This window comes from Quercus lobata, chromosome 5 (assembly GCF_001633185.2).
Source record: "Quercus lobata isolate SW786 chromosome 5, ValleyOak3.0 Primary Assembly, whole genome shotgun sequence".
Classification (NCBI taxonomy): Eukaryota; Viridiplantae; Streptophyta; class Magnoliopsida; order Fagales; family Fagaceae; genus Quercus; species Quercus lobata.
In genome coordinates, this window is record NC_044908.1 from 32,936,121 (window position 1) to 33,008,209 (window position 72,089).

Here is a 72,089-nt window from a genome sequence, read left to right on the forward strand (position 1 = left end):
GTGAATTTGAGAGAATTTTAACTCGTGGAGGAAATAGATATATTATCACTTTTATTGATGATTTCTCAAAATATACAACTATTTATTTGTTGAAAAATAAAAGTGATGCTTTTGAAAAATTTCAAGATTTTTTAAAAGAAGTTGAAAATCAATTCGGTAGAAAAATAAAAAGAATAAGAAGTGATAGAGGTCGTGAGTATGAATCAAGTGCATTCAACTCATTTGTTCAGTCTTTGGGAATTATCCATGAAACTACTGCACCATATTCACCTGCTTCTAATGGTGTGGCTGAAAGAAAAAATAGAACTTTAATTGAGTTAACAAATGCCATGTTAATTGAATCTGGTGCACCTTTACATTTTTGGGGTGAAGCTATTTTAACTGCATGTCATGTTTTGAATAGGGTGCCACATAAAAAGTCACATACCACACCTTTTGAGATGTGGAAAGGACATAAGCCAAATTTGGGATATTTGAGAGTATGGGGTTGTCTTGCTTATGTAAGGCTTACTGACCCTAAAATACCTAAATTAGGTATAAGAGCTACTACCTGTGCTTTTCTTGGTTATGCGATTAATAGTGCAGCCTATAGATTTTTTGATCTTGAAAACAAAATAATTTTTGAATCTGGAGATGCAATTTTTCATGAAGAAAAATTTCCTTTTAAATTGAAAAATAGTGGGGGTGAAGAAAATATTTTGTCACAACCTAGTTCTTCTACATCACATTTACAAAATCAAGAAAATTTTGAAATGGAACCTAGAAGAAGTAAAAGAGCTAGAGTTGAAAAGGATTTTGGTCCTGATTATTATGTCTTTAACATTGAGGAAAATCCCCAAAATTTAAAAGAGGCTTTAACATCACCTGATGCTATATTTTGGAAAGAGGCTGTAAATGATTAGATGAAATCTCTAATTTCTAATAGAACTTGGAAATTAGTAGATCTTCCACCGGGTTGTAAGACCATAGGTTGTAAATGGGTCCTTAGGAAAAAATTGAAACCGGATGGATCAATAGATAAGTTTAAAGCTAGACTTGTTGCAAAAGGTTTTAAACAAAAAGCTGATCTTGATTTCTTTGATACATTTTCTCCGGTAACAAGAATTACATCTATTAGATTGTTAATTGTTATTGCTGCAATTTTTGATTTGAAAATTCATCAAATGGATGTAAAAACTGCTTTTCTAAATGGGGACCTAGAGGAAGAGATTTATATGGACCAACCCGAAGGCTTTGTAGAGCCTGGACAAGAAAGCAAGGTATGTAAGCTAACTAAATCCCTATATGGCTTAAAACAAGCACCTAAGCAGTGGCATGAAAAGTTTGATTCCTACATGATTGAGAATGGTTATAAATCAAATGAATGTGATAAATGTATTTATTCTAAATCATGGAATAATCTACATGTTATTATTAGCCTCTATGTGGATGATATGTTGATTTTTGGCTCAAATATGCATGTTATAAATGAGACAAAAAATATGCTTAAAAGCCATTTTGATATGAAAGATCTTGGTGAGGCTAATTTTATTTTGGGCATGAAAATTACAAAAACATGTGATGGAATATATCTTGATCAATCACATTATGTTGAGAAAATATTGAGGAAATATAATTTTCATGATCACAAAAGTGTAGCTACTCCTTTTGATTCTAGTATTCATTTATTTCCTGTGAATAATGATGATGAGATTTTTAATCAAAAGGATTATGCTAGTATCATTGGTAGTTTGCGTTATGCTACTGATTGTACTAGACCTGACATTGCATATGCAGTAGGAGTGCTTAGTAGATTTACTAGCAAGCCTAGTAAAGATCATTGGCTAGCTATTGAGCGAGTCATGAGATATTTAATTGGTACCAAAAACTATGGCATATTTTATAAAAAGTACCCTGCTGTGATTGAAGCTTTTAGTGATGCCGATTGGAATACTTTGTCAGGTGATTCTCTCTCTACCACTGGTTATATTTTTACCTTAGGTAGTGGTGCTATTTGTTGGAAATCTAAAAAGCAAACAATAATTGCTAATTCAACAATGGAAGCTGAATTAATAGCATTAGCTTCAGCTAGTGAAGAGGCAAATTGGCTTAGAGATTTGTTATATGAAATTCCACTTTGGGAAAAGCCAATTCCACCTATATTAATTCATTGTGATAGCACTGCCGCAATTGGTAGAGTTAAAAACCGTTACTACAACGGTAAATCCAGACCTATAAGAAGAAAGCACAGTACCGTGCGATCTTATTTGAGTAGTGGCATCATAACTGTGGATTATATTAAATCTAATGATAATCTTGCAGATCCATTTACCAAGGCCTTGGCAAAAGATAGAGTCTGGAATACATCGAGGGGGATGGGACTAAAGTCCATAGAATCATGAGCCATGTATGAGGATACCCAACCCAAGGACCAGAGATCCTGAGAATTGGGTTCAATGGGAAAAACGAATCATACGATGGTCGTAAGAAATGCACTATTCATTTTTTAATTATTTATTCTGTAAATAATTTTTTAATTGTTCATCCCTATGATGTAAGTGCATTTATCCTGTAATGTGGAGAGGTTGAGTAAAAAACTCTTAATGAAATTTGTAGCTCGTATGAGTGGGGTGTCAGAATTACAGGAGCACCCTTGACAAAATTTCACCTATGTGAGTGTGGGGGTGGGGCCGCTCCCTATGAGATTTGGACTTAATCTTAAATACACTCATGAAACTGGGATCAGCACACGGCCGTAAAGTGCTAGCTATAAAAGCTCATGTCAACACCTGGATCATTATGTGTGAGCATCAATACTTTATTTCCCTTAAGCAGTCATAGTTCAAGTCGGAGACCACTACTGACTCTGGAGTAGAGATTGTTGTTTCACTAAGTGAAGGTTCAATGCAGAGCACACCTTCATGATGCATAATAATCCCTCTTTGCCCGGTAATCTCTCATTTTCCAAATTTAATATTAAAATGAGTGGGGGAATGTTAGTACATTTTAAATTAAATATGTTATGTTAGTACATTTTAAATTAAATATGTTAAAACTCAAAATAACTGAAGATGAATAAAGAGATGAGTTATAATAAAAGTTGTTAAAGAAAGAGTTGTTAAAGAAAGAGTTACTTGTATGTAAGCTAGATTAAATAAATTAAGAGAAGTTTTCTAAATTAATAAATAACATGTAGGTTATGTGAAGGGTTGGAAGACTATATATACGACTATGCTATGGACTAATCTCATATCAAGAGTGAATGAAGAAAATAGTTAAAAGCAAAGTGTATTGTGTGAGAGAGTGAATTCTATAATATTCCTAAATACTTAAGAAATTTCGGGCCAAAGAAAGGTGTTCTTCTGGTGGAGCTTTGGGCTTGAATACTTTGTGCAGAAGTTGTTCTAGCCATACAACATTTGTTGGGCTGTTGTATCCTAGGGGAGACAAGTTAGAGAAGGTCTGCACCGGTTACTAAGTTTAGCCAACCAAGGGCTTGAATCTCCTTAAAGAGAGCGAGTGCCGCGCCTCAGTCCAAATAGTGTTGTGTAATTTTTCTCATTGAATTAATAATATTCAGAAGTACTATTCAGTTTCTCATTGTGTTATTTCCATTATTATTGTGTTTGCACCAACACTACCTATACAGAGCAGAATTTCATGAAGTCCATATATAACCCTCTATTTTGTGGACTCAGCCATTAGTTGTGACTGGGCAAGGACCTTGTGGACATGCAACTTATCCCAATGTCATTGGTGGACAAGACTTGGCTCTTAACACCGTGGCTCGTGGTTTGACATGCCATCTCCTCAACCCAAGGCCTCACATTATTCACATTCTTGTGATTTGCGTGATGGACAACCTTGTTGGAAATATGAATGTACGCAGCGGAAAATTAACGGATCTACTTCATTCACAATTGTTAACATGTAATATGTAAGGTTCGGAATTTAGGAATAAGAGAGTGTATCTTGGTATGGTGAATTTCAAAACCGAAGATTAGAAATTCTTGAGAACACTTTCAATCTTCACTCCAATTCCACTTATTGCCTAAGAAGTGTGTTCTCTCAATCAGTTTGTTCTAGGAGAATGAAAGAGAGTCTTACACTAACATACACACCATTTCATGTTCTTAAAAATTCTGTATGTTTCTCTCCACATAATTGATTATCTAATTAGGCTAACCTTTTGGGCCTTTCCAATTGAGATTTAGTGTGTGGCTTGGAGTGGGATTAAGAGGGAACAAATAAGACTCTACCTCCAATGGGCCTTGGGTTTTTCTGTCAACTCTTGACAAGTCCAAAGTTACCATTAATTATATTTAATACCACTATATAAATATAATTGCACTCTAGACCTTATTAATAAATTATATCCCTAGACTTTATTATACATGCACCCCTTCATAAAATATTCGTAATAATACAAAGTCATGAATGTAGACTGTCACTTTGTAAATTACTACACCTTAATCCTTAAGTACCTGGTTTAATCTTTTTTAAGTTATTCATCATATATTTATGAAATCCAATTTCATAAATATATACTTTAGTAATTTCTTACCAAAGTGGTTAGGCCTAACTCTCTGAATAACCGAACCCATTAAACTTATTTTCAAGGGAATATTTTATATCTCCGTTAAGAGACTATAAATTCCATCTTAAGAATATATGTTCCATTAACACTAAATGTGGCTGCCCAATATATTGAGGTTTTGACCGTTATATTAGATCTCACTCCTGATATATCAAAGCAACCTACACTTTATGATTAGGTCCATTATTTTCTCAGGATTAAGAGTTCATGTAAATAGAAGTCGTGAGATTTATTATTCATTTGACAGTCATTAGAAGAATAATAAATCTCACAGCGGTCCAGTTTAATATGTCTTAACTCTTAAAACATATCAACTCATCAACTAGAAGTCTCCACTTTCATGATCAAGACAAATCATCTTAGTTGATATGTTATAGTCTTCATAGATGAAATGTCCAATTTCATCACCGACTACGAACTAAAATTCTGAGTTTACAAAGAACTTGTGACTTATATTTTCTATGACTAAATCACATACTATGCATCTCATGGACTATATGATAATGTCCAAATATTACCATTATTTCAAATAATAATAAAACAACTTTATTAATCACAACATTAAGTCATACATAATGTCATACATAGCATTATACAATAGGATTTTAGGACACTAAACCTAACAATCCAACAACCTGAATACCTGATTGCTCGTGATCTGCTGCTAAGTTAGCCTAGCTTAGTCCAAACATTCGGTGTGATCCACATTGCATCTAAGCCAAGGCCCTTTCAAGATAAGAAATAAGATTGAGGTGCTCTTATCAAATATGAGCATAGTGGCAACTTCCACTAATGTTGAGTGGTTTGCTAATTGGTAATCTCATAAATAAATAGTCCCTACTTAGCCAACTATATGGCCAAAATCAATAATGGTATTTGGGGAGTCCTTGTGAGTAGTGGATTGGAAAGTTTTTGGCATCTACTCAATAGATCAACCAAGTGATTGATGGATATATCATGTGAGTTAAGCTGAATGGTATCTCCTTAGTATAGGGAAATGAAGTAGCCTTGATTTGATCCCCGCGCAGGAGGGAGGAGGCTATTTGTAGTAATATTTTTAACTAGGTTAAAACAAAAAGTGATTGATAGATATGATTCTCAAATTTGGGGGGGAGGGGAGGGGGGACTATTTGTTGGATATAGCTAATGTCAAGGTTTGAGATATTGGTTAACCAATTGATTGCTTGGAGTGAGAGATATAATGGTCAAGTGTCACCCACTTTAATGCTAGTCTATCGCTTTGCTACACATCACCCATTTAATTTCTAGTGTTTACGTATTCATAAATAAGTTGTTATATATATATATATATATATATATGCCGAAATGTAGTATTTAGTGTTGCTACTCTAAAAAAAAAATTCATATATTTCCAACTCTTACTCTCTATTTTTAACCCCCCCCCCCCAAAAAAAATAAAAAAAATAAAAACTTCTCTTTATTAATTTCCAACTTCCTCCAACATTTTTTTTCTCTCTTTTACCTTTTTATCTCCCCATTCCTCTCTACCCTATTGATACTCTTCCTTTTATTTTGACTTTTCTTATCCCATCTTCTTTATTATAAATATATTATTCTCTCCCACTAATCTATATTTTTCTCACACAAGAAGGTGTTACTCTCTCTCTCTCTCTCTCTCTCTCTCTCTCTCTCTATATATATATATATATATATAGATATATAATGATATAATATTATTATATTATATAGCATGACTTTGGTAATTTGGTGTTTACAATTATATCTTTTATTTTGAATTGTTATGAAATACTGAATCAATAGTTTTGTATTTCACAAGTAAAAAAATATATATGAGTGCCTTTATAATAACTTAAAAACACAAACAAATTAGATCAACTTAAAGTATAACTCAACACAAAAATTCATCAACTTAAAGTAAAGATGCAAGATTGAATTAAAATTCAACCAAAATAAAGGAATATATTATTATTATTATTATTATTATTATTATTATTCTATTATATAGCATGACTTTGGTAAATTGGTGTTTACAACTATATCTTTTATTTTGAATTGTTAGAAATACTGAAGCAATAGTATTGTATTTCACAAGTAATCAAATATATATGAGTGTCTTTATATAAGAGGCAGAGTGTGCAGTACAAGTATGTGTGTTATACAAGTATGTGTGTTATACAAGTAAAATAAGGTGGGCCAAAGGCCCATATCTTATTACAAATTAACAGCTCCCCTCAAACTCAAGGTGGGTGTGAGACCAACTTGAGGTTGTTAACCAAAACACAAAGCCGTTACTTAGGATGTGACTTGATGAAGATATCTGCAAGTTGGTCTTTAAAGGAGATTGAGAGCACCATGAACAAGATAATAATGGATAAAATGACAATCAATCTTGATGTATTTAGTCCGTTCATGGAAGACATTATTGTGAGCAATATGAATGACACTTTGGTTATCAAAATAAAGAGAAGTGGTAGAGGATGTAGACACACCTAAATCCTTAAGAAGCCATCATCAAAGCTAGAGGAGTTTAGATGTGGTATCAACAAGGGCATGATATTCCACTTTAGTATTGGAGCGAGTCATAAAGGTTTGTTTCTTACTTCACTAAGAGATCAGAGAAAAATCAAGGAGAAAACAATAACCAATGGTTGACCTTCGATCAGTGGGATCTTCTGCCCAATCAACATCAGATAATGCACGAAAAATAAGAGGAGACTGAGCAGAATAGTAAAGGCCATGAAAGAGAGTGCCCTTTAGGTATTGAAGAATGTGCAGAACAACAACATAGTGAGTGGTGGTGCATGAAGGCGTATGGGACCTCCAATGACGCTGATTCTTTTCTGATGATGTAGATCATAGAAAGACGATTTCGATGGTAACGACAATGACAAGATCGGGCAAAATTTAAGGTGGCTTCTAGAAGAGGTAGTGGTCTTCAGTGTATGATGGTGAGTTTGATGGCGACATCGACGATGGGGGCAACAGAGAACACTGAGAAGACTAGACTGCAGATAGCACACCAAAAATGTCAAAGCAGTGGCTTTGATACCATGTTAGAAATATTGAATCAATAGAATTGTATTTCACAAGTAATAAATTATACATGAGTGCCTTTATATAGGAGGTAGAGTGTGTAGTAAAAGTATGTGTTCTATACAAATAAATTAAGTTGGGCCAAAGGCCATAGCCTATTATATGTTAACATGAATATTCTTCTTATCATCTTTTATTCTATAACTTTGCTATTCTTTGTTATATTCTCTCTTGAAACAAGTGATTATGTTATCTCCATCTCTCTATTTTTAATCCTTTCTTGCAACTTTACTTTAAGTTGATGAATTTTTATATTTTTTAATAGCTTTGAGTTGATATGTTTATTGCATTTTTTGTAGTCTCTCATCACAAGTCCTCTCACTTCCTCTTATAGTTTTGGTTTAGTTTTTGTTTGAGTTAACATTTAGTTTGTTTGGAAGTGAGAATTTGAGTTTATATCAAAACACAATCTACATGACTATGTATTTGAATGTGCTTATCAATTATTTGAGTAATATCAATTGCAATTATGTAATAATTTTTTCTTATCACATTAATCTCTTTAAGAGAATTAGAAATTTATAATTCTCTTAAAAATTTTAGAAACTTATAAATTTTAGTTGTACTAAAAGGAATTAGGAAAATGTAATGCATAATAACAATAGTTAGAAGAATATGGAGCACTTCAAAAAATAACGATATCAATTAAAAACACCAAAAATGATAAAATTATATATTTGTAAAAATAGAGAGGTAGAAATTGATTTTAGAAATTATTTAATTTTTAGGGAGAAGAAATTATTTACAATTAAATTTAGAAAGTAAAGTATAAATTATACCATATCTCAAAATAATCATATATTCTCATGCATTGTGTGGGTTTGCGACTAGTTTATTTAACAATCAATCCTAAACTTAGGCTTGAGCTTGACTCATTTGCAAATTAAAAAAATAAGAACAATTTGATTTATTGATTTAATTCATCATGATCTTTTATTTGATATTTGCAATCTGGTCCAATTAAGTTAATTTATTGATTCATCTTAAATTAATGATTGGTGTTGCTAAAACGAACTCCTTGTTATATAAGAGTGATGTTAAGAATGTATATTATTTGGTTTTTGAATTGATATGCTATAAAAGTATGTGATAAAAGCCCCGAGAGGGGTGACCTGGTGGTTGGGTTCCGTGAATCAGATTTGTCGTCCCTAGTTTGAGCCCGAGTGAGTACCTGGGGAAGAATTTAGGTATCCTTGCTAAGGAATCCCAGATTACTAGTTCTCTCGAGGTGCTAGGGTAAGGTCTATGATCACTCCAGACCACAGTAGTTATGGCTCAATCCAACATTCTCTAGTGGGGGGTGCCCTTATGGTCACACCCGGGGGGTGAGTCACAATGATCACCCCTGCCCCCCCCCCCTCCCCTTTATTCAGCAAAAAAAAAAAAAAAAGGTATGTGATAAAAATATAGGTATATTATCATTTATTTAGTGCTTAATATATATAATTATAAAATGGATTCTTGTAGTAGGTGCCTTTGGCATCTATTACGGGAGGCTTCAGAAGATCTGCCTATATTAGAAAGGCAAAAATACCATTTCGGTCTCTACATTTTGGTGCTGCGGTCAATTTGGTCCCTACATTTTAGTAGCAATTAATTTGGTCTATGTTATTTTCAACTTGGAGTCAATTATCATTAACAGAAAATGTCAATGTGGCAAACTATGTGCACTGTTGGCATGTTTAAAGCTGACGTGGCTTATAAAATAATATTAAAAAATTTAACCAACATAAAAAATGCCACATCGCCTAAAAAAATATTAAATTAGAAAAATACAAAAAATAAAAATAAATTAATTAGGCTGAAAATATTCATTACATCCTAGAAGAAATTCGTTAACACGATCTTATAACACAGCATCATCACCCACTGCAATCTGTTTGCAATATCAAAATTTATTGGTGTCTGAGGGTTGATTGGGGTCTAGATGAGTTCTTGAAGGTTTTCACGGTGAGCTACAGTTTCTAATGGCACGTTTGGTAGACTGTAATAGGCACTGTAATGTAATAGTTATTCTTATGGTTTAGTTATTCAATAGTTTGGTTATGTTTTTATTACAATGAATAGTCATTCCTTATGAATAACTATTCTTTAAAATGTGGAATAATTATTCTTCTCTAAAAGGGTTGTAATAGCTATTCATTAGTAAATGTAATCATTTCTAACATTTATATATTTCCAAATAAATAAACTTTCCATATCCACCTAACAATTATGGAAATAAAAAATCATAAAAAAATAACTCATCTCTCTAAAATTTAAAATATATTATTTTCTAAGAAATATAATTGTATGAATGAGATTTTTCCTTAAATAGATCATAAATTTTATTCTAATATTACAACTCACAACCAAACTAATGAATAGGTTTAGTTATTTCATTACAACACATTTTATTCCTGATAATAAAGATTACCATTCTTATTATAATTCACATTCAGTGTACCAAACGTACCCTAAGTTGTTAGACATGCCGTTTGGGGTAATTTGCAAAGGGCAGAGTTTCTTGGAGCAAAGCAGTGAATGGATTGGAGGGCATAAGTGGGTCTGTTATGAACACATAATTAAGCAATAAAAATGCCATCAATAAAATCTAAGATTTAGCAATAGCATCAAGCCATTAAGCCTTCTATCAGCCACCAAACCTATATATATATCTATATATATATATATATATATCTATATATATATATATATATATGTATGTATGTATATATGTATGTATGTATGTGTACAGACACACAAACATGGCTAGTCATGGCAATGTCATCTCAGTTTTGCGCAATAAACAAACTGAGATTTGATGAGCTTGAAACACAACCTCTCTCACTATTGCATAGTTGGTTGCTTTGGGTCTCAAAATTTTGCTTTAAGTTGATTTGGGTTTTGTTGCTACGGATGGGTTGGATTGGTTTGAGGTTTCTAGCATGGGTTCATTTGGGGTTTTGTTGCTACGGTGTGACTAGGTTTTAGTGGGTGTGGATGATTAGTGGTGGCCGACGGCTATTCTTGGGGAATTTGATATCCAGATGGGTTTTAGTGTTTGGTTATCAGGAAAGTGGAAGAAAAGAAGAGAAAATGAATTAGAAATGATTTGTTTTGGATGTATTGTGTGATTGGTTGGCAAGAAAGTGAAAGAAAAAAATTTCATTCGGATTTTTTTTCTTTTTTTGATTTAATTGAGGAATTAATTTTGTTTTTGTTTTTGTGTTTTTCTAATTTTTATTTATTTTTAGGTGAGGTGGCTTTTTTTTTTGTTTGTTATAATTTTTTAATATTATTTTATAAGCGACATCAGCCCTAAGTGTGCCAATAATACACACTGTTTGCCACATAGGCATTTTCAATTAGTGATTTAATGGTAGAAGCCAAATTGACTCTATATTGAAAATAGCAAAGACCAAATTGACTACTACCAAAATGTAGGGACCAAATTAATTATGGTCTCAAAATATAAGGACCAAAACAGTATTTGCACTTATAAGAAAATAGAAAAAGTTAATAAAAAAACTCTATTGTAAGTTTAAAGTGCCTTGACACCCCATTAAATGAGGGTAAAAAATTGAAATGGTTAATATAATCCATATACAATTAGCTATAATTAGTAATTATATCTCCATAACAATGAGTTGAATAGATCAATACTATTTTTTTTTTTTTTTAATTTTGTTAACAGGTGCCAAAAGAAATTTTGATTTTTTTTTTTACAATTTCTTATATATATATATATATATTAAAAGTCAAAGTTAAGAGAAAATTCAATTAGATTTCAAAAAAAAAAAAAAAAGGATTCTCAATTTTTCACCATGTGTCCCATTTAATTTTTAATTTTTGTACCAAGAAAAATTGAATGTAAAAATTGAAGAGTCCAAATCCAAATAGATTTTAAATTAGATTTCAATTAGAGTCCAATTTTTGCCACATGTCTATCTAATTTTTTTTAATTTTTGTGGCAGGTGAATTATTGAGTGCAAAAACCGAAGAGTCTAAATCCAATTAAATTCTAAATTTTATATATATAATGAGAAACTATTACATATTTTAGGATGGACAAAATTTAGATACAGTACTTGAGTTCTATTCCTTAGATTCCCTCTTAAGATTCAACTATTTGCCCTTTTAGAAATTACATATTTTATAAATGTATATTTTAAGAAAAGTGTAAGCTAATGTCATGTATAATTTGAACCATATAATTGTGATTTTTTTTTTTTAATAACAATTGTGATTTAAAAAAAAAAAAAAAAAACTAGTATTAAAACAATTTTCTTGATATTAAAACTTGATTTATTAACCGATTATTATCCTTTCACTTGCTCTCACTAGGGGTGTGTGTGTTGCGGCCTACAAAGTACAAAGTGACTCAATTCCTCTCAAAGTGAGAGATCAGTTCCAGCATCTCCCACTATGTTCAATGATAATACGTCATTTCTTTCACTTTCGTTCTTTCTCTCTAAAAGACTCATCTTTTCCAATCTAACAAAACCATCCTAGACCTTTCTAAACTCAGTCATGTCACAGAGTGTTAGGAGCTTTACTTGTTGCTGATGATGGCATAATGAATGATGGTGCTTAGGCAACATTAGGCCAGTCACTTGACTTCATGTTTTCTCAACACATTGATGGTTCCTCGTGCCAGATTAGTAATGCTCCTAAGGGCTCTTCAAGGAGGACATGCCCAACCTCCTTATTCGAGTTGGAACAATGAGCAGGGCATTGAACTGGTGGGTGTTGCCTAAATGCATGGATAGATGCTAGTTAGCTGATGATAATTACTTAATGTGTGCTACATGTGAGCATGTTGTGTGGGTTGTGTTGGCTGATGGGGGATAGCTTAGGACTAGGCCAAACATCTCAAAATGTTTATTCAAACGTTGTGTGGGCTGCTGAATGGTGGGCAGAAGTCTTATGATCTGCTAAGACATGGGCTATGCATGTGCTGATATGCAGGAGCAGTTACTAGGCAATTACCAAGCAATTTTTGGTTTTCCTGATGTTCAAACCTGCAATGTAGGTGTTGAAAATGTGGAGAGAAAACCAAGACAACATCAATTCAAGGTGTCCTAAGTCAGATCACAAGTGGCAGATTATCCAAGACCTAGGCAATTACTAGGCAGTAACTGCCATAATAGTTATTTCTGTGTATATGACCCTAATGTTGTTGGGGGTGTCAATAGCAGAGTGTATTTTGCCTTAGGGGGAATTATGTGTGTTTCTCTAGGCTTGTAAAGGGTTTTCTTCATACTTGAATTAAGTAATAAAGATTAGGGGTGAGTTCCCTGTAAACATAGTGTGTGTGTGTGTGTGTGTGTGTTTTTGTCCCTATATAATATGTTCTAAGTGTTTCCTGTAGTGTGTGTGTGTGTGTGTGTGTGTGTGTGTGTGTGTGTGTGTGTGTGTGTGTGTGTGTGTGTGTGTGTGTGTGTGTGTGTGTGTGTGTGTGTGTGTTGGTTGAGACTAAGTCAGGGACTTAGGGTCATTAAGGTTGCAATATCTTCGAACACCAAGGCAAGAGTGGCGGTCTTGGAAACCATACTTGGGATTTCTACAGAGGGAGAACAACTTTTTGTGTGTGACAGATTGGATGCACTTTCTACAGAAACTTTAGTGGTGAAGAATGAACTTTCTGGACAAAGGGATGTTGTGTTGATACGTGTTGAAGAGTTGGCTACTGCATTGGATGTCCATAGCAGTGTAGCAAGAGAGACACAAAGCCAACTTGAGACAAAAATTTCCTTGTTAAAGAGGGCAATTTGTGATCTTCCTAGAAAGGGGAAAGTGGCCACAAAAGTGAAGGTGTTTAAACTAAAACACTTTAATGGTGCTAGGAATGCTAAGGATTTGGAGAATTTCCTTTGGGACATGGAGCAATACTTCAAGGTTGCTAAGGTACTTGATTAAGAGAAGTTGACTGTCACTAGCATGTATCTTTCAAGAGATGCCAAGTTATGATGGAGAACTTGTGTGGAAGATGATGCAGATGCTAGTAGAGGAAAGATTGACTCGTGGGGTACCTTAAAGAAAGAATTGAAGGATCCGTTCTTACCTACAAATATTGCTTGGGTTGTAAGAGACTCCTTGAAGAAATTGAAACACACTGGTATGGTGCAAGAGTATGTCAAGACATTCAGTTCTTTGATGCTTAATATTAAGAAAACGTCTGAAGAGAACAAGTTGTTCAATTTCATGTCTGTGTGGTAGCTTTGGGCAGAGTTGGAATTACAAACTACCCTAAGTGTGAAAAGTTTAATGTCATTGTTGTTGAAGATGATAGAGGGCAATCCGATGAAGAAGTTCCCAGCCATGTGAACCTTTTACAATTGCTGAATGCACTTAGTGTAGGAGGTAATTCTAAGGGGCTGTCTTATGGTCGAGTGGAGATGAACGGGAATGGGGCTAAAGCTATGCCTGATACTGGTACTACCCACAATTTCTTTGCTGATCGTATGGTCTAACAACTTGGTCTAAATGTGAGCAAGTGTCCAAGTAAGATCAATGCAGTGAATTCAGAGGCAAAACATGTTTCTAGAATTGCTTTTGGTGTGAAGTTTAAGGTTGGCAAGTGGACAAGAAAGGTGAATTTTTTAATCATGCAATTGGATGATTTTGATGTAATTCTGGGTGACATTAAGTGCAAGAAGCTCAATGTCATTGTTGCTAAAGATGATAGAGGGCATTTCGATGAATAAGTTCCCAGCCATGTGAACCCTTTACAATTGCTGAATGCACTTAGTGCAGGAGGTACTTCTAAGAGGTTGTCTTATGTTCAAGTGGAGATGAACGGGAATGGTGCTGAAGCTATGCTTGATACTGGTGCTACCCACAATTTCGTTGCTAATTGTATGGTCCAACAACTTGGTCTAAAAGTGAGCAAGTGTCCAAGTAAGATCAAGGTAGTGAACTTTGAGGTAAAACCTAATTCTGGAATTGCTTTTGCTTTTGATCATGCAGTTGGATGATTTTGATGTAATTTTGGGAGATGAGTTCTTTGTGGAAGCAAGGGTTGCCTTGTTTCCATTCATTAGGGTGAAGCTTATTTTTTTATGAGAAACAGCCCTACTATGTTCCTACTAGATATGTGACAGGAAATAGGAAGACTAGCAAGGGGAAAGAGCCGATGGTGTCAACCATGCAGGTTGAGCATGGGCTAAAGAAAGGGGAAATGACTTACTTGGCTACAATGATTGAGGTCAAGCAAGACAAGTTTGTTGAAGATCCAAATGTTGTTGCTAGACTGCTAGAGGAATTTGGTGATGTAATGTCACTAGAATTACCTAAGACCTTTCCACCAAGGCGTGTTGTTGATCACAAGATTGAGTTGGTTCTTGGTTCAAAACCTCTTTCGAAGGCTCCATACAGAATGCCCCCTATGGAATTGGCTAAAATAAGGAAGTAATTGTCTAAGTTGCTTGATGCTGATTACATTTAGACCTCCAAAGCTCTTTATGGTGCTCTAGTTTTGTTCTAAAAGAAGTAAGATGGCTCGCTATGAATGTGTGTGGACTATAGAGCCTTAAACAAAGCTACGGTGAAGAACAAGTATCCGGTGCCTTTGATTCAAGACCTATTGAAAAATTGTGCAATGCCACTTACTTCACCAAACTGGACTTGAGATCAGGCTATTGGCAGGTGAGGACTGCTGAAGGGGATGAACCAAAGACAGCTTGTGTAACTCGGTATGGTTCCTATGAATTTCTAGTTATGCCTTTTGGTTTAACAAATGCCCCTACTACATTCTGCAATTTGTTGAATGATGTATTCTATGAGTTTGTAGAATGATTTGTTGTGGTTTACTTAGATGACATAGTAATATATAGTGAGTCCTTGGAGGATCACTTGGAACATCTTAGGAAGGTCTAGATTAAGAGAACATCAATTGTATGTTAAGAAAGAGAAGTGTGAGTTTGCCCAACAAGAGATTAGGTTCCTAGGGCATAAAGTCAGTAAACGTCTTAAGAAGATGGATGAGAGGAAGATGCGGTCTATCCTTGATTGGCCTCCATCAATCAAAGTGACTAAGTTAATGTCTTTCCTTGGATTGGCTAACTATTACAGGAAGTTTGTTCAAGGATATTCCAAGAAGGTTGCTCCTCTTACAAATTTATTGAAAAATGACAAGAAATGGGTGTGGACACATGCATGCAAAGAAGCTTTTAAGAAGCTTAAAGCTATTGTGTCAAGTGAGCCAGTGCTGTGTTTTCCCGATTTTGAGTTGCCCTTTGAAGTCTATATTGATGCTTATGACAAAGCAATCAGTGGTGTGTTGGTGCAAGAAAAGCATCTAGTTGCCTATGAGAGTAGGAAACTAAATGAAGAAGAACAAAAGTGTTCAACATATGAGAAAGAGATGATTGCAGTGGTGCATTGTTTGCTAGTATGGAGAGTGTATCTGTTGGGGCCTAAGTTTATGGTGTGGACTGATAATGTGGCTAACACCTTCTTCAACACACAAAAGAAGCTATCCCTTAAGCAAGCTAGATGGCAATAATTGTTGCAGGATTATGATTTTGTGTGGGAGCACAAACCTAGCTAGCACAACCAAGTAGCAGATGCACTTAGCCGCAAACAAGTACAAGAGTATGTTGCTTCCGTGACGAAAGTTGAATCAGATTTTGCGAAAAGGATCAAGGAAAGTTCAAAACTTAATGCTACCTACCAGAAATTGGTGCAAGATGTGACTACAGGCCTAGTGCATTGCTACTGGCTTGAGAATGGGTTATTGTATGCAAAGGGTGGCAAGTTGTATGTATGGACACAACAAGGAGTAGCCACCTAGTTTTTGCAATGGCCTAGAAACCATGTATGTTCTCTTGAGGAAGGACCTTTTTGATCTTACTACCAGAGTATGGGTTCGGAGTTTAGGTACGGTTTTGGGAAGGTGTTAGGTACCTAAAACCGCCAAACCCTAGGATTGGCTTCCTCTCATTGTGTCTTATGTCTTAACCTTATTAAAGGCATATTCAATATTGTATCTATACTCATACACACACACACACACTAGCATACATCTAAGCATGCAACATGACATCAATCATCCCCAAACCTAATCATTCATCTATCATGGCATATCACAATCCAAGCCTAGTATACACTTATCATGGCATCTCATATCAACCTAGCATTCATCTAGCATCATGTCATCATATCACATCCAAAGCATGTAAACACTTAATCAAGGTAGAATATAGGCAGCAAATAATCATGGTATCATCATGGATCATTGGAAAGAATTAAGAACATAAACATGCTTATTCAAACCACCATATCATATTTATCAACCCTAAACAAGATTATGTCACACAAAAATGCATGAATATATGAATTCATGACTTACCTCACTTACCTTGCTGCATCTCAACACCTATGGCATTAATGCATGAACATGTGAATGCGTGTTCATGGCATCAAAACAAAGAAACAAAATATAAACCCTAATGTAATCATGTGAAAGACAAACAAACAACAAACATAGAACAAGGACTAATACCTATAAATGAGGGAACAAACAAAGGCATCGCATGTGAAATAAGCAAAGAAAACAAAGTAGAAATCTAAATTAGGGTTTCTGCACAACGGCATGCACACGTATACAGAGGCCTAGGTGCATGGGCCAGCTACATGCGTGCGCATACTTTGACCAGCATGCATGCAAGATGCATGCGTGCGCAGGCTTGCTTAGAAACCCTAGCGCAAAAATGCAGCAAGCATAGAAAACAAAGAAATACTTAAAATAATAAATCTAACAACCTAACATGCTTGAAAATACAAAGGCTATCTAAAACTAAGCTATGAAAACATATTAAAACATAAAACAAGCAAAGAAAGTAAGATTAGCAACAAGATTAAAACAGAAAAGAGAGAAAAGAGTTTAGAATTCAATATCTCAAAACAAAAGCTCCTACGTTTGATTTTTGACCGTTCCCCTCGGTCAAATCTATTCACAATCAATAAAAAAAGTGATTAGTAATCTTAAACTCAAAGATCAAGGCCAAAAAAAAAAACCCTAATCAAAAGAAAATTAACTTGAGGATGTTTTGTGAAAAACTTCCACTTTGATTCACTATTTCTAGTGAATTTTAGTGTTTTCCCTTAGGATTTCTATGTGATTTGAAAAGGTACCATATATGGCTATTTACATTGTGAAAATGAAGGTTTGGAACGGCTCCCACACGATGTGGGATTCGTTCCAAACCTCAATCTTTAATGCAGAAAACTTATATTTCATAGTTTCTAAAACCCTACATACGCGTGAAGGTTGATTCCTACGTGCGCAGGTTGGGGATTTCCTTGGCCTTACTTTTCCAAAAATAGATTTATTTGTCCATTAAAAGTTATATTTTTTATTTTAATATTTCTCAAGTCAATTTTGACATCTAATCAAGCCCTAAACCAAGCTTGGCTCTTAGAATTTCAGCATCATTAGGGAACGAGAGCCCAAGTCGTAAAGGGTACAAAATGCGGTGTATACAGTATGTTCCTGGTGGGAAGATCTATAAAGAGTTGCTAAAAAAGACTAATGATCCACAATGGGCAAGACATCCTAGTAAGGAAGGAATGAATGCATTGCTGTCCCGTTCTTACTATTGACCTAAGATGGAGTTAGACATTGATTTGTATGTCAAAACTTGTCTTGTTTGTCAACAAGATAAGGGGATAACTCAAAAGGAAGCTAGTTTGCTGCAACCTCTTCTTATTCCAGAGAATCCATGGGTTATGTTTCAATGGATTTCATTACTAGGTTGCCTAAAATGAAGGGGATGGGTTCAATGTTTGTAGTTATCGATTGGTTTTCAAAGAATGTAGTGTTTATTGCTGCACCTAGTACTTGCATAGCAGAAGTGGCTGCTGATCTGTTTTACAGAAATATGGTGAAGTACTTTGGTTTGCCCAAAGATAAAGTAAGTGATAGAGACTCTCATTTCACTGGTTGGTTTTGGATAGTTTTGTTTGGGTTGCTAGGTTCATAGTTGGATTTTTCTACTACTAATCATCCACAAACAAATGGTTAGACCAAGAGGATCAATGTTGTATTGGAAGATTACTTGAGGCACTATGTGACTGCAATTCAGAAAAATTGGCCGAACTTGTTGGATTCAGCACAGTTTGCCTATAATTTGCACAAGTCTTCTTCAACTAGGATGGATCTATTTGAATTAGCAATGGGGTAGTAGCCCTTGACTCCTCATGAAATAGCAAAACAGCAGGGGGTAGATGTCCTACAGCATACAAGTTTGCTATGAATAAGCAAGAGTTGATACAAGAAGAACAAGACAGTTTGTTGAAGGCACAACAAAGGATGAAGAAGTATACTGATAAAGGGAGGAGACCTCTTGAGTTCTAGGTTGGGAACAAAGTCCTGTTGAAGCTAACTTCACAGATTTGGAGGAAGTTTAGAAGTGAAAGTGTGCATTGAGACTTGATTCCAAAGTATGATGTTCCCTTTGAAATTGTGAAGAAAGTTGATAATGTTGCTTACAAGTTGAAACTACTAGAAACATTGGAGATTCACCCAATGATTCATGTGTGATTTTTAAAGCCTTACCACGAAGATAGTGAGGATTCTGTAAGGAATGAGATAAGGCATGCTCCACCTACTGTCATGGTGTAGTTTGACCATGAAGTAGACATAATTCTTGACAAGAAGGTAATAGGTTATCGAAAGGGAGGAAACATGATAACATATTACTTAGTGAAGTGGAAAGGGGCAACTGAATTAGAAGCAAGTTGGGGGAAGGAATCAACACTATGGTAGTCTGAAAAGGAAGTGAAGGCATTTAAAGCTACCCTACCGATGAGGATGTCGGCTTCTTCTGGTGGGGGTGGTTTGTTAGGAGCTTTACTTGTTGCTGATGATGGCATGATGAATGATGGTGCTTGGGTAGCATTAGGACAGTCATTTGGCTACATGTTTTCCCAACACATTGATGGTTCCTCATGCCAGATTAGTAATGCTCCTAAGGGCTCTTCAAGGGGGACATGCCGAACCTTCTTATTTGAGTTAGAACGATAAGCAGTTTAAAGGGGTAGCATGTGGAAACGCCTTGCTCCATATGATGCCCCAAGGCCATGGTAGAGTAGGGCCATGGTGGGCAGAGTTGGTTTTATTATGGGTAGCAGTAAGTGGTGCTGACCTTTTTTGGTGGTGCATAGCATTGGTGGCCTAGTTGCTGATTGCTTGTGTGTGGGCTGGGTTGCTTGTGTGCAAGGCAAGGCTGGGCTGCATAAGGATGTGCAAATAGATGTTGCGTGCAAGGCATTAGGCTGGTGAGTGTTGGCTAAATGCATGGACAATTGCTAGTGGGCTGATAGCAGTTACTTAGTGTGTGCTGCATGTAGGCATGCTGTGTGGATTGTGCTGGCTGATGGGAGATGGCATAAGCATGGGCCAAAGATCTGAAAACATTTATTCTGATGCTGTGTGGGCTGCTGAATGGTGAGTAGAAGCCTCGTGATTTGCTGAGACATGGGTTGTGCATGTGTTGATATACATGAGCAGTTACCAAGTAGTTACCAAGCAGTTTTTGGTTTTCCTGATGTTCAAACTTGCTGTGTAGGGGCTGAAAACGTGGAGAGCAAACCAAGACAGCGTCAGTTCAAGATGTCCTAAGTCAGACCATAAGTGGCAGATTGTCCAAAACCTAGATAGTTACTAGGCAGTAACTGCCATAACAATTATTTCTGTGTATATAACCCTAATGCTGTTGGGGCATCAACAGTTGAGTGTATTTTTCTTTAGGGAGAATTGTATGTGTTTCTCCAGGCTTGTAAAGAGTTTTCTTTGTACTTGAGATTAAGTAATAAAAGTTAGGGGTGGGTTCCCTGTAAACAATGTGTACCGTGTGTGTGAGTCCCTATATAATCTATTCTAAGTGCTTCCTGCAGTATGTGTGGTGTTGGTTAAGACTAAGTCAAAGACATAGGGCCATCACAGGTAGAAAATTGAGTGAAAAATTTGACCCTGTGACACAGAGGCACGCCACCTGTTCGACACCTGTTCAACTCTATCAATGCCTCACCGAGTCCCAAGTTCTTAGAATTTCATGATTTTTGAGTACTCCCAAAACAGTCTCTTACATGAGGCACAAAACTCTCTTCAGTGCATTTCAAGGCAAGAATGTGAGAACCTGGACTATTTTGTTAACTAAGTATTCCAAATTCAGGCTTGTTGATGAGGCCCGAGTGCTTGTTAAGGCAATGCTTGAGCGGAATGTGGTTTCTTGGAATGCTATGATTAGTGCCTATGTGCAGAATAGTGATTTGAGGAGTGCACGAGGTTGTCGTCAAATTCAAATTATTCAATGATTACTCGCTATTGCCATTGTGGTACTATAAGGGAGGCACATGAGTTATTTTAGGAAATGGGGGAGAGGAATTTGGTGTCTTGGATGGTTATGGTATCCGAGTTTATTGAGATAAGTGAGTATAGAGAAGCGTGGGGTGTGTTTTTGATGATGGTGGGAAGTGGGGTGAGACTGGACCAGGCGGTGTTGGTCGTGGCATTATTAATGGTGATGAGGTTGAATGATTTAGAGTTGGTTGAGACTTTAAGGACACTGACAATCAAGAAGATGTGGTTGTGGGGACTGCCATTTTGGATGATTATACTAGGATTGGTAGTTTGGAGTTTAGTTTTTTGAGATGATGCCAGAAAGGAATGAGTACTCGTGGACCACAGGTCCACAATATAATGATTTTAGCATTTGCACAATGTCATAGTTTGGACAAAGCAATTGCATTTTATGAGAGGGATCCAGTAAAGGGTGTTGCTAAACGAGCGGCTGTTGAAACTGCATATGCTCAAAAGGGGATGATTTATGAAGCCAGACGTGTATTTGATGAGATTACTAACCCCCAGTGTGGTTATACGGAATGCTATGGTTGCTGCGTATGCCCAGAATGGAACGATTGAAGAAGCAAAAGATATCTTTTTGCATATCCCTGTGGAAAATGCTGCTTCGTGGGTTGCCATGATTGAAGGGTTTGTACAGAATGGACATAGCAGAGAAGCTTTAGAGTTGTTTACGGAGCTTCATAGATCTGGAAATGTTCCAAATCATTCCAGTTTTTACTAGTGCTCCCTTTGCTTGTTCAAACATTGGAGATGTTGAGGTGCGTAGACAGATACACTCACTTACCATTAAAACAATGTGTCAATTCAATTATTTTGTAGGAAATGGGCTGATCTCTATGCATGCAAAGTGCAAAAGTATAGGAGATAGTTCACTAGTTTTTAGTACAATGAGAGTGAGGGATATTGTTTTGGAATCCACTCGTTTCTAGGCTTGTGCAGGATGTGGTCTCGTGAACTGCCGTTATTTCAGCTTATGAGCAAGCAGGGCAAGGAGATGTTGCCTTTAAATTGTTCCTTGACATGTTAGCTAGAGGAATGTGTCTAAACCAACTAACAGTTACTAGCCTCCTCAGTGCTTGTGCATACCTTGGTGCAGCCAAGCTTGGGGAACTAATCCTTTTCCTAGTATACAAATTTGGATGGTCTTTGTGCCTTTGAAAAAATGCCTGACCGAGACATAGTCACGTGGAATGCAGTTTTAGGTGGCTGTTCACAGAATGCACTAGGTACAGAAGCGATTGAGATTTTTGAAGAAATGAAAGCCTTGGGGATTTTTTCCTAATAAAATCAATTTTCTTGGGTTTCTATGCGCTTGTGGCCATGCAGGGTTTTTGGATAAAGGTTGGGCCTATTTTAATTCCATGAGCAAAGATTATGGAATTACCCCTTTGGTTTATCATTATACATGTATGGTTGATCTCCATGGGAGAGCAGGACGAAGTTCTGAAGCTGTAGCTCTCATCCAAAACGTCCAAATATAAATGCATCTCAAGGTATGTGGGACACATTTTTTAAAATAAGGCAATCAATGAAAGATAAGGGAGTGAGCAAAGAACCAGGTATCAGCTGGATTCAGATCAAGAACAAGTTACACTACTGCCTTATGGGGGAAAAAAAACATAATGAGATTGGAGAGATCCACTTGACATTGAAAGACCTGTATAGACGCTTTAGATACAACCTTTGTTCTGCCTGATGTGGAAGAGGAACAAAAACAAGCTGAGCTTATCTACTATAGCGAGAAGCTTCCCATTGCCTAATGGATCTTGTGCATGCCAAATGGAACACCAATTCAGATAATGAAGAATCTCTGAATTTGTGATCACTCATTTATGAAATTTGTTTCCAATTTTAGCCACTGCAAGATTATTATTCGAGATGGGAGTATATTCCACCATTTAAGGGATGGCTTGTGTTCTTGTGGGGATTATTGGTGAGTTCAGGCTCTGAACATCTTCACTTTTAACCAAAGGGTTCAGGAGTTGAAATGCACCACTGTGGGCTTGTTTTCATTTAGATTAAACATCACGCATTTGTGATCTTAGACAAACAAGAGCCTCAAAAATTACAAGTCTGATACTTCGTAATTTAACTAGGAAAATTAGGTTTTTACTATGTTCTGATTCTGGTTCTGGTTCTGCCGACTATAGAATAGAAGTTAAAAATGACTTATTGAGATATGAGTTTTTCAAATTTTGGCTTTCCCTTAGCTGAACATTGGTTAGGGGTCCAAGCATATTTTTATTCTTTCTTGTATTGTATACTATAAATTGTTTTTATCCTGATGTAATAAGATGAATGCTCCTATTCTTCTCCTCTTCTGCCTAGTAAAAACTAAACGTTGTTACCTTTGAATTTTTTCTTCTATACACGATGTTATGCAAACATTACAATAACAAGAAAATGTTAGTTCAAAATTTTGAAGTTGGCTACAAATTTCTTAAAAATTAGGCCAATCACATGTATTCTTTTTTCACTATTCTAATGTAGTGCAGAGATAAGAGACCTAAATATATTTTTGTAATTCTAAAAGAATTCATCCTTGATCATAGTTCCCATGATTCCTTAACTGCCCTTGATTCAAAAAATTTTAAATATAATAGTTACGAAAATATTTGTTTTAATGGCTTATTTGCCCTCTTTACTACTGTAACAATTGCATCCTATCTCAGCTGCATTGCATGCATGCTTTATTGTTGTTATGGTCAATGCTTCCGTTTCCAACAAAATTCTTATTCTATGGCAACTTGGATTACATTTGAAATGCAAGCATTATATTCAGTTCTTATGGCCAAAATTGTTCCAGATTTGCAGAAGACTTCGGCTCATCAGGAAGGGTAGAGGACAACTAGGCTAAAATGATGGTTTGAACTAGATTATCCATTGAACCAGCACAAACAAATACTTGTCAATGAGTGTATTCACTTTAACCCCCAAAGCATAGACTTTCCAAGTTCCATTTTCCTCGCTAACGCCCATTGTTTTTAGGTGTCATCTGAATTAAACAGCTTACTTTCTTCATGTTTCTGGCTTAACTTCATAGTGAACTGTCGAATTTCAAATATAACCAAACCAGCACTAAATAACTGGTGAATCCATCCCTGTGAGTTTGATTGCATCTAGTGCTCCAATGCATATTGCCCACGACACAGACATAACACGTTTTCAAAAATGACCGCTTCATGCCAGTTCACTTGACGTAAGCTTTACTCCATCACCGTCCAATGATTCTACACCAAAAACCAATTGTCATAATCAATAGCATCCCACCCAACCTCTCCCAACCGTCTCAACAGCAGAGACCAGACCAGGAATAGGATCCAATTAGCCTTTGACAATGAAAGGTTGATTTCTGCACAAATCCTAGCCATGCTTCGCTTTGTAAGATGAAAAGGTCCATTACAACATTTCCTTACTCGGAAAGAAATACTAGAAGGCCTGTAATAAAATCCACACAGACAATCCAAAGTTACCCCCATAGAATTGGCAGCAATCAGTTGACTATCAAATCACTCTCACCTGGTATCTTTAAGCATTCCAAAACCCAAACTAACAGATAATGATGAACTTAAGGAAATTTTTAAAAATAAAAATTGATGAGGAAATGTGTAGCAGTGAAAGCTGACCAAACGCATTCATAAGAACCCTTTTAGTGAAGGAGACATCACAACCAACATTACTGACTAGAGGATACAGTTTTTTGTTAATTTTAAGGAGAGACAGATATGACAAAAGGTTCTCACTATTGCCAATGTTTATATTGCTTCTCAACTCATTTTAATCCAAACGAAAAAGAACAATCTCATTAAACACTCATGGTTGCTCAGTAAGCACAAAGGAACCTAAAGCACTATTATTATTATGACGTTTTTCAGGAACGCATTCTACAACAACCACGTCTTAGTCCCAGAAGAAACACATTCACTGCAACCTTCCCCAACACCCCCTCTCCCCCCTCTTCCTTTTTTTTTTTCAAGTGTTCCATAAGAAGCTTTAGGTAGGAAGTGCATCAGTAGGACTAGCTCACCAAATAATCATACAGCACCTGAATTGTGGCTTTGTAAGCTTTTAATTGAATTGATGAACATCCATTTGAGAAACATGATCTCTAGTTGGTATCATATAATCATAGAAGGAATGAACAACCTGGTTCCCTAAATGCATGTGATTTTGTTAATAAAACACAGCGAATATGAATTTCAAAGGTTTATTGTGAGAAATTGGAGAAGAGGGGGAAATAGGAAAAGAGAGAGAAAGAGGCAAAAATCTGCAATACATAGACCATCTTCACTTAAAATATAAAGTTAGACAGAGTATTGATTTAAGAGAACAGATGAGGCCTTTAGATCATTTTCATCTTCAAAAAAAAATCCTGAGTGTAAGTATTGAATACAGCAACAACAATAACAATAAAGCCTTAGCCACAAAAACCTTTTTTGGATCATATTCATAATGATACTTCATGCATAATCTATCAACTACCCAGCAATCATGAAGGATTATCCAGTGTAACATGATGACTAGAAGAACAAAGCTTTGTCCAAGAAATGGAGAATGATCCTTGCTAATAAAAGTGAAGTATTCATTTAAACAGCAGTATTATTTCTGAATTATACAGTTACAACTTACAACAGCATCCCCTGTTAAGAAAATAAATGTGGGACTAAGAATATTTTGACATAAATCAATTTGAAAATACAGTACAACCTGCATGTGGTGCATATATCAATGTACTCTCCTCTAAAACATTTCTGACAAGTCAGCTTAGCTTGTCACAGTTCTTCTGAAGCATAAAAGAACATTCTATCTGAACATAAGTGGACTCCTCTGATCTTTCAATCACCACATACTGAAGCATTGTGTTTAAGATCCATCATCGCCCAATTTCATTAGATTTTTCAAATTGGGCAAGAAATAAACCTTAAACAGAGACTCTTTGTCCATTAATCTGCAAAAAATTTCCAAATCAATACCCAGAAAAACCAACCCTCAAATCATTACGAAAGGATCATTCGGATTGGCTTTCGATGCTATATATATTGCCGATCATTCCAAAAACGCCAACTAATATGGCAAGTACTAACATCAACCTGGACAAGAACTTTTCCCCAAAGCTCAAACAACCCCTTTGCCCAGAAAAACCAACCCTCAAATCATTATGAAAGGATCATTCAGATTGGCTTTTGATGCTATATATATTGCCGATCATTCCAAAAACACCAACTAATATGGCAAATACTAACATCAACCTGGACAAGAACTTTTCCCCAAAGCTCAAACAACCCCTTTGCTTACCTAACCTTAATGCTATAAGAGATGGGAATATAAAACCCAATGACACCGCTGTTGTTGCCCCCGTAACCTTGAAAGCTGTCCAAATATTGGGAATCATAGTGGACCCAAAATATATAAGTACCAACAAAACTGCTGTTAACCCTAAAGACCTCTTCCTACTCTCTAAAAGTGGAGCCGACCCCTCAAACAACAAGGCATCCATTGTTTGACGTAGCGAAAAATGAACCACTGGGAAAACAAGAACCAAATGAAAAATGTATCCAACCCGGACAATATAGTTCAATTCTGAACTGAAACGAATCCCAAGGTTCTTATCAAAATTGGTCAGCACATCAGATTCTGTACCCTGCCCAAATAATAAATACCCTGATACGGATGTAAAAGCATAGACCACAATGCAAATAACAGTTGTGATCCTACCTACCCAATTCATCTTCTGAGGAGTACGCCCCTCAAGCTCGTTATATATAGGCTGAACATTGAAATGACAAACATAAGCATTCGTCATGATGGGAACCACCACAAGTAAATCCAGAATAGCCTTTTTCGACCCAAAGTCTGGACCAATTCTTGGAGACTCAATTTTCCCTTCAACAAGCTTAATAAATGCAATAACACAAGCCACCACTACAAACAAAACTGCAAGAGCCACCGAAGCAGCTGAAGTCAAGCTCAATGATTCAATCCTCTCCAATGCACAAAGTGGTGCAAGTAACAACACCACAATAACCAAGATCAGCAGCTTCCTGTGATCCCACACCCCATGCCCCAACCACTGATCAAAAACCCCAATATGATTAAGCGAACCCGACATCACATCCCCCATAATAATCAAATACACAATCAACACACCTGCATTGTTCACAATTATAAAAATCTCTGATAGCACTTTAGCCGGTCTCCCCAACGCATGTTGCACAACCTCACCATACGAGGAGGCCTTAACCAAAACTGAAAACTTCACCAGCAATTCGACACTATATTCCGACAGCAGACCCATCAAGATAATAACAAAAATCCCCAAAACCAACCCAAGAACCTTCATTGCAGCCGGTAAGGCCATAAGCCCAGCCCCAATAATGGTAGTAGTTAAATTAAAGACAGCCCCAGAAATCCCAGACCCAGTTTTAGACCCGGTATCAATAAGAGGATGATTATCAAATTCAGGACCAAGATCTTCATCAAAATCATCATCATTATGTACACCGTTGGAGGAATGTAAATAACCATTACCAACAACTTCTTCATCATCAAAAGGGACCAAATTGACATGGGTTATGGGAGGAGATCTAAGATTTTGAGAATCATTGTGGGATTGTAATTCTAAATATGATCTTTTGGGTATTGAAGAATAAGCGCTATTCATATTTTTCTGTGTCTATAATACAAAATTTTGTGCAATAAGAAAATTATAGATCTCAAAAAACGGAAGAGAGAAAACTTACCAAAAGATTGAAGCTTTTGTGAGTCACTCACTTCCTAGATCTTAGGGTCAACGGCTTTCTCTTTTTCTGTTGCACAATGGAAGAGAAGAGAGGAAGAAAGAGATCTCAGTTTTTCTGTTACTTTTTTTGTTGCGGCTACTGTTTCAGGTTTCAACTTCAACTTTCAAACGTGGTTTTTTTTGGACTATTCCCATAGATAGATACGTGTCATTTACCAATTCTTGTCTTGTTTTGCAAAGATGGAAGTCTCCTGTTATCTTTGAAGTTTCAACTTTCAACCAATAATCTTAAAATGAAAACTAGCCAGTGTTTTTTATCTCCAAACGTTGTCCCTCCCCCTTTTTTTTAAACAAACCTAAGAAAGGAATGTTTTAGTTTTTAGTTTATAAAGATACTCTAAAAACCCATTGGATTGATAGTTTGTTATATTAAAACCTAGGACCTACGGTTCATTTTACTCTTGAAACCCACTGGATCGATTTTTTTTTTTTTTTTTTTTTTTTTTTTTTTTTTTTTTTTTTTGAGAATTTTGGATCAATAGTTTGTTATATTGAATCTAGGACCTTCGGATTTATGTTACACCTCATACTAATGAGTCTGTCATTTAAGACTCCCATGATGTAGTGCCCAAAACTTTTAAATACACTATTCTCCCTAAAGTGTATGGTACACTTTGCACACACCTGATAACAAAGATGAATCTCTTAATGATGAACCTAGATTTTTTTTTTTTTTTTTTTTTTAACAATGAACCTAGAATGTTGGTTAAGAGTTGTGAACTCACATGTTTGAACTATTTTAATTAAATCATACAATAACCAGTTTTTAGGTCTTTTACTATAATATATATTCACTATATCTATATTTAAATTTAAATTTTTAGTATTTATAATTCAATAGTCACAATGGGGGGATTTGAACCTTATAATGCCTTGTAAACACCAAAAGATGCCAACTAGTTGAGATTAAAAAAAAAAAAAAAAATGCAAACTTAAGAATTAGTTCCATCTCAAGTTCTTTTTTGGTATGTAATTCTAGACTATTTTAGGTTTTATGTTTTGTTGGTCTTTGGGTATAACAGGTGTTCCTAACCTTATATATATTTTTGGAATGATAACTGTTACTCAAACATACCAATCGGTTTTTTGGTGTATGCCAGATTGAATCTCAATCCTCTTAAACAACTATCAGAAATTTTAACAGTTAAGCTAATTGAAACCCACAAAGACCCATATCCTTTATTTGGATAGATCTATATGTTTTTATTTTTGCAATCTAAGATACGTGGAGGTAGTAACTATTTTCTATGTAGTTACTTATATGTAATTAATAGTCTTTCTTAATTGTTCTTTATTGCTTTAGTATATCAATACGTGGGCCAATGTCTTTATTTATTTATTTATTTTGATACAGAAGAATTTAAATATATAGTATTTATTTCATGATAATTATTCTTATTATTAAGTTAAGACACTAGTTTCTCAAAAAAAGAAGTTAAGACACTAGTTGCTTTTTAGTATAGACAAAGTATGAACCCCAAATTTTTTATTCGATAAAATAGACTATCAATTAAGCTAATTGGAGCTCATTGAAAAAAAGAATCATATACATGTCCACTTAGGTAAGGGAGTAATGATTCTCAAAAAAAAAAAAAAAAAAAAAAAAAGAGGTAAGGGAGTACTAATTACTTAGTTCTTAGTACATATCTCTGATTTGCATTTAATATTTCTAGATTGCTCTCTATTGAAGCATCTATAAATCCTTTTTTTTTCTTTTTCTTTTTTTTAAAGAACGATAGCATCATCAATCCATTCCTTTATTAATTAAGAGATCTTACTCATGTCCCCCACGTAGATAGCTGAGAGTACTAACTATTGACTTATTTACTTTTAGGGATGTGCTGTAATGACGACTCTAGAAATTTTTATTAGGATGTTCCTTAAGAAGTATTGATGATGTCGAAAAAATCATCAGTGAGCTACACAATCCTCGCACGCTCGCAACTATACCTGCACAACAACACAAAAGGACCTAACAGAGAGCACCAGTGTTGTGCCGACCAAATACCCTCTGAAAGTCAAGTCAGGATGTTTTCACAACTCTAGAGTGCCAGAGCTGGAGTGAATTATTCGTACCTGCTTTTTGAGGGTCTTTGGGTTTTTATAGTGGTGTAGAGTTAAACTATTATGCTTGCGTAGCAAGTCTTTTCCATATAGGGAAGATCCTCATTAATAAGCGTATCTTCCGGAATCTTCTTTGTATTAGAATTCTATTTGCATTGGGATTCTATGGACTAGGGTTAACCGTAGAGTCATTTCCATTTAGGATTTCTTAGGGCCCACATAATGAACAACTAAGTGCCACATGGCCTTTTGGTCCGTCCACCCCTTTTGTCCGTCCATGTAGGATCAGTCTATTATTGGCCCATTTGCTTAGTAGGCCGTCCATATAATCTAATCTGTCACCTCCAATATTTTTCCTCTTCAGTTGCCCCCTCACCCCATGAGTCCATGCTCTTTAAGTGGACGGGCCCACAGGGTGACGGTTTAATTTGGACTTTTGACGAATGCCCCCTAGCCTGGATAGGCTAGCCTAGGATCATTAATGATGGACACGTGGTGTTTGCTGAATGGTTGCTCACTTGGATCGAAGTGCCCCTTCGTCTTCCGTGCCGTTCTCCCTATATAAACTGAGATTTCTTTCGCTCATTACTTTACTTTCTACTGAAATTCACGATCAAAGCGCACCCGTCACCCTTGTTAGATGCCTATACCATTCAGTTGTTGCATCCGTCACCATTACCTCTTCATCGTTTGACTTCGTCCTGGTAAGCATCCTCTTCCTTTTACTTCAAATTTTTATGCATTTTTACTTTTCTAGACTCTTACACTTCCGTCAACCATTATAGTACTCAGTCTTAGGATTTATCGTCACATGTAGGTCATGTCTAATGCATCAAGTAACCAATCATTTGTCCGCGATGGAGCAGGCTACGATGAAGTGTACCCGTCAGGTCATAAAGACCCTGATAGTCCCAGTGAGGAGAGGAGTCCGTCAGCTTCCTCTTCAATGGATGAGGATTTAGGGACGGAGAAATTAAACGGTGACTCTAGTGACGGTCTAATGGATGTTGATCCCCTAATCCAATCCGTCATAGGACCTAATGGGCTTAGGGAGTTCATCCTACTTCTCTTGTGGACGGTCAATGATTTTATTTCTAAAATCAAAGAAACACACTTCAAAACACTTAGGGATAAGTATCAAATACCCAACAGTATACCCGTGCGTCTACCCTACAAATCAGAGAAGTGTTACTACGTGGGTCTTGAAGACATAGGAATCTATGAGCAAATGCTAAAGGCAGGGCTCAGGTTTCCCTTAAGCACCCTCCACCATCATCTCCTTCAATACCTTGGATTGTCCGTCAACCAGATCTCCCCAAATGCTTGGAGGGTCTTCCTCAGTGAGGAGGTCCTATATGGTGCTATGTTGGACGGAGCACGGAGGTTGACAGTGGAAGAGTTTTTCCACTATTACCGTCCTGCCGAGGTTTCTCAGTCCAAGGGCATGTACAACTTCACGCCCAGGGTCCCGTTACTAAGGCTCATTTGTGAGAATCTTGACTCCAACAGGGATTGGAAGAGTCGTTATTTCTTTTTTGAGGGTGACGAATGGATGTGTCATGCCAATGGCAACGAAGCCCGTTGACAAAACATGGGGCATAATGCCACCGTCGGGTATGTGTCCGTCAACAAATATTTGTTTATGTTTCAACTATTCTTCAACGCATAATTGTCTGTCTTTCTATGCAGCTCGGGACCGTCCTCCAGTCACACTTGAACAATTTAGTTTTTTAGAGAAGATTTTTAACAAAACCAAGCTTGAAGAGAGGACATAGGCTAAATTGGTCAATCTAAACACACTGCATTGGTATTGTGATGGACTAGAGCCGCCCTTCGATACGAAGCCCAAGTTCGTCAACGTAAGTTCGTCACTTTGAGTTTTTGTTATGCTTACTCAGTTTTCAACATCCATCCTCTATTTTGCAGAAATGGATGCTACAAGGAGAAGGGCTTATATCAAGCAGCAAGCCGCGATGAAAAAACAATTGGACGGTACCTCCAAGGGGACGGGTTCATCCAATCCGTCCACTAAGAGGAAACCACAAGAGAAAACAGACCGTCCTCAAAAGAAGCCCAAGACCGCTCCTGAGACCGTCGTGGGTTTGAAAGCCGAAACAAAGAAAACGGTTACCCCAATTGGAATAAGACGAGGGAAGGGCTTAATGAAGGGTCCAGATACTGTTCTTGAGAAGCCACCCGTCCTCCTTTGTGAGGATTCCAAGTACGCTTTGGAGAAGCTCACTTCCATAATTTCTGTTGACGATTATGAGGATCTGAGCAACCATGCTACTGAAGCAATGGGAGAGACGGGGCTTTTCTGCATTTCTCAGGTAATTACGTCCGTCCACCTTCCATTTATATTTCTTGTATTGCCATTTTTCTAATTTTGGTTTGCTTCCAGGCAATGTTGATGATGAAAGGGCTGATGGGTCGCTACCTGAGCCATGAGACGGCCTTGGAGTATGTCAGGGCGAAAGCCAATTCGATGGAGGACGAGCTGAATGGGCTAAAGGCTTGGAGGACGAGCATGGAAAAGAAACTTGCCTATTCGAAGCAAGGCAGATTGGAGCCTAAAAAACAGGTGGGGTCATTGAGGAAGGTTCTGGAGGACAAAGAGAAAGAAATTGCTGACACCAAGAACCAACTCCGTCAAGCGAAGGAGGAAGCAGTCCACGAGTATCAGGACTTTGACGCCCTCCTTTCAGAACTTGGAGAATCATTCGTTGAAAGTTTTGATGATGCCCTCCATCAGGCGAAGAGGTCGTATCCAGACCTGGACGTGTCCCATGTCTCCATTTATACTCAAGCCCAATCGACAGCTCAACCCGTCCTTTCAGAGAGTACAAAGGACCTTTTTGTTGAAGATATAGACGATGCAGTCATCCCCTTTCAGGGTGACGGGGATGCTGCTCCTGGAGGCCAGGAGAAAGTAGTGGAAGAAGGTACCCATCATCCTGAGGATGCAAATGTGGATGATACCTCGACCGTCCAGCAATAGATTTTTGTTTTATGTAAAGACTAATTTTTTTTATTTGGAACGTCATCCTTTTATTGACTCTTTCAGTATATAACTTATCCGTCCTGTGGTTGATGTGAATGTGATAAACTTGTTTAATCTCAATGTGGTTTTGACCCCATTCACTGGTTATTATTTAGTGAATGAGTCATTTACTGAGGGACGAAACGTTAATATTGTCTGCTTAATAGGTCCGTTTACCCGTCATGTAGATTATTATTTGTTTTGGACAAATCCCTTCGGGACAAGCCGTCATTTTATTTGACTTTGTAATACATCCGTCCATATATTTGACAGTTATTCTTACCGTTCTTGGATGATCCGTCATAAAAAAATTCGTCCACTTTATGGAGAGTAAAAACTTGTCCTTTTTATGGACTTCAGGATACCTCTTCCTAGATGAACCGTCCACTTTGCGGATTTATCCGTCCACTTTATGGACTTATATTTGTCCACTATTGGGCTTAACAAAATATCCGTCCTACTGGGACGATCTGTCCACATTATTGACTAAATAATATCTCTATCCTCTTGGGATGTACTGTCCATTTTGTGGACTAAATAAAATTTTCAACCTCCTGAGATGAACCGTCCATTTTATGGACTAGTAGAATTTTCATCCTACAGGGATGAACCGTCCATTCTATGGACTAAATAAAATTTTCATCCTCCTAGGATGAACTGTCCACTTTATGGAATAAAATTTTCATCCTCCGGGGATGAACTGTCCACTTCTTGGACTAAGTAAAATCTTCATCCTCCTGGGATGAACCGTCCACTTCATGGACTAAGTAAAATTTTCATCCTCCTAGGATGAACCATCCACTTTATGGACTAAAATTTTCATCCTCCTGGGATGAACCATCCACTTCATGGACTAAGTAAAATCTTCATCCTCCTGGGATGAGCTGTCCACTTCATGGACTAAGTAAAATCTTCATCCTCCCGGGATGAACCATCCACTTCATGGACTAAGTAAAATTTTGTTGAAAAATACATCAGTCATATCTGAAAATTCCTCTTATTATTAAACCAAAAGTTGTTCTTAAAGGAAAAGAAACTTAAAAGGAATACTTAAGTATTGTAGCAAAAATAAACCGTCTAGATAGTAAACTAGAAAACCGGAGAATGTTGCAATAATTAACTCAAATTAGCAAAATTTGAATAAACTGAAAGTTTGTCGGATGTTACTTTCTACTGGTAGTACTTTCTTAGGTGTTCGGTATTCCATGGATGGCGCAGTTTCTGCCGGTCTAGTGTCTTGAGGTGATAGGTGTTTTTCCTTTGCCATGATGTAATTCTGTAGGGTCCTTCCTAGTTGGGGCCGAGCTTTCCTTGGGTAAGATCTCTAGTGGCGCCCATTACCTTCCTCAGGATAAGATCTCCGACCTGGAAGTCCCTATGTCTGACTTTGGAATTGTAGTGCTTGGCCATGAGGTCCTGATAATGCACTAGTCTCTGTTCAGCTATTGTTCTGACTTCGTCTAGTAGGTCCAACTCCAGGCGCATGGCCTCGACATTCTTCCGTTTGTCATGGTGGTCCACCCTGTAGCTTGTGAGTCCGACTTCGATTGGGATGACTGCTTCACTCCCGTACACTAGTCAAAACAGTGTTTCCCCGGTGGGTGTTTTTGCTATTGTCCGGTCTGCCTATAAAACGCTCGGAAGTTCCTCTAGCTAGATGCCCTTTGCCCCCTCGGGCCGAGTCTTGATGATCTTGAGCAAGGGTTGGTTCGTAACCTCAACCTATCCATTGGCCTGTGGGTGGGCGGGTGATGAGTAATGGTTCTTGATCCCTAGTTACGAACAAAAGTCCCTGAATGCGTTGTTGCCGAACTACTTTCCGTTGTCAGAGACAAGTACTCTTGGTATTCCATACCTACAGATGATGTTCTTCCAAATAAAGCTCCGAATATTCTTTTCCGTGATAATGGCTAGGGCTTCTGCTTCTACCCACTTAGTAAAGTAGTCGATTCCAACCACAAGGAATTTCAGTTGCTCCACTGCTGTCAGGAAGGGGCCCATGATATCTAATCCCCATTGGGCGAACGGCCATTGGGCCGTCATAGGGGTGAGTTCCTTTAAGGGTTGTCTGATGGCATTGTTGAACCTTTGACACTTGTCGTAGGTTTTGACATAAGCTTGCGCGTCTTTCTACATGGTGGGCCAATAATATCCCACTTTGATCAGCTTGTGTACTAACGATCGTGCTCTTGAGTGGTTTCCGCAGATCCCTTCGTGAACTTCTCTCATGATGTACTCTGCCTCCTCGGGTACTAAGCATCTCAGGTAAGGGTGGGAGAAACCTCTTTTGTACAAAACGTCCTTCATGAGAACAAATCGTAAGGCTTGAACCTTCAGCTTCTTTGCTTCATCCTTCGTATCCGGCAACATACCATTCTTCAAGTAAGAAATTAATGGCGTGGTCCAGTTGCTTTCAGAATCTATCTCCTGCACATTCGTACTATCGTCTATGAGCAATGAGGTTTGGACGAAAGATAATACCTGATTTGGGGCAACCATGCATTCTGCTGAGGCAGCCTTAGCAAGTTGATCAGCGCATTCGTTCTCCTCCCTTGGGATTTGGACGAACTTGATTTGGAGACTGCCAATTTGACCCTTCACCTTATCGAGGTATTTTTTCATTCTTTCATTCTTACATTCGTAGCTATCGTTGACTTGACTGGTTATGACTTGGGAGTCATAATGGATGGTCATGTTCTCAACCCCTGCGGCTCTTGCGAGGTCTAGCCCTGCTACTAAAGTTTCGTATTCCGCTTCATTGTTGGTCATTGAAAACTCGAGTCGGATCATGCAATCGATCCTATCTTCCTTTGGAGAGATGAGTACTACACCGGCTCCTCCTGCTTGCTTATTGAAAGACCCATCCATGTAAATGTTCCAATGCGGAATCTCTTCTGCCCCCTGGTCATCCATTTGAGTGAATTCGGCGATGAAGTCAGCCACGACCTGTCCCTTTATAACTGTTCGCAGTCGATACTGTACATCAAATTCACTTAACTCAACTGCCCATAAAGCCATCCATCCTGCAGCCTTAAGGCTGCTCATGGCTCTTCTTAAAGGCTTATCCGTCAAGACAACAATGGTATGTGCTTGGAAGTACGGCTTGAGTTTTCATGCCATGGTTACCAGTGCAAATGCCAGTTTCTCTATCTGGGGTTACCTTTCTTCTGCTCCATGGAACGCTCGGCTTGTAAAGTAAACGAGTCTCTATGATCCATCTTCCTCTCTCACCAAAGCTATGCTGACAGCGGCTTGCGAGACAGCTAAATATAGGTAGAGTTCTTCCCCTAATCTTGATGGGCTGAGCAATGGGGGAGATGAAAGATACACTTTTAGATTTTCAAATGCTTGCTGGCATTCATCCGTCCATTCAAACAATTTCTTCAATATGCGGAAGAAGGGAAGGCACTTGTCCGTTGCCCTTGAGACGAACTTGTTTAGCACAGCTATCTTGCCGTTCAAGCTTTGCACCTCTTTGACTATCTTTGGTGGGGCTAGCTCTATTATAACCCGTACTTTCTCTGGATTGACTTCTATACCTCTTTGGGACACCATGAATCCCAGGAATTTTTCCATGGTAACCCCAAATGCATACTTACTCGGATTTAACTTCATGTTGTACATTCGAAGGGTGTCGAAAGTCTCTCGGAGGTCGCTCAAGTGATCGTCTTCTCATATGCTTTTTACCAGCATATCGTCTACATAGACTTGCACATTCCTTCCAATCTAGTGTGCAAACATCTTGTTCATTAGTCTCTGGTACGTCGCCCCTGCGTTTTTTAGTCCAAATGGCATTACTTTTTAGTAGAAGAGTCCCTAGTTGGTGACAAAGGAAGTTTTTTCTTGATCAGCTTCCACCATTTTGATCTGGTTGTAGCCTGAAAAAGTGTCCATGAAGCTCAAAAGTTGGTGCCTTGTGATTGAGTCTACTAAGGTATCTATCCGTGGGAGTGGATAACTGTCCTTGGGGCAGGCCCTATTGAGATCCGTGAAATTAACGCACATCCTCCACTTTCCATTGGCCTTTTTGACCATGACCACATTTGCCAACCAGTCGGGGTAGTACACCTCCCGAATGAAATTCGCATCCAACAACTTTTGAAATTCTTTAGCTATAGCTCTATCTCTTTCATGAGCGAACACATGCTTTTTCTGTCAGATGGGAGGTGATGAGGGTGACACATTCAACCTGTGAACTATAATTGAAAGGTTAATCCCTGGCATGTCCTCGTGACTCTAGGCGAACACATCTTGGTTCTCTTTTAGAAACGTCGTGAGCGCCAGTCGTACCGTTTGACTAGATGACATTCCCATTCTAGTTGTCTGTTCGGGCCTTGACTCATCGAGGGTCACTTCTTCTAGTTCTTCAACTGGCTTCGCTATTGCCCGTTGTTCTATGCACATTGTTTACTGGTGATCATTCATCTCCAGCATGACTATGTAGCATTCGCGTGCAGCCACCTAATTCCCCTGCAGCTCTCCTACTCCATATTCCGTAGGGAATTTGATCATCAAGTGGTGGGTTGAAATCATAGCCTTCCATGAATTGAGAGTTGGTCGTCCGAGAATGGCATTATAAGCAGACGAGCAGTCGACCACGAGGAATGTCACGTCTTTAGTGATCTACTGAGGGTAATCGCCTACTATTACTGACAATGTGATGGCGTCTAGGGGAAACACCCTTGTCCCTCCAAAGCTTACGAGTGGAGCATTTTTTGGGACCAGTTCTTTGTCAATCCTTATCTGCTGAAATGCCGGGTAATATAGAATGTTCGCGAAGCTACCATTGTCGACTAGAACCCAGTGCATGTTGTAATCCCCTACTTGTAGGCTGACAACGAGTGCATCGTCATGCGGGTGGTGAAGTCTTCGAGAATCCAATGACAGGGTTTTCTATTCGTGCATTTTAGGTACGGACCCTGTAAGTTGGACATTCTGGACCATTCTAAGGTAGGTCTTGCGGGCCTTTTTGGATGACCTAGTGGTCGTTGTGCCCCCTACGATCATTCTTATATCTTCGATAGGCGGTCTAGGACATTCATTCTCTTATTGTGGGGCTTGCTCCTGTGGTGGATCTGTCCTTTCCTTACTAATGAACCTCTGCAGTTTCCCTTATCTTATAAGAGCTTCTATCTGCTGCTTCAAATCGTAGCAGTCGGCTATGTCATGGCCGTGATCACGGTGGAAATAGTAGTACTTATCCCTTGACCTCTTATTGGGATCTCCCTTCAGCTTGCTGGGAAACATCAAAGCTCCTTCGTCTTTTATCTGCATCAAGACTTGGTCTATCGGGGCCGTCAGAGATGAGAAACTTGCGAATTTCCCAGTAGGGGGTCTAGAGCATCGGTCTTCCCGTCGTTCTTCGGTCCTAGCCATCTTTCGCCCCCTATCTTGCTGAGCGTCCTCCTGTCTTTCCCTCTTTCTAGGCTTCTCTTCTCGGGCTAATAACGCATCCTCCGCATTCATATATTTGGTAGCCCTGTAGAGCACATCCAACATGGTTTTTGGATCGTTCTTATATAGAGAAAATAAGAATTTTCCCTTCTGTAGGCCATTAGTGAATGCTGCTACGAGTATTTTGTCTTCCGCTTTATCGATTGAGAGGGCCTCATTGTTAAAATGAGTTATGTAGGTCCTTAGTGTCTTATCCTCCCACTACTTAATGTTCATCAGGCATGCAGTAGATTTCTTATACCTGTGTCCCTAGATGAAGTGCGAGGCGAATTAGGTGCTTAGCTCTTTGAAGGAACTAATGGAGTTGGGCGTCAGCCTGCTGAACCAGATCCTTGTGGGGCCCTTTAGTGTGGTGGGGAAGGCTTTGCACATGATCTCGTCTGGTACCCCCTAAAGGTGCATCAAGGTCTTGAAAGACTCCAAGTGGTCTAACGGGTCCTTATTTCCGTCATAGTTTTCCACTTGCGGCATACGAAACTTCGGTGGAAGGGGGAAAGAAGTGACGAGTGTTGTGAATGGCGAATCTATTCGATGGACCAAGTCGTTGAGGTTGCTTGATACTTGCCTCTTGAGGGCATGCATCATAAAGTCCATCCGTTCTCTCATCATCTGCATCTCTGCAACAATGTGTGGAGGAGCCATGTCAGTGATTGATGGACGGCTCATGTCCTGTCTTTCTATTCTACTTGGGGCATTACTTCCTTCCGGCCCCTCGTGGTCTCTTCGTTCAGCACTAGTACCTTATTGGTCCTCCTTTTGGGTATCCATCACCGCATTCTTCTGCCGTAGTTGTTCCTCCAGGTCTTGGTTTTGTTTGGTAAGACGTTCCACTGCTGCCGTGAGGGTTTGGACCTGACTTTCCAGGGTAGTAGGTTGCGGCTCGTCTCCTTGAACGTTGTTGGTGGTTGCCATTGAATGAGTAAGTACCATGCAACTCTTTGTCCTGGAAGCATTTGTATGGCTTACAAATCGCAGTCATCCCCATAGACGACACCAACTAATAATGCTGAAAAAATACCAGTGAGCTACACAATCCTCTCACGCTTGCAACTATACCTGCACAACAACACGAAAGGACCTAACAGAGAGCACCGATGTGGTGCCAGCCAAATACCCTCCGAAGGTCAAGTCAAGATGTTTTCACAACTCTAGAGTACCAGAGCTAGGGTGAATTATGCGTACCTGTTTTCTGAGGGTCTTTGGGTTTTTATAGTGGTGTAAAAGTTGAACTATTATGCTTGCATAGCAAGTCTTTTCCATATAGGGAAGATCCTCATCAATGAGCATATTTTCTAGAATCTTTTTTGTATTAGAATTCTATTCGCATTAGGATTCTATGGACTAGGGTTAACCGTAGGGCGCAAGTCGTTTCCATTTAGGATTTCTTGGGGCCCACATAATGAACAACTAAGTGCCACATGGCCTTTTGGTCCGTCCATGTAGGATCCATCTATTATTGGCCCATTTGCTTAGCAGGTCGTCCATATAATCTGATCCGTCACCTCTAATATTCTTCCTCTTCAAGTATAAATTATACAATCTAATATAAAGATAAATTCATATATTAACAACAACAATAATAAATAAATAAAACATGTAAATACATAAAATTTACAATAGCCTTCTACAAGTTTTCATATTTTGAAATCGATGCATAATAGTCTCATTATCAATGTTACAAGCTACATCTCTTTTAATGTACACAACCAAGTAATCATTCATTCACTAAATGTAGAACAAATTATGGAGCAAAATTTAATTTTATTGGCATAAAAATAACTGAGGGTGTTCCCAAATTTTTTTTGAAGGGTAAACAAATAAAAAAAAATTTAAATTATTATATGTGTATATATATATATATATATATATATATATAAGGTTAGGGTGGTCCTGGGACCACCTTGGCCTTAAGGTGGCATGCGCCCATGGATGTGCAGCCAACTCGCCAACCCACCAAAATCGACTTAATCCAACCCAACCCATCAGGTTGGGTCAGTTTTTAGGGGTTGGTGGGTTGAGTTGGGTTGTGAATTTTTTTTTTAGTGGGTCAGATTGGGTTTGGGTAACCTGACTCGACCCACCTATATTTAATATATATATTTATATTTAAAAAAAATATTTAATATATATTATACAATTTTTTATTTACTTTTTTGCTCCTCTTCCTAAGTAAAACCCAAACCCTAAGTTCTCATTTCAATCTCCTTCTTATCTCACGTGTTAGCTTGAATTTTGAAGCACTATTAAATTTTAAAATAGTTTGCGGTGGTGTTGTTCTAATGTTAAATTTAATAATAATAATAGCAATTAAAAAAAAAAATTCAACCCATGGTCCAACCCAACCCATGAGGGTTGGGTTGGACCCTTGTAATGGGTCGGGTTGGGTTGGATTTTTTGACCCACCATGGTTGGTTGGTTGAAAAAACGGGAGAGGATTACCTCTAGTTTAGAAATCTACAATTTCCTCCCATTTTAAAATGGATGAGTGACACATGGAAATAAAGTGATCTAACGGTTAAAAAAAGCCAACATTTATCATCTCTCTCTTGCCTCTCCCTTCACCATCTTTGAACCACCGTTGCTTTCACCACCTCCATTGCTCAACTCAAGACCACCACTGCCTTCACTACCTCCACAAGGCCTCACAAATTCCTCTCTGCCGCTGCCTCGCCACCATCAAAAGCCACTGATCCAAGCCATCAAGCAATCCAAGTCTCTGTTCAGATCTGTGAGTTTTCTTTAGTCCTTTCGCAAAACCAACACCACAAATCTCTTCATTAGCCTCCAATATGCAAAACCCAAGAATCTGGCCTCCATCATCAGCTTCACACACCACCACGGGCAATTTGAACTTTGACCATTGATCCATGTGTTCTTGTTGTTGACTGTGGCTCCAAATCCAATAATTGTGGCATGAAGGTTTACTTTTGCTTCTGTTTTTGAAAACAGAAATTGCTTATTTTCTAGTCATTAGATCATTTTATTTTCACGTGTCACTCATCTATTTTAAAATGGGAGGAAACTACAAATTTCTAAACTGGAGGTAATCCTCTTCCTAAGAAAACCCCTCAACCCATCCCAACTCTACACATGCACACCCCTTATTTACTTCCTATATCTCTCATGTGCAATCAAGAATCTTGTTACATTGTTCTCTATTTATATACTAAATACCAAGCTAAGAAATTAGTCTAAAAGTATACTCTAAGAAGTCTACTGTAATGATTGACCTAAGCACTCTTCATGTAAGCTATTGTGAAAGGGGCATTGCCCCCAACCTAGGGCATCTCCTATTGACCTAAATGATTAGCACAACCAAGTTAGATATCTTATATTGAATGTATGACATGCATTGAGTAGAGCCTACTTTGATGCATGTCATACACTCAATCAATATTAGCACAACCAACTCACATGGGTAGGGGCAATCATGCAAGCGGTCTAATATACTAAACAAGTTCGTATGCATATGCGTGCTACTTTCACTTTGGGCACACTCACAAACCTTGAGGTCAAGACATACACACTCTCACAGTTTTCTTCGCTTTGAGCAAGCATTTCTCTCTCCTAAGCATGCTTAGCACATTAACCCAAGATTGCCATTATTTGTCCAATTATTTGATGGTATGAAAATTCTATTAGGAAAGAGAGAGCCTTCATCAAGTAAATCTATTAGGGTTGTAAATGAACCAAGATGTTTATGAACAGCTCGAGCTTAGCTCGAGAAAAAACTTGTTTATATTCGTTTGTTTAGAAATCAAGACAAGCTCAAGCCTTAAGTTTAGGCTCGATTATTATACAAGTCAAGTTAAAAAAAAATAATGTGTTCGTGAACACGAGGGGTCAAGGGCTCTATTTAACTATATATAATATTATATTTTATTTGTATATTTGTCTAAAAATATATTTATATATATTTGAAATTATATTGTATAAATTTGTCAATAGATTTATACAAAATTAAATTATTATTTATATCTTATTAATGATATAAATAGTATATTTATAGTTAAAATTCATAAAATTGCGAAGAGGTAAAACATTTTAGTCATGGTTTCACACTATATAGGAAAAGAAATAGTTAATCAAGTAGCTCGTGAACGAGCTTGAGCTTGCTCGACAAAGAAATGAGCCAATCATCTAGTCTTGAATCTCTAGTCGTACAATCAGATATTGAGTGTCTGCCATCTAGAAGGATTAATTGCCCAGAAATTGATCAATTTCCCACAGACCCATAGTAAACGTGTGAGTGTGGGATAGCAACACTAGAGCCCAAGAAAGTGAGAGGGCGACGTAATCTTTGAATTAAATACAACTAACCTAACTCTTTTAAAAAGCATGGCAGCCTTATTGTCCAATTTATACCCAAAGTTTATTACCACATGCAAAGAAAACTCAATGGATAAATTTGGATACGTTTGGCTGGATTTTGGAGTCCATAATCCCAATTGATTTGAGCCATGGACAAAGCAGCAGGAAATATCCTTAGGGGATTTTCATGGAAAACTCAATTTTAATTTTTTTAAAGAAAACATCACTTCTTGAAAAATTAGAGGGAAATAAAGCAGTAAGTGCTAATTGGCACTATTAAAAATGGTTTGAACTACCAATGGCAAGCATCAGTTTCTGATAGGCAATTCAACGTCTTTTTATGACTAAATTCATTTTTGGGTCATGCTAACGAGTACCTTAGTACTAATCGGCACTATTAAAAATGGTTTGAACTACCAATGGCAAGCATCAGTTTCTGATAGGCAATTCAACGTCTTTTTATGATTAAATTCATTTTTGGGTTATGCTAACGAGTGCCCTAGTGCTAATCGGCACTATTAAAAATGGTTTGAACTACCAATGGCAAGCATCAGTTTCTGATAGGCAATTCAACGTCTTTTTATGACTAAATTCTTTTTTGGGTCATGCTAACAAGTGCCCTTAGGGAATTCGTTAATAATCCATTTTAGAAAAGTTTTGATACCACTTTTATGAAAAATGAAAAAAACTGTCAAAATATTAATTACGTTTTTTTTCATTTCCCATAAAAATTTTCTTTAAATGGATTATTTAGGGCACTCATTAGCATTTTCCTTCATTTTTTGCCTTTTAAAAACATGTCTTTCAAAGGGAAGGAAAATTCCATGGTTTTTAGATAATTCGAATTTTAAGGAAAAGAAAATCCCACGTGGAAAATAATTTTCAAATGGATAAGGCATTTATATAGGTTTCTTTGGAATAATTATTTTCAAAAAATGAGATGATGATGGGCTTTTGGAAAACAATTTTCAAAGGAGTCCGAATTTGGTAAGGATGGGGTGTAAAACATGGGTTTTACACCATCCAATAAAAAATTTTCATATTAGCATTTTACTTAAAATTCAATACATCCTACCACACCTAATAATATCTCAATAAACTCCCAATTTGGTTGGATTTATATATGGGTATTAGAATTAATTGAGTGTGGTTGTACTTATTATTAAATATGTGATAAGACGATGCGACATGTTTGGATTGGAGGGATAAAACATGGTTTTTACACCACATCCTTAATCTATTTTCAAATGGACATAAAATTTTCATTGGTTTTGAAAAGTTGGAAACCAATTAATTTTTGAAAAACATTTTATTAAGGAAAGATTTTTTTTTTTTGAAAATGGGTTTTGGAACTACTCATTTCTTGGAAAGGGGATTTTCCAAGGAGAACAACTTTATGTTGGAAAAATAGATTTGATACAAATCATTTGAAAATATTGAAAACTTAAAATGCTTTGGAGAAATTACGCCATATTGAAATATGGGAAAAATGATTTCACACCAATGTGCGAATCACACCCATTCAAACGACCTTTATTTGTTTGGTTAAAGGGAAGAGGAGAGAAGTAAAAATAAACAACAAATTTTTCATTTGTTTGATTAGAGCACTCGTGTTAGTATTTGTATAATAAAAATATATATATATATATATATATCATTTTAGCTTCTAAGCCCAAAATTTACTCACATTAAATTATATAAAATTGTGTAAAAATACATAATTGTTTACCGTAACCTTATAAATTTACTTTGGTAGTTTTTTATTCTTTCATTCTTTTAGAAGAAGAGGAAAGAAAGGAAAATCAGGGAGAAAAGATTTTCATAGGTCCACCAATATATATTTTTTTCTTTACTTTCACTTCAAATCAACATTACTTTTATACCCTTAAAATGTACTTTTATATCCTTAGAATAAACTAGCCTCATCACACGCGTTTCGCACATCTGATGAGACTCTTTTTATTTATTTATTTTGAGTTTAATATAATTTTTCAATTTGAATTTACCTATTGTTAATGAGGTTATACTGAAAGGAATTTTTTAAAAACTAAAATTTAAAATTTGAAATGGATTAAACTATTGGATTTAGTATGTGCTAGTTTTTAAGAAAAAACTATATCAAACATGAGTGAGATATATTGAGAGTGTGCTAATTTTTAGGAAAAAAGTTTCTCGGGTATTTTTTTTTTTTGAATTTTGTTGAATTACAATTTGAACTCCTTTTTTATTTTTTAAGAATAAGAATTATCTAATTAGATTATTGGTATTTTTGACATTTTTTGAAATCATAAAACTTTTTCAATAGGGAAGATTTTCTTTTGGGGGCAGGGGGAATATACAGGGAATATTAAAATAATCTCTCATTTCTCATTCACTTTTCCTAGGGACCAAGGGCCCGTTTGATATATGTGTTTAAAATATGAAAATTGTTGTTTAAAAATATACGTGAAAATACATATGATTGAAAAAATGTACGAAAATACGTTAATTGTTATTTAAAAATTGAATTTTTTTTTTGGGAAATACAAACCAAACACCCCCAAGCGGTCGAAAGGAACAGAGTTATTTCTCACTCAGCTAAAAAAAGGATCAAGGTTGCTCCTCTCTCTCTCTCTCTCTCTGTGAAAATTTGAGCGATTTGATAATTTATAAATTTGATAACAGAATTAGATGGAGCCCAATTACACCACAGAGTCGCCAATAAGATGTAATCATCCTCTATCTCTGACTCTTTCTGTTCCTTCTTTTTTTAGTGATCAAATTAAAATCTAAAATAGCTTCAACTGGTTCATTATTTGTTTGATTCTGTACATTTAGTTATATTTTACCTTCAGTAATAAGAATCATGAAAGCATGTATTAATATAAACAATTTTTTTTTTTTTTGGCATATTGGGTTTTCAAATTTGATATCAATTTAAAAATGATAAATATATATGTGTGTGTGTATTTTCACTTTCTTTGAGGAAATGAAACATGAGATTTAAAAAAAAAAAAAAATATATATATATATATATATATATATAAACTTATGGAACATGTTAGCTTTGTTCTTAGAGATGTTTTCCATTCTGGTGGCTTGAAGAACGAAAGAGCAAAAAAACTTGTTTGCGAATGTGTAGCAAGAGTTAAACTTTTTTCTGGAATCAACTTATTTTTCCTGGAAAATAGCGAAAAGTTTTTATTTTTTTTATTACTTCCTTCAGTTTGAAAGGGAGAAATGAAAATGTCATATTTCCAATATTTCCTTTGTAATTTATTTGTTATTGCTTAGCATCTGTTGGACTGCTTTTACCTCTAAACATGTTATAAAAAAGAATTGAGTTTCTCAGTATGTGATGAGTAAGCTAATGAGCTCTAGCTCAAATTTCAATTCCTTTCCTTGTAAAAGCAAGATGTAGGGTCAAGAGTGAGGTCATGGATTCAAATATAAGGAATGCAATTGACAGACACACACATGCGCGCACACAAACACACATATATATTTCCATTAATATTTCTTTTTCAGGCATCAGGTTCCTTGCTTCAATTGCAGAATGTAATTGATTAACAAAAACAGTTATATCTATCACAAAGAGCTCTTGCAGAGACATCATCAAGTATATGTCATTGAATCTATGCAATTTTCTTTCTTGTTCCTAAATCAAACAGGAAAATCCATACATCATTCTTTCTTTCTTCTCTCTCTCTCTCTCTCTCTCCTCCCTCCCCTCCTTCCCTTTTTATTCCTTATCCATGTTTTCAACTGGGCATATTTTACATTCTCAAAATGCATTGTGGTTGATATTTTTTTTTTTTCCTTAAAAAAAAAATAAAATAAAAATTTGCATTTGTTTATTAGATGCAAGGCTGGAAATGGAACCTCCTGCCAAAATTGCTATGTTGAACTTTAAAAAGTACATGACAACTGTCAAATATAAAAGAATCAAAGCACAGACAAGCTTATTGCGTAGATTTAAACTACGCAGACCAATCTAGTAATTTGAAAAAATTAGTTGTGAACATGGTTAGTAAGGATGCAGTCAACTAGGTTGGTTGGGACATGCCAATTATGAATGTCCCATCCCCCAACCTTTTTTTTTTTTTTTTTTTTTTTTTTTACTTTAGTATGATATATACATGCAAATGGGAGGTCAAATTTCTATCCAAAATGAATGTTATTATATTTAATGATACGGCTAAAACTAGCGGTGGAGGCCTCTAAGGGGTTTTATGGTGGATGACAGTCATGCACAGTGGATCAATGTGAAACTATATATTGATTGATATGAAACTATAGTACGAGTCTTTAAGTAAGTTAATGTGCAGAGGGTGTGTAAAGTAATTAGCTTTTAATTTTGGGCCCTATTTTCATTTCATTTCATGAGCTTATATTAGAGTTGTGTATAGAGATATGGTATTTTGTTTTGAATGAAGATTCTTTGATGTAAGCTGTATGTCGTTTGCACAGGTCAGTGTCCTTTTTACTTGTATTGTGTTCAATGAGTAATGCTTCTTCAAATTATTTTCCTTAGAATGTGAACTTATTTACAAATATTTATATATCTTTAGCATCTCTAGATTCCACAGCTCGGACAGGACATGCAAATGGGGCTGATTGGCAAGAAGAGACCTATCAAAAGGTAATATTCCATGACTTGTAGTTTTTTAATTGGATGAAGTTGAGGTATGACATCAAAGGAATAGTTGGAGGGGATGGGGGTTATTGAATTTTGGTGGAGTTGAAATTTGGTTAATTGCAATAATAGTTGCTGACCAACAAGAAATAACAATTTTGAACAATGTTACCTATCCAAAAAAAAAAAAAAAAAAAAAAAAAACAATTTTGAACGATGTAGATATCGAATAAAGGGCAAAGCTTCCCAACTCAATAGGATGTGAAGAATTATCTTAGCAGTAGAGAATTTGAACTTCTTGTTCTTTCTAAAAGAAAGAATAAATTATTTTCGAACAAATACATCATTGAAGCTTATATGAATATTACAATCCTAGAAAGGGTACTCGTAATGATACTTTCTCAAAAAAGAAAAAGAAAGTGAAGATAAAAGAGCCTAGATACTCATAAATCTGACATTATTATGATGCGTTATTGATGATAATAGTGTTGCCATATGCAACTTACATTAAGATAGGAACTTAGATGATAAAATAGAATACTATATTATATATATTGTCACAATCAGCTAAGCCAATCTTATGAGGGTAAGGGTCGTCAATGGGCTGGGTCAAGCCAGCCTAGCCAATTTTTACTTGGCCCATGGGCACAACGGGCTGGGCATAATGAACTATTAACTAATTAACGGGTCGGGTCGGGCTAGGCCGAAAGTGAAAACCTCAGCCCATGACCCTGCCCATGGGCAATGCCCATTTTGTCTTTAGCAAGCTGGGCTATCGGGTTGGGCCTAATGGACTACCCATGGGCTTGTGTTAGCATATTATTTTATTATTTTTATAAGGAAAGAATCAATTTTTTATAAGGGAATAATCAATCTATTTTTTTAAAGGAAAGAATTAAAAAAATTTAATACTTAATTACAAATTTTTTTCAATCAAATCTATTTAATTTTTTGTTTTGTTGATGAAAACCTATTTAATTTTTTTAAATTTTTTATTAAGGCTTTAAATAGTTTTTTATTTTTATCTTTAATAAAAAAAATGTCAAATGGTTAATTCAAATTTGCTAGACTACTAGAAAAATATATATTTAGTAAACTAAGTTTAGCACAATTACTTTGAGTATTTTAGTGGTTGAGGGAGTTTTCTTAAAAAATTCCTCTATAATATCTCAAGATCAATCCTTCATAATAAATCATAGTGTATGACTATTCTTCTATATTTTTCTCCAATATGGAACTTTAGTGACTGATTTCCATTTTCTTCAAGAGATTCTCTTATGCTAATATGCTATGCTTGTTTGTTCTTCATATCATGAATTTTATGTTGCACATTTGGTGGTGCTTGGCAGACCATAGAACTAGTTCAATTTAGTTTTGACCTAAATCCAAAATAAAAACTACTTCAAAAATGAAGTTTTTGTTTTTATTAGTTTGTTTAAATGATTCATAATCACATTTTAATCCTTTTATAGAAACCATTAACACTATTATTGGAAATAAAAATGACCAATTAAGAACCACTTCTATATTTTACAAAGTGGGAAAACAAAAACTTAGTACTTGTTAGCCCACTTCTATGGTTTTATTCTTCATGATGATACCTAGATGGGGATATCTGCATTGGGTACTACTACTAGTTGTCTGGTGTGTGCCTAACTCGATATAACAACAACAAAGCTTTAGTCCCAAACTTTTGGGGGGACTATAGATCCTTGAAAAATTAATTAGGGTCGACCACATGCATTTTTTTTCCCATTCTATTCTATTTGAAGTCATTCTCTCTGCTATTTCTCTAATTTACATATTATTTTTTATTACTTCTACTAATGATTGCTCTTCCTCTACCTTCATTTGTTCCCTCAACTTGGATCAACTCATTCTTTCTTACTAGTGCATTAATCACTCTCCTCTGAATATGACTAAACCATCTCAAGCGACTTTCTCTAATCTTTTAATCAACAGAGGTTACCCCTATTTTTAAGTGAATTTCCTCATTTCATACCCTATCTTTCCTTGTATTTTCACTTATCCATCCTAACATTCTCATTTCAGCTTCAGTCATTTAATAGATCTGTTGCCTCTTTATAGCCCAACATTTGGTACTGTAGGGCATTGCTGGTCATATATATTTTTGTAAGTATAACTTTAATGGGTGACTGAACCTATGAAGACTTGATAAGGAAGTGTTTTTAATAGTTGTTTATTGTGTATTTGAAACCTAGTCTTAGTAGTTTTAGGCAGGAAAAAAAATCTAAATCATCTTGTTCAATTTGGTGTTTTGCAGAAAAGATATGCTACAGTGCTTGAGAGATTAAAATTTCCTCTTTACAAAAGGGATGGGTTTCTTTTGAGTTCATTTCATGGCTATCTTCATCTCCTAGATTGATTATTTATATTCTGAATTTCAACTTTTTGGAGGCCCTTATGCTGCTGGCTGAACATTTTGTACATGGGTTGCACAGCCTTTATATATATATATATATATATATATATATATAGGGGGGAGAGTCTGTATTTTAATCGTGAGATGATATTTTTAATTCATAATTTTTTTAGGTTTGTAGCAGATTGAGTTATTTAACTACTTACTTGATTTGACAAATAGTGATTTTTGTGCATTGGAGAGAATATGGTCAGAGTGGGGGTTAGGCAATGATATAAAAGTTGCTTTTGGGTGCTAAGATTTATAAATTAAAAAAAAAAAAAATGTTTCGCATGAGTTGTTTAATAGATTATAGGAAAAATATCTACAGCCATTATCCTGAGCCAAAAATAATATAAAAGCGAGGCTTGAGAGTAATTTGTAGAAAATTAGTATTAAATTAATTGTAATATGGTTTATCTAGCAAGTTAGTCTGGTGAAGTTCATATTAGGAAAGATGGTCAACATAAAGTAAAAGGGGAACCACCCATATCTTGATTCTTGAGTTGAAATAAAAAGGAATTCATGAAGATGAAATCTAGGTCAAATGTAGTGAGTCTTATCCATCAACTAGGCTGCCTGGTTTACCTATCAAGAAAGATGTGTGGTGCATCAGCATAGAGAAGAAGAACCAGGAATTCTGTTTAGTGCATGAGTGGACATGTGTATTTATTTTTTTTATTTTTTCATATCGAAGTTCATTAAATAGAAATATTTTAAGAAAAACATCGTACATGAGGTCAAAGAAAAAAGATGATTATTGTAGTGCAGCTGAACATGATTTAGGATCAGTAAACATAGGCATGTTTGTCTCCTGAAATTAAGAGTGAATAGTACTTGTGGATGATGGATGGATGTTATCAATTTAAGACTCCTTTTGTTCTCCCCCCCTTTTTTTCTTTTCTTTATTAAATTTCATCTGGAATATGTTTGTACATTACAATGACAGCTTCATGTCTGTATTGTTATAAAATCCACTGGTTGAAACATTAACTGAAGCTTGTGTAAAACCATATACAAACTAATGCTTTAATGGATATGTATAACCTTTCCCCAAGGGTAAAGCTGCATTAGTGCACGGATAATGAGGAAATAAACAAAGGCTCCTGAAGAAATGAAGTTTGATAATCTTTCTTGCTAATTTCTTTTTGCAGATCAAATCCATGAAGGACTTGTACTTGCCTAAAATAAATGAAATGCACCAGAAAATTGTTGCTAAATTGCAGCAGGTATGTTGTGCTTCAAAAATCCCTTTTGCAATTCATCGAATAAGTTTACTCATTATTCAGCCTTTCACATCATAGTTATGGTGTTAATGGCATCCTTCTGGAGAGATGGATCTGTGATTGAAATTAGTGGCAGCTGTCCTCATGGGGCTGTTAATACACCCGTGCTTAGAAACGCCCTGCTCTTTACCATTTAGGAACAAATTAAAAATAACTTGATTATGTTTTGTAACTTGATCTTTGTCCTTCACTAGAATTCTTGTTCTTATAATGTTTTTTATTCTTTTTGCTCCCCAGCATGATTCTCTTCCACAACAATCAAAGTCAGATCAGCTTGAGAAGTTGAAAGTATTTAAGACTATGTTGGAGCGTATTATAACATTCTTACAGGTTTCCAAAAGTAATATACCACCTGGTTTCAAGGACAAGTTGGGGTCATATGAGGTGCAGATAGTAAATTTTATAAACACAAATTGGCCTAAGAAGCCTGCACTGCAGCAAGGACAATTTCCTGCGCCTCATATGCAACCCATGCAACTGTCACAATCTCAACTTGCTCAAATGCAGTCTCAGACAGGACATGCAAATGGGGCTGATTGGCAAGAGGAGATCTATCAAAGGGTAATATGTCATGACTTGTAGTTTTATAATTGGATGAAGTTCAGGTATGACAGATTCTCAAAGGTATTGTTGTTGTTGTTGTTGTTTTTTTTTTTTTTTTTTTTTGGGGGGAGGGGGGTGGGGGTGGTGTGAGGTTGTTGAATTTCAGTGAATGATATTGACATGGAATAAAGAGCAAAGCTCCCTAACTCAATAGGATGTGAATAATTATCTTATTAATAGGGAATTTGAACTTGGAATTCTATTCAAGGGAAAGAATAAATTATTTTCAAGCTGAGACATTATTGAAGCTTATATGAATTTTTACTATCCTAAAAAAGGTTCTATGAATGATACTTTACCCAAAAAAGAAAATGACAATAAAAGAGTCTAGAATCTGGATACTCATATATCTGATGCTATTATGATGCATTAGTGATGATAATAGTATTGCACACATGCAACAGTCTTGTTAAGTGTCAATATGAACATCACAAATCACAGTGTTTAACTATCCTGCCATAGTTTTCTCCAATAATGAATGTTAGTGACTGATTTCCATTTTTTCCAAGAGATTCTCTTATGTTGTTCTTGTTTGTTCTTTGTGTGATGAATCTTATTCTGCTCATATGGGGGTGCATACCATAGAACTAGTTCAGTTTAGTTTTGAACTAAATATCAAATAAAAAGTTCAGCTTTGAACTAGTTCTGCTATTATTCATTTGTTTCAAAAAATTATTCAAAATCACAATCTGATCCCTTTAAGAAACCATTAACAACAATTATGGGAATGAAAATGACCAATTAAGAAACAATTCTATGTTTTACAAAATTGGACAAACACAAAATTTAATACCTGTTGGCTCATTTCTATGGTTTTCCAAATGCCCCCTTGGTGTCAGTATTACTTCATGATGATACTTGGATGGGGATATCTGAGATGGGTATGACTTGATGTCTAGTGTTAAATATATAACTCGCCCCAAAAATAAATCATTTTGTGGAGTACTAAACTTTTCACTTTAGGATGTTTTTATGTGGCGTGCTGCACTTGAGTTTTAATATCTGTGTGACAAAGGACCAAATTATGAAAGGATTGATGGAAGTAACTTGTTGCTGCAAAGCTTGGTAAAGTAGATTGTGACTTGATATGAAATATAACCAAGGTTTGGCAGGCGTTGCTGCGATCAAGAGAGAATAGTATTTGTAGATGATGGATGGATGTTATCAATTTAAGACTCCTTTTGTTCTCCCTTTTTTTTCTTCATTTCTCTATTAAATTTCATCTGGAATATATTTGGGCATTACAGCGAGCTTAATATTTATGCTTTTATAAAATTCACTGGTTGAGACATTAACTGAAAATTAGTGATGGTTGCATTTATGAAACCATATACAAACTCATGCTTTAATGGATATGTATAACCTTTCCCCAGGGGGAAACCTGCATTAATGAGGAAATAAACAAAGGCTCCTGAAGAAATGAAGAGTTTGATAATCTTTCTTGCTAATTTATTTTTGCAGATCAAATCCATGAAGGACTTTTACTTTCCTGAAATAAATGAAATGCACCAGAAAATTGTTGCTAAATTGCAGCAGGTATGTTGTGCTTCAAAAATCCCTTGTGCAATTCATCGAATAAGTTTACTCATTATTCAGCCTTTCACATCATAGTTATGGTGTTAATGGCATCCTTCTGGAGAGATGGATCTGTGATTGAAATTAGTGGCAGCTGTCCTCATGAGGCTGTTAATACACCCGTGCTTAGAAACGCCCTGCTCTTTACCATTTAGGAACAAATTAAAAATAACTTGATTATGTTTTGTAACTTGATCTTTGTCCTTCACTAGAATTCTTGTTCTTATAATGTTTTTTATTCTTTTTGCTCTCCAGCATGATTCTCTTCCACAACAATCAAAGTCAGATCAGCTTGAGAAGTTGAAAGTATTTAAGACTATGTTGGAGCGTATTATAACATTCTTACAGGTTTCCAAAAGTAATATACCACCTGGTTACAAGGACAATTTGGGGTCATATGAGGAGCAGATTGCAAATTTTATAAACACAAATCGGCCTAAGAAGCCTGCACTGCAGCAAGGACAGTTTCCTGCGCCTCATATGCAATCCATGCAACAGCCACAATCTCAACTTGCTCAAATGCAGTCTCAGACAGGACATGCAAATGGGGCTGATTGGCAAGAGGAGATCTATCAAAGGGTAATATGTCATGACTTGTAGTTTTATAATTGGATGAAGTTCAGGTATGACAGATTCTCAAAGGTATTGTTTTTTTTTTTTGGGGGGGGGGGGGGTGGTTGGTGTGGGGTTGTTGAATTTCAGTGAATGATATTGACATGGAATAAAGAGCAAAGCTCCCTAACTCAATAGGATGTGAATGATTATCTTATTAATAGGGAATTTGAACTTGGAATTCTATTCAAGGAAAAGAATAAATTATTTTCAAGCTGAGACATTATTGAAGCTTATATGAATTTTTACTATCCTAAAAAAGGTTCTATGAATGATACTTTACCCAAAAAAGAAAATGACAATAAAAGAGTCTAGAATCTAGATACTCATAAATCTGACACTATTATGATGCATTAGTGATGATAATAGTATTGCACATATGCAACAGTCTTGTTAGGTGTCAATATGAACATCACAAATCACAGTGTGTAACTATCCTGCCATAGTTTTCTCCAATAATGAATGTTAGTGACTGATTTCCATTTTTTCCAAGAGATTCTCTTATGTTGTTCTTGTTTGTTCTTTGTGTGATGAATCTTATTCTGCTCATATGGGGGTGCTTACCATAGAATTAGTTCAATTTAGTTTTGACCTAAATATCAAATAAAAAGTTCAGCTTTGAACTAGTTCTGCTATTATTCGTTTGTTTAAAAAAATTATTCAAAATCACAATCTGACCCCTTTAAGAAACCATTAACAACAATTTTGGGAATGAAAATGACCAATTAAGAAACAGTTCTATGTTTTACAAAATTGGACAAACACAAAATTTAATACCTGTTGGCTCATTTCTATGATTTTCCAAATGCCCCCTTGGTGTCAGTATTACTTCATGATGATACTTGGATGGGTATATCTGAGTTGGGTATGACTTGTTGTCTAGTGTTAAATATATAACTCCCCCCAAAAATAAATCATTTTGTGGAGTACTAAACTTTTCACTTTAGGATGTTTTTATGTGGCGTGCTGCACTTGAGTTTTAATATCTGTGTGACAAAGGACCAAATTATGAAAGGATTGATGGAAGTAACTTGGTGCTGCAAAGCTTGGTAAAGTAGATTGTGACTTGATATGAAATATAACCAAGGTTTGGCAGGCGTTGCTGCGATCAAGAGAGAATAGTATTTGTAGATGATGGATGGATGTTATCAATTTAAGACTCCTTTTGTTCTCCCTTTTTTTTCTTCATTTCTCTATTAAATTTCATCTGGAATATATTTGGGCATTACAGTGAGCTTAATATTTATATTTTTATAAAATTCACTGGTTGAGACATTAACTGAAACTTAGTGACGGTTGCATTTATGAAACCATATACAAACTCATGCTTTAATGGATATGTATAACCTTTCCCCAGGGGGAAACCTGCATTAGTGCACGGATAATGAGGAAATAAACAAAGGCTCCTGAAGAAATGAAGAGTTTGATAATCTTTCTTGCTAATTTATTTTTGCAGATCAAATCCATGAAGGACTTGTACTTTCCTGAAATAAATGAAATGCACCAGAAAATTGATGCTAAATTGCAGCAGGTATGTTGTGCTTCAAAAATCCCTTGTGCAATTCATCGAATAAGTTTACTCATTATTCAGCCTTTCACATCATAGTTATGGTGTTAATGGCATCCTTCTGGAGAGATGGATCTGTGATTGAAATTAGTGGCAGCTGTCCTCATGGGGCTGTTAATACACCTGTGGTTAGAAACGCCCCGCTCTTTACCATTTAGGAACAAATTAAAAATAACTTGATCTTTGTCCTTCACTAGAATTCTTGTTCTTATAATGTTTTATATTCTTTTTGTTCTCCAGCATGATTCTCTTCCACAACAATCAAAGTCAGATCAGCTTGAGAAGATGAAAGTATTTAAGACTATGTTGGAGCGTATTATAACATTCTTACAGGTTTCCAAAAGTAATATACCACCTGGTTTCAAGGACAAGTTGGGGTCATATGAGGTGCAGATAGTAAATTTTATAAACACAAATCGGCCTAAGAAGCCTGCACTGCAGCAAGGACAGTTTCCTGCGCCTCATATGCAATCCGTGCTGTCTCATGAAAATCAAATCAACCTTCAGTTTCAATCAATGAACTTACAGGATAATTCAATGTCAGATTGAATTTGTCTCAATGCTCATAAACTGGCAGGGTAATAGGATACTTATATACTCATGTCTAGTCTCACTCTATGTAAATGTCTATTGCTAGTCTGACAATCATAGTCTTCTTATTTTAGTTATTATGTACAATTTTTGTAAGCATCGTTTTTTATTAAGGAACAGTTATTTGAACTTCTCTGGATTTTTTTTTTTTCAAAATAACACTCATTTTCAAACAATTTTGTTAACTAGCATCAATTTCAAACTATTTAGGAAACTAACATCTCGAGTCTGAAAGACTCGATTTCACTGTAGCAACTTGAGTATCAAAGACTTGATTTCCATAAAAATCTACATGGAAAAGACTCGAGTTCCACAAAAGAAAAAAACGCAAGTCTCTTCTTCTAGACTCTTCCTCTTCTCAAAACTACCAATTCTTCTAGTCTCTTTCTCTTCTCAGAACAACCAAAGAAAAACAAAAGAGATCAAAGCACTTTCTCTTCTCAAAACAACCAAAGAAAAAGCAAAGAAACCCAAAGCAAAGACAGAGAAACCCAGCACGAAGAGCAAAGAAACCCAACAAGCAAAGACAAAGAAATCCAACAAGCAAAGGCAAAGAAATATAGCCATGCATGGTTGGAGCGGAGAGGAAGATCAACTTTGCTCGAGTACATCAGTCAAATTCTTCTTCTTCACTCTTGTGTTGTTGCTTGCATCTACATCATGAATAAGGAAATTGAGTCTCTTAGGCTTGAGTTCTAAGAGCAAAATTGAGTTTCTTACACTCGAGATGTTAGTTTCCTAAATGGTTTAGAAACTTTGCTAACTAATGAAAATGTTTGGGGATTGGTGTTAGTTCGCAATTTTTTCTAACTTCACTTATTAAACTAGGTCCCCCATGGGTTTCGCTTTTTAAAAATCAGAAGGGGAGGAAATTAAAAAATTAAAAACATTTATACCTATGTTTCAAATGAAGTTCTTAGTGTGGATTCCAGTTAGTTCAACTGATAAATTCAAAAAAAAAAAAAAAAAAAAAGACAGGTTGAAACTCTTTCAACAAGAAAAAAAAAAATGATGTCCATGGTTTTTAATTTTGTCAATTAAAGTATTTAATATTTTTTTTAAATGATTGCAAAGGGAAAGGTCTCTAGTCTCCTTTCATCTTTGTTTAGAAAACCTCAAGACTGTTCAACAATTGATTCCCATCTCTCTCTCTCTCTTTTTTTTTTTTTTTTTTTTTTTTTTTTTTTTTTTTTTTTACCTCTATTAACTTATCATAAATCTATAGGGATTAAGATTCTCTTAATTTCAAATGAAATAGATGATTTGAGGTTTAGGATGAGTCGTAGACCTAAACATTTTGGTTTGATTCTCACTAGAAGTTGTTTTGGATTAATACATGATTGTGGCAATGCCGTCTCCACTTATAGTGAGGGTGGTCCCAAGATCACCCTGACTTGCCAAAAAAAATTAGACTTGTGAAAAAAAAATTAGTTTGAAATTATATGTTTTGTGATCACCCTTACTAATAGCTTGTTACATAAGATTTGTTGTAAAAATATAGTGGATATAACATTATTCCAAAAACAATTCTGGTCCCAAACATAATTCTTAACCCCTTAAACCAAATTAAAAAAAAAAAAAAAAGCTTAAATAACAACAACAAAAAAAGAAAAAAAAATCCCAAATAATAACAAAAATAACCCAAACAAAAACAAGACTAGACCAAACAATAAGTAAACAAATTATTCACAAAAAGCCTATTCAAATAATAATAATAATAATAATAATAATAATAATAAAAGTCTCTAATCATTTAAATTTGTAACTTGTTCAACCCATTTTTAAAAATAATTTTTAATTTTAATTTTCCTTAAAAAACAGTTTTAAGAAAAATACTGTGATTGTGAGTTTTCTTTGGCGGTGCCAATAATTATGCTTTCCTTACCTATGTAGTTACACCAATTTTTCTCTCCTAAGCAATTTGGCTTGCAGTTATAGGAAATATCATCTCTCTCTCTCTCTCTCTCTCTCTCTCTCAATTTTTCTCTTCCCTATTATCATTTCAGACTATCTCTCACTTTATTATTCTCATATTAACATTTTCAATTTCCACTTTATTTCTTATGAATCTTTTTCTCTTTGTTAGTGCAAAGAAATTGTAATACTTTATGTCTTTGCTTCTTCTTTTTTGTGACGCTGATATATTCTAGTTATCTTTTTTATTAGATTTTGTATAATTTAAGTTTCTTTTAGTAACCCCTCTAAAAAAAAATTCCTAGAACTGCCACTAATTTGTGGTGGGTGGAATCGTGTATCCTTAGTTTACTGCTCAGGAGTAGGTCTAAAGGTCCTTACTGTAGTGAGGTTCCATGTATAATAAAATAAAAAAATAAAAAAATGAAATGGTCAGTTTGATGGAAAAATACCTAATGTCTTAGTCACAAGTGTTTTTTTTTTTTTTCAATGAATAAAGATATTTTGTTATTCCTTGTTGAGAATTTTTTACTTTTACTGAATTTATGTATTTTTTAATTTTTGTTAGGAACCTTATGGCTTCTAATGGAGATGGATAAGAATTGTAGGGGAATTGATTTAATTCGAAATAGTTACCTTCCATAAAAAAAAAAAAATAAATAAAAAATAGTAAGAGAGAGAATACGTACCAAGTAATGAATTGATTTATTTTTCAATATCTAATGTTGAATTACAATCATGTATTTATAGGATATTAGACCCATCACATGCGCTTTGTGCGTGCATGGTGCTCTTTTTTATTTATTTGTTTTTTTGGTTTAGTGTTATAATGTTTAAAAGTGATATATAAATAACCATATTTAAAAAAAAAAAAAAAGAGAGGTAAGATAACATGGAATAATGTTTAAAAATGAGATAGTGATAGTGTCCTAAGTTTTAGATTGAATGGAGAAGATAAAGTAAAAAGTCTAAAACTTTGGAAAAATAAATTACTCTTTTAACTTGTTTGTGTTTTTTAATTTAAAATTATTTAACTAAAAAATATGGGTATTTTAGAGAGTTTAAGAATTTGTGTGAGAGTATTTTAGTACGCAAAATGTTGAAAACCAAACATGAATGTTATTAATAGTATAGAAGATTAGCTCTAATGTCATTAGCTCACATAGCCTAAAATAATTGGCTTCTTAATTAAACATATACTTTAAGAATTAAGTTATCTGTTAAATGAGCTATATATGTGTAACTAACTCATCCTAATCTTCTTCTCAAAAATTGATCATAATCTCAACTAATTAACTAAAGTGTAAATATGTGTAACTAACTAACTGCTAATTGAAGTGATAGAACTATAGGAATTATTATTATATTAGAATATTACATTAAAAAATTAGCAGTTGGTAAATACGCTTAAGGGAAATTCGTGACCATTAAAAAATAACTTCGGCACAAGCTCAATATGGATGCCTCTGTTTTGTCGTCTTCAAACTATGCGAGTGGAGGAGGTCTTCTTAGAGACTCAAATGGTTCATGGGTGAAAGGCTTCTCCAGAAAAATTGGCACTTCTAACTGCCTTCTAGCTGAACTCTGGGCCTTAAGGGATGACCTTATTATGGCTAGAAACATTCATGTTGAAGAAAAACTCATTATAAATATGGATGCTCTAGAAGTTATTAACCTCCTATCTAACGCAAAAGCCACCAATCAGCTAACCCAACCCATTGTGGATTATTGCAGGAACATTCTCCAAGCTTTCCAGGAGGTCCATCTGCAACACTGCTATAGGGAGACCAACAAAGTTGCTGACTTCCTTGCTAAACTAGGTCATAGACAGTCTGATCCTTTTGTTTATTATGTAACCCCTCCTTTTGGTATTTTGGAGGCTTTATCTAATGATGCTAATGCTGTTTTGTATAACCAAACCACTTGGGTTGTAACTAATACTTAGTGTGCGTTTGGCTACAGATTAAAAAGCCAACTTATTTTACTATTCAGCTTATTTTTACTACTATTTATGGGTCTCACTACACTTTGTGGCACTATTCATGGGTTGCACTGTATTATTTCAGTTAACTTTTACCTTTAATTACATTATTTTCAGCAAAAAGTTTTCAGTTTCAGCAAAATAAACGAATCCTAAACAGACCCTTATTAATATAAGGCTAAAATTCAAAATTGACTCTTTAAGTTTCACCTTTTATCATTTCAGTCCTTTAAGTTTCAGTTTTATCATTTTAGTCCTTTAAGTCTTAATTTTTTTTCAATCCAGTATTCTGTTAAAGTTCAGTTAAATTGTGATGTTATGTAAGTCAAAACTACACCAAGTATTTTTTTTTAATTAAGACAAAATCAAAACCGTGTTATTAAAACCATAAGAAAAAAAAACTGTTATTAAAAAAAAAAAAAAAAAAATTTCAGCCCCTGAAAAATCAAAACTGATTGATACCCTAGATCCACCCGATTAACTGAGAATTATGGGGAGAAAGAAAAAGGGGGAAAGAGAGAGACTGCAAGATCGGATCGTGGGAGAAAGATAGATCGAGACAGAAAACTCATCCTCAAGCCAATAACTCGGAATCGGACCAAACCGATAACTCGTCCATTAGATTCAAAATCTCATCAATCGTCGACAAATACTCATCGGCCTCGTCACCCGAGTCCTCCCAATTCAATGACCTTCTCGAACCTTCCAAACTCGGATCCCATCATAAAATCACCTTCTCTGCCGAAGCAAACCAGTCCTCCTCGCTCTTTAATGAATCGTCGCCGTCAATCAAACTCGTGATATTAACGAGCTGATTATCAATCTCGGTCTCCTCCCCTACCAATCCCTAACTCTCTTTTCTCTTTTTCCCTTTCCCTTTTTCCCTCGATTTTCTCAGTTTGGCATACAGATTCATCGGGTTTGGGCATGTTTCTTTTTTTTTTTTTAATAACATTTTCTGATTTTGTTTTAATTGCGAAATTTAAATAATAAAAAAATAGAGGGAGAGAGCCCAAACGGTGTCGTTTTGGCTTTATTTAACGGCACTACTTAACTGAAATCTAATGGAATACTGGATTGACAAAAATTGAAACTTAGAGGACTAAAATGACAAAACTAAAACTTAGAGGACTGAAATGATAAAAGGTGAAACTTAGAGGGTCAGTTTTAAATTTTAACCTTAATATAATTATTCCCTCTGTTTACCCAAAAAAAAAAAAAAAAAAAAAAAAACTTCTATCTCCCGAACTATTGTCAAATGTATGCAGTTATACGCATGATTTTCAAACCATAAGTCCATATGCAAACGTATTCCTCTGTTGGCAACTTGGCATTGACGTCAAACACGTATCTAATAAAAATATTATTAAAAAAAGAAAAAGGAAACGTATTCCTCTATTGACTATTGACTGTTGTTATGTTAGTAGATGACCCAAATTATAACCAATAACAACTTGCCACATAAAATTTGTTGTGAAAATATTGTAGATATTGATGATGCCAAAAATCGTTAGTAAGTCGCACAGTCCTCACGTGCTCGAGACAACTCTTACGAAACAGAAACAAAGAAAACCTTGTAGAGAGTACGGGTGTGGTACTAGCCAAATACTCTCCAAAGGTCAAGTTAGAGAACTTTCACAACTCTAGAGTGCCAGAGCTGGGGTAAATTATGCGTACCTTGATTTGTGGGGGTTTTGGGGTTTTTATAGTAGTGTAGAGTTGACATCCATTCCTTGGCGGAGAGGGTCTTTCCTTGTACGGAAGATCCTCATTAATGCGTGCATCTTGCAGGATCCTTTCCTTGTAGAAATCCTCTTAATTAGGGTTAACTGTGGGGTGCAAGATGTTTTCTTATATGCTTATGCGTGGAGGCCAAGCAAGGCCTTGTCAGACCCATTAAAGGTTTCCTTATCCCCGTCAGCTTCTTTCCATTAGTTTCCTATCCTATCTAGGCATTCTAGTTGTCTCATACGGTTGTCGTGATTTTAAGGTGGAGTCATCGGCCTTGAGGTGGTGTCGTCTATGCCCCTGAATGTATAAGTAAGGCTGACGAGTTCATTGGGATCGTCGGCCTCATTTTACATAAACGAATTTATCATCCTTTTAGAATTATCCTTATCAGCTGCCCCTTACTCTATAGCTACGTCGACTCTAGCTGATAGGTTATGGAGTTTGATTTGTAGCTTTTCTCTTTGTTCAGGAAGAGGTGTGTTCATTAATGGTTCCTCGAGCAGCCATCATTTAATGCATAGGACACATGGCACAGGTTGGTTAGCCTCATTTCTGAATAAAAACGTCACTTTGTTTCCCATGTATTTTCGTCCTATAAATATCTCACCTCTTCCTCACATTTCTCCTTATTTCATCCTTGCAAACCTTAAGAGAAAGAGAGTTGTTATCCGTCACTTTGTCGCCATCAACTTATGGATCCCATCATCTCCAGAGTCGTCACTTTATCCTGTAAGTTCTCTTTTCCCTTCGTTTTCTTTCTTCTTTATACTTTGGCTCTTGTAGTTTAGTCAGTGCTTCTATAAAGACCCATCAAATAGGTTCTTAGATTACTCCATCACTTGTAGGTGAATAGATGCCTAGAGAAGTGATGAGTGAACAGTCATCAGTTCATGAGGGAACGGGCTATGACGAGGTCTTCCAATAAGGTCATAAGCCCAAGGAGGGCTTTTCCTGGTTGTTAGAAAGGGAAACATCCACCCATTCTCCTAACGATGAAGTGGAAAGTTATGATGGAGGGGAAGGTGAAGAAGAAGAGAGAGAAGAGGATGAGGATGAGGGTGATAAGGGAAGAGAGCATGAAGAAAACAGGGGAGAGGATGACGGGGATGAGGGTGAAGTTGACGGGAGAGCCTTTAAAGGAGGAAGTTCAGGAAGCCCTAGGGATGGCCACACTCGTCCATTTATTCTCCCTAAAATGTGGACTGTCAATGACTTTAAGCTGGTGATAACGGTCAACATCTTTAAGAATTTATGGAACCGTTATCAAATTCCTAACCATATCCCAATCCGTCTCCCTGGGAAGTTTGAGAGAGGCTATTCGGGGAAGATCACAGATGTTGACATGTACAATGCCATGTTCGCGGCAGGACTGAGGTTGCCACTGACGGCATTGCACCGTTAGTTGGCCAATTTTCTTGGACTATCTGTCAGCCAGGTTGCTTCCAATAATTGGAGGATATTCATTGGAGCTGAGATCATATGGGGTCGTCTTAGTGGTGGGAACCATCAGCTTTCACTGGACAAATTCTTTTGGTGCTATAGACCCCAGCACATCGTCTCGTCTCAAGGGATATACCACTTTACTGCGCAAAAAAAAGAGCTTAGGCTTGTGTCGAATATGCCTGAATCCAATAGAAATTAGAAAGACAGATATTTCTTTGTTTAGGGGACGGATTGGGTATGCCGTCTAAAGGGATGGGTTACAATGCCTCATGGCTTCGGCAATACTTGGGGTATTGTCAAAGACTCAAGTTTAGCACCGTTAGTTTTTTCTTTTACTTCTTTCTCTGTTTATTTGTTAAGTATTTAACGTCGTCATTCCTCTTTTTTAGCTAGTGTTCATCCGCGCATAATTGACCAGCAGGAGGCTTTTATTCGTCGGGTTCTTGAGATTCCATTCAAGGAACAGAAGTGCAGGGACCTGATCACTCTTGATATGCTGCACACTTATTGTGGTGGTCCAAAGCTTACGCCTCTGGCAAGTAGATTGAATAGTTACTCTTGTCGACATAAGTCCTTCCTTCTTTACTTATTTCTTTCCATCGTTTCCTTGTTGTCCTTGTGTTTAACTCCTGTCCTTTTTCCTTAACAGAAATGGAGGTAGCCAGACAGAGAGCATTGGTGAGGGCGTCAGCCGCGGTGCATAAAAAAGAGAAGAAGGAGGGAGCGTCCTTGTCTGCCCTTAAGGTCGTCGGGAAGGGGGTGCCCAAGAGAAAAGTTGAAGGGAAGGATGATCGTCCCCTTACAAAAGGAACGGTCACTCCTGGCTACAAACAGCCCAAAACACTGTCACCCCCGAAGCCAAGTCATGGAGCTAGCAAAGACTTAATGACGGTGATGGGCCCTATCACCTAGGGAACTCGTCGTCTCCTTACGCATAAGGGGTATGCCGTCGAGATGGTTAAGTCAATCATCAAGGAGACAGAATTGGACCCCTATGCCAAGCAGGAGACAGAGGATTTGGGGGCGTCGGGTTTTTTTTACCTCTTTAGGGTATGTTCTTTTCCCAGACTCTTTTATTTTGTTGTTTATTCATCAATTGACGGTTGTAATTCATTTTCAGGCGCTAGTGTGCATGAAGGCACTCCAACATAGGTGTGTCGTTGAGGGGGTGATTAGCCATCTTAGGAAGCGCAATGAAACCTTGACCAACAAACAAGATCAATACAAGGAGGCCCTCCGTACACTTAACAAGGAGGTGACAGAGTTGAATGAGAAGTTGAAGGAGGAGATCTGTCAGCAGGAAAAGGAGTAAGAGGCCAAGGCGACCTTGGAAAAGGAGTTGACGGTTCTCTGCGGGCAGGTGGAGATGGCCAGGGCTGATGTCGTAACGGACTTCAAGGCTTCACAACCTTTTATTGATGCTTGTGCCGTCTACTATAGTGATGGGTTTGAGGATTGCTTGAAATAGGTCAAGTCTGTCTACCCACACTTGGATCTATCCAAGGTCACCATGGACGCCCACCTGCCGTCAACCCCTATGGGTGGCGACACATTCAATGAGGAGACTGACGACTCTACTCAGTCAGAGGGGGATCCAAAAAATGATGGTGTAATTCTTGCTCAACCTGCTGTGGATAAGCCCATCACTCCTTTGATCCCATCTATTGAAGATCCTCCTCATGACGCTGAAAACCTTTCTACTCAGGACGCCCAAAATCCTCCTTCTAAAGATGACGAGAATCCTCTAGTTCAAGACGTCCAGAACCCTATAGTTTAGCTTTTTTTTATTTTTAGTAATAATTTATGTATTTCGTCCTATTTTTAGACAATATTAAGTGCCCTTCTATTTTTGGGCCTTGCTTGTAAATACTTTACTTTATTTATGGTATATTGTTATTATTTTATATCTGTCACTTTTAGCATATTTTTCTCATGTGTTGATCTTTATTATGAGATATGTGTATGTCCGTCTGGTTCTATGTACACATGTTAGAATGTACTTGTCTCCCAAACGACTTGGTGGATATCTAGGGTAAACCCGTCTGCTTTGGTGGACTCATCCACCCTTAGGCATGATAATGAACTAGTTCTATTTGAGGATCTAATAATAAACTCGTCCACTTGTGGATTTAATAATAAACTTGTCCACTTGTGGTCTTAATAATAAATTCGTCCACTTGTGGACTTGATAATTTTAAGGCATCCCCATGGGATAAGCTTGTTCATTTGTGGACTTGATAATTTCAAGGCATCCCCATGGGATGAATTAGTCCATTTGTGGACTTTGTAATAAACTCGTCCACTTGTGGACTTAATAATAAACTCGTCCACTCGTGGACTTGATAATTTTAAGGCATCCCCATAGGATGAGCTCGTCCACTTGTGGACCTTAGTCATAGATGTAGTTTCGTAGAGGCGTACATATACATAAGTCATATCTGAATAACTCCTCTTATTATGATAGATGCGTGTATAAGTAAAAAAATGTTCTTAAAAAGAACAAAACCCTGCCCTTTGGGCTTAGAAAGTACTGTAGATAAAAATTAACTAAAAAGAAATAAACTGGAAATGAGGAGTGGAGCTCTTCATGCTGTCATCTACTGGTAGTATTTCCTAAGATGCTCGGTGTTCCATGGATGATGCAGCTTCTGTTTGTCTAGCGTCTCCAGGTGGTAGGTGCATTTTCTCTACTATGAAGTGATTCTGTAGGGTCCCTCCTAGTTAGGACCGAGCTTTCCCTACGAAGGATCTCTAGTAGCACTCGTCACCTTCCTCAAGACGAGGTCTCTGACATTGAAGTCTATATGCCTGACTCTGGAGTTGTAGTGTTTGGCCATGAGGTCCTGGTATCGTGCTAGTCTTTGTTCAGCTATCGCCCTGACTTCGTCCACTAGGTCAAACTGTAGACGCATGGCCTTGCCATTCCTTCTTTCATCATAATTTTCCAGCTTGTAGCTTGTGAGTCTGACCTCAATTGGGTTAACTGCCTCACTTCCATATGCTAGTCGAAACGGCATCTCTCCTGTAGGTGTTCTGGCTGTTGTCCTGTATGCCCATAATACGCTTGGCAACTCTTCTAGCCATATACCCTTTACCCCTTCGAGCCAAGTCTTGATGATTTTAAGTAAGGATTGGTTCGTGACCTCAACTTGTCCGTTGGCCTAAGGGTGGGTGGGGGAAGAGTAATGGTTTTTGATTTCTAATTATGAGCAAAAGTCCCTGAAAGAGTCGTTGTTGAACTGCTTCCCATTATATGAGACCAAGACTTTAGGGATCTCGTATCTGCAAATGATGTTCCTCCAAATGAAGTTTTGCACGTTCTTCTTTGTGATGGTGGCCAAGGCTTCAACTTTTACCCATTTGGTGAAGTAGTCTATGCCGACTATTAGGAATTTCAACTGTCTCATTGCTATTGGGAATGGGCTCATGATGTCCAATCCCCATTAAGCAAAAGGCCATGGGGCCGTCATTGGGTTGAGCTCTTCTGTTGGTTGTCTGATGACGCTGCTAAACCTTTGACATTTCTCGCAGGCTTTGACATAAGCCTGGACATCCTTTTGCATAGTAAGCCAATAGTATCCAGCTTTAATCAGTTTGTGCACCAAAGACTGTGATCCTGAGTGGTTCCCGTAAATTCCTTCATGGACTTCTCTCATAACATAGTTCGCTTCTTCGGGGCTTAAACACCTTAGGAACGGGTGGGAGAAGCCTCTCTTGTACAAGATGTCCTTTATTAGAACGAATTGTGTTGCTCGGACCTTTAGCTTCCTTACGGCTTCCTTACTGTCAGATAGTATGCCATTTTTCAAGTAGGAGGCTAATGGTGTGTCTAGTTGCTTTCAGAACTTATCTCCTGCACATCAATGGCATTTATTAATGATGAAAGTTGAACAAAGGAAAGTACCTTCCTGGGGATGATCATGTGTTCCGCTGACGCGGCCTTGGTAAGACGGTCGACTTGCTCGTTCTCTCCTATTGGGATTTGAACAATCTTAGCCTGTAAGTCATCCACTCTTTTCTTTACTTGCTCCAGGTACTTCTTCATCCTCTTACCCTTACATTCATAATCACCATTTACTTGATTTGTGACGACTTGGGAGTTGCAATGAATAACCACACTTGTGGCCCCTGCTGCTTTAGTGAGATCTAATCATGCCACTAGAGCTTCGTACTCTGCTTCATTGTTGGTCGTCGGGAAGTTAAGATGAACCATGCATTTAATTTCATCCCTTTCTAGAGAACGAAGTACAATACCCACTCTGCTAGCCTGTTTATTGGATGATCCGTCCGTGTGGATACTCCACTGAGGATACTCTTCTGCCCCCTGGCCTTCCATGTTAGTGAACTCCACAATGAAGTCAGCGACTACCTATCCCTTAATGGCAGTATGCGGTCGGTACTGTGCGTCGGATTTGCTCAACTTTATTGCCCAAAGTGCCATTCATTCGGTGGCTTCAGGATTGCTCATTACTTGTCGTAGGGTCTTGTCAATCAGGACGACTATCGTGTGGGCCTGGAAGTATGGCTTGAGCTTGCGAGTTGCTGTAACCAAAGCGAAGGCGAGCTTCTTCATCGGTAGGTACCTCTCATCTACACCACGGAGTGCCCAGCTAGTGTAGTACATAGGCTTCTACACCTTGTCTTCTTCTCTGACCAAGGCCACATTAACAGCAGCTGGGGATACAGCCAAGTAGAAGAATAGTTCTTCCCCTAGTTTGGAGGGACTTAGCAATGGTGGAGAAGACAGGTAGGCCTTCAGATCCTCGAATGCTTGTTGACACTCGGCTGTCCACTCAAAATACTTCTTCAGCGTGTGGAAGAAAGGTAGGCACTTGTTTGTTTCCCTTGACACAAACTTATTCAGCATGGCTACCTTGCTGTTAAGGTTTTGTACTTCTTTCACATTCCTTGGTGGTGCCATCTCTATTATGGTCCAAATCTTGTCTAGGTTGACGTCGATACCTCTTTGAGACACCATGAACCCTAGAAACTTTCTGGCCATCACCTTGAATACACACTTGCTGGAATTGAGCTTCATGTTGTAAGAGTGAAGGGTGTCGAAGGTTTCCCTGAGATCATCCAAATGATCATCCTCCCTTCGACTTCTTACCAGCATGTCGTCAATGTAGACTTCGACATTTCTTCCAATCTAATGTGCGAACATCTTGTTCATGAGCCTTTGATATGTTGCGCTCACATTTTTAAGGCCAAACGATATCACTTTATAGTATAAGAGGCCTTGGCTAGTGATGAACGAAGTCTTCTCTTGATCCACTTCGTCCATTTTGATCTGGTTGTAACCAGAAAAAGCATCCATGAAGCTTAGTAACTGGTGTTGAGCTGTAGAGTCTACTAGGACTTCAACTCGTGGGAGGGGGTAGTTGTCCTTGGGGCATGCTTTATTCAGGTCTGTAAAGTCTATGCACATCCTCCACTTCCTGTTGGCTTTCTTGACTATCACCACATTCTCCAACCAGTCAGGGTAGTAAAATTCTCTGTTGAAGTTTGCCTCTTGCAGCTTGCAGACTTCTTCCGTTATAGCTCGGTCTTATTCTTGGGCAAACACCCACTTCTTCTGATGGATAGGTGGAAAAGTGGGCGACACATTCAACCTGTGCACCATGACTGAAGGGTTGATCCCGGGCATGTCTTCATGACTCCAGGCAAAGACATCTTGGTTCTTTTTGAGAAAAGTCGTGAGTGCTTGGCGGACCAGCGGATTGGCGAAGGTGCCGATCCTAGTCATTCGTTCTAGTCTGGAGTTGTCAAGAAGTATCTCTTCAAGTCCTTCAAGGGGCTCTGCCACCGTTCGCTATTCTTCTATATTCATGGTCTGTAGATGATTGTCCATCTCCAACATTGCTATGTAGCACTTGCATGCAGCCACTTGGTCTCCACGTTCTTCTCCTACTCTATACTCAATGGGGAATTTGATCATCAGGTGGTAGGTCGAAGTTACGGCCTTCCACGAGTTAAAGGTAGGTCGTACTAGGATTGCATTGTAGGCGGATGAGCAATTGATAACATGGAATGTAACATCCTTAGTGATTTGCTGAGGATAATCACCAACCATTACGGGCAATATGACCACGCTGAGGGGGTATACTTTTATCCCTCTAAACCCAACGAGTAGGGCGTTGGTCGGAACCAGCCATTCTCTATTAATCCTCATCTACTGGAATGCCGGGTAGTAGAGGATGTTAGCGGAGTTTCCGTTGTCAACCAGGACCTGGTGTGTGTTGTAGTCTCCTACCCGTATGCTAACGATGAGTGCATCTTCATACGAGTGATGGAGACGTCGAGCATCTTCCTCTGAGAATTCAATGATGGGGTTATTGATTCGTGCCATCTTTAGGACGAAACCCATTAGTTGAACATTCTGAACCATCCTTAGGTAAGTCTTACGAGCCCTTTTGGATGAGGCAGAAGCCATAATGCCTCCCACAATCATTCTTATGTCTCCTACGGGTAGCCTAGGACGCTCGTTCTCTCGTCGGGCAACTTGCTCTTTTGGTGGGTCCGCTCTTTCCTTGTAGATGGACCTCTGCAACTTTCCTTGTCTGATAAGAGCCTCTATTTGTTGCTTCAAGTCGTAGCAATTAGATGTGTCATGATTGTGATCACAGTGAAAGCGGGAGTACTTGTCTTTGGACCTCTTATTGGGGTCTCCCTTCAGTTTGTGGAGAAATGTCAGGGTTTCTTCGTCCTTGATCTGCATCAGGACTTGGTTGACCGGGCAGTCAGTAGGGTGAAGCTTGTGAACCTCCCAGTGGGGAGTTTTGAGCGTCTATCCTCTCGTCGGTCTCTAGTCCTTGTCGTCTTTCGTCCCCTGTCATGTCGTGCCTCCTCTTATCTTTCCCTTTTCTTAGGCTTCTCTTCTCAGGCCAGCAGCGCGTCTTCCGCGTTCATATACTTAGTTGCCCTATAAAGTACATCTGACATAGTCTTTGGATCATTTTTGTATAAAGAAAACAAAAACTTACCCTTCCGTAACCCATTCGTGAATTCAGCCACGAGTATCTTGTCGTCAGCTTCATTAATCGAGAGGGCCTCTTTGTCAAAGCGGGTTATGTAAGACCTCAACGTCTCATCCTCCCATTGCCTAATGTTCATCAGGCATGCAGTGAATTTCTTATACCTATGTCCTTCGATAAAGTGCGAGACAAACTAGGCGCTCAACTCTTTGAAGGTACTAATGGAGCTGGGTGTCAACCTACTGAACCAAACCCTTGCAGGGCCCTTTAGCGTAATGGGGAAGGCCCAGCACATGATCTCATCTGCCATTTCTTGCAGGTGCATCAGGGTCTTGAAAAACTCCAGGTGATTTAGGGGATCCTAAGATCCATCGTAGGCTTCTACCTGTGGCATGCGGAACCTCGGTAAAAGGGGGAACGAAGTAATGGATGCAGTGAATGGTGAATCAATTCGATGGACCAACTTATCAAGGTCACTGGACACTCGTCCTCTAAGGTTGTTCATCATGAAGTCCATCCGTTCCTTTATCATTTGCATCCCCGCGGCCATGTGTGGTGGAGTCGTATCTACGGCGAATGGACGGCTCGTGTCCTATCGCTCTTGTTTGCTTAGGGCGTTGCTACCCTCCGACCCTTCTTGGTCCCTCCTCTCAGAGCTTGTACCTTCTTGGTCCTCCACTTGAGTGTTAGGCCTTGCGTTCTTTTGGCACAGTTTCTCCTCTAAGTCATGGTTTTGCTTGGTGAGGTGTTCTATGGCTGCGGCGAGAGTCTGAACCTGTCTTTCAAGGGCAATGGTACGTGGTTCGTCTCTTTGATTATTGTTGGTGGTTGCCATCGGGCGAGTAAATACCATGCAACTCTTTGTCTAGGAAGTGGTAGTATGGCTTACAAACGATTTCCCACAGACAGCGCCAATTGATGATGCCAAAAATCATTAGTAAGTCGCACAGTCCTCATATGCTTGAGACAACTCCTGTAAAACAGAAACAAAGAAGACCTTGTAGAGAGTATCAGTGTGGTACCGACCAAATACCCTCTAAAGGTCAAGTTAGAGAACTTTCACAACTCTAGAGTGCCAGAGCTGGGGTAAATTATGCGTACCTTGATTTGTGAGGGTTTTGGGATTTTTATAGTAGCGTAGAGTTGACATCTGTTCCTTGGCGGAAAGGGTCTTTCCTTGTAGGGAAGATCCTCATTAATGCGCACATCTTGCAGGATCCTTTCCTTGTAGAAATCCTCTTAATTAGGGTTAACCGTGAGGCGCAAGATGTTTCCTTATATGCTCATGCGTGGAGGCCAAGCAAGGCCTTGTCAAACCTGTCAAAGGTTTCCTTATCCCCGTTAGCTTCCTATCCCGTCTAGGTGTTCTGGTCGTCTCATATAGGTGTCGTGATTTTAACGAGGAGTCGTCGGCCTTGAGGTGGTGTCGTCTATGCCCTTGAATGTACAAGTAAGGCAGACGAGTTCATTGGGATCGTTGACCTCATCTTACATAAAAGAGTTTATTATTCTTTTAGAATTATCCTTATCAGATATAATATTACTCTTACTAAAATTGTAAGAGAAATGCTATGTCTACAACATTTTCATAACAAATTCTAAGTGACATGTTGTTATTGGTTGTCATTGATGAGCAAAAAAGAAATTTAAGTGTTAAGTTCAAATTAAAACTAGTAACAACTTATCACCTAGGATTGTTGTGAAAATATTGTAGAAGTAGAAGTAGTACTTCTCAAATTGTAAACTCAAAAAGAAAAGTAAAAGTTGCCAATATAAATGTTAAAGTCTATTCCTTGTGCTCCCAACGCCTAAATAATCATTGTTTAGTTCATAAAAAATGTTAAAATTACTACAAAAATTACGAACTGATGATAATGAATATAATTGATGTTATTTCAACATGATATAAGTGTTTGTATTATCTTTTATGAATGACACATCCATTTGTAAGATTTATATAATAAAATTTGTTATATTTTTAGTACCACTCTAAAAAAAAATCTGTTTGGGATGTTCAATTAAATCACACATAACTAGACATAAGGGAATGATATAAAGATTATTCTTTTTATTGAAAAAAAAATGGTAAATGTCTTTGTATTTTT

The 72,089-nt window shown here is 37.0% G+C and overlaps 4 protein-coding genes and 1 pseudogene across 5 annotated transcripts; 2 read left to right on the top strand and 3 right to left on the bottom strand.

The window, feature by feature from the left end:
- Positions 1-20,691: 20,691 nt before the first annotated feature.
- Positions 20,692-22,483, top strand: LOC115990361 (annotated as a pseudogene).
- A 3,084-nt stretch (positions 22,484-25,567) lies between these two features.
- Positions 25,568-28,043, bottom strand: LOC115992752 (amino acid transporter AVT6E). Its single transcript, XM_031116973.1, has one exon. It carries the CDS (start codon positions 27,661-27,663, stop codon positions 26,170-26,172), a length of 1,494 nt encoding a protein of 497 aa, XP_030972833.1. The 5' UTR covers positions 27,664-28,043; the 3' UTR covers positions 25,568-26,169.
- A 9,974-nt stretch (positions 28,044-38,017) lies between these two features.
- On the bottom strand, positions 38,018-39,001 carry LOC115990362. Its single transcript, XM_031114197.1, has 2 exons — positions 38,921-39,001; positions 38,018-38,560 (listed from the first exon to the last, which is right to left on the bottom strand). Exons 1-2 carry the CDS (start codon positions 38,999-39,001, stop codon positions 38,018-38,020), a joined length of 624 nt encoding a protein of 207 aa, XP_030970057.1.
- A 6,186-nt stretch (positions 39,002-45,187) lies between these two features.
- Positions 45,188-56,080, top strand: LOC115992294 (mediator of RNA polymerase II transcription subunit 15a-like). 2 transcript variants are annotated; one of them, XM_031116448.1, is made up of 9 exons: positions 45,188-45,264; positions 45,335-45,377; positions 47,221-47,291; positions 50,862-50,936; positions 51,231-51,554; positions 53,058-53,132; positions 53,427-53,750; positions 55,240-55,314; positions 55,591-56,080. In XM_031116448.1, exons 2-9 carry the CDS (start codon positions 45,341-45,343, stop codon positions 55,897-55,899), a joined length of 1,290 nt encoding a protein of 429 aa, XP_030972308.1. In that variant the 5' UTR covers positions 45,188-45,264; positions 45,335-45,340; the 3' UTR covers positions 55,900-56,080. The 2 variants fall into 2 exon arrangements, with proteins under 2 accessions (XP_030972308.1, XP_030972309.1); XM_031116449.1 differs by having other exon boundaries at positions 47,230-47,291.
- Positions 56,081-69,182: 13,102 nt separating this feature from the next.
- Positions 69,183-69,728, bottom strand: LOC115990363. Its single transcript, XM_031114198.1, has one exon. The coding sequence runs from the start codon at positions 69,726-69,728 to the stop codon at positions 69,183-69,185; it is 546 nt and encodes a 181-aa protein (XP_030970058.1).
- Positions 69,729-72,089: the final 2,361 nt, after the last annotated feature.

What these genes read in the sequence shown, in the direction of transcription:
- LOC115992752 (XM_031116973.1), bottom strand. Translation starts at nt 27,663, where the DNA reads ATGAATAGCGCTTATTCTTCAATACCCAAAAGATCATATTTAGAATTA.
- LOC115990362 (XM_031114197.1), bottom strand. Translation starts at nt 39,001, where the DNA reads ATGGCTCCTCCACACATTGTTGCAGAGATGCAGATGATGAGAGAACGG. An exon ending in TGCATGCCCTCAAGAGGCAA is followed by an intron (nt 38,561 to 38,920) that starts GTATCAAGCAAC and finishes AACATTAAGTAG; the next exon opens with TGGGAGGATAAGACACTAAG.
- LOC115992294 (XM_031116448.1), top strand. Translation starts at nt 45,341, where the DNA reads ATGGAGCCCAATTACACCACAGAGTCGCCAATAAGAT. An exon ending in CACAGAGTCGCCAATAAGAT is followed by an intron (nt 45,378 to 47,220) that starts GTAATCATCCTC and finishes ATATATCTTTAG; the next exon opens with CATCTCTAGATTCCACAGCT. An exon ending in TTGTTGCTAAATTGCAGCAG is followed by an intron (nt 53,133 to 53,426) that starts GTATGTTGTGCT and finishes TTTGCTCTCCAG; the next exon opens with CATGATTCTCTTCCACAACA.
- LOC115990363 (XM_031114198.1), bottom strand. Translation starts at nt 69,728, where the DNA reads ATGCAGATCAAGGACGAAGAAACCCTGACATTTCTCCACAAACTGAAG.